This window comes from Thamnophis sirtalis, unplaced genomic scaffold (genome assembly GCF_051295495.1).
Source record: "Thamnophis sirtalis isolate CommonGarterSnake01/CBP01778 unplaced genomic scaffold, rThaSir2_p1.2 scaffold_9, whole genome shotgun sequence".
In the NCBI taxonomy this organism is placed as follows: Eukaryota; Metazoa; Chordata; class Lepidosauria; order Squamata; family Natricidae; genus Thamnophis; species Thamnophis sirtalis.
The window spans coordinates 54,588,116-54,660,204 of record NW_028261389.1 but is presented as its reverse complement, the minus strand read 5'-3'; the positions used below and the strand labels follow the sequence as shown (position 1 = coordinate 54,660,204).

Sequence of the window (72,089 nt, the reverse complement as noted above, 5' to 3'; positions counted from 1 at the left end):
TTGCAATATGAGGCCACCAATGAAATTGGGTCTCCTTGTCTGACCACTTGTTTGTGTTCTTGCAATCTGGTGGTTAGCTTTCTGTCTATCTTACATAGTGACAGAGGCTCGGCACCATTTTAAAAGCCTCTAAGTAAATAGATTTTCAGAGGAAGATCTTGTAAAGAAAAAAAAGAAGCTGATATCTTGATAAACAATTAACGTCCATGTAAACGGATTCAGCTCGTGATAAAATCAAATAAATCAAAGCTTTGAACTGAGTGGGGGAGACCTTACTTTGTACTGCACAAGACAGTTTGAAGTTCCCAGCACGGACGCCGTTCTACTTTGGGCTGGCCCCCCTCTCTCTGCAGGCACAGAAACTGCAAAAATCAAAGGGCATTTGCCAGCAGAACTATTCTTCTTCCCTTCTTGCCCGAAGGATAAGAAACCCATTAAGACGTCAGATGGATGATCATTTAAACAGATACGTGACCAGGAATTCGGGGGCAGCTAATTTTAAGCTGCCACCATCAGCAGGCTCCGCCCAGGAAGCGCTTCCTAAATGTTTTTAATGTATGGCAGGGTGTGCCTTATAGATGGTCTTATACGTTCTTTCATCATTTCTTTCCTTTGTATGTTGTGCAAGCATCTTGTAATAAATGCTTATACCATTCTGCCTGAATTTTCACATAGGTACCTTCCCTTGTGTGCCAGGTGCTACAGTGGGTTTAGCTTGCTGGTTGCTATAGTGGATTCTCATCCTGCCATATAGTGTTATGACACAACACTTTTTGCGTGACAGTGGATGGTTACTATTGAAACTAAGAATGCATGGATTGTTGGTGACAGGTGATAAACTATGGTTTCTAGCCTTCCAGCTTCCTGCCTGTTGACAAGCACATCTAAAGATGGTAATTGTTGCCATTTCTTCCTCCATTGTGAATTGTATGTCTGGGCAGTTGGAGTTCAGCAGGGTATGAAAGTCTTTCAGTGCATTTCTTTTGATGATGACAAACGTATCATCCATGTAGCAGCACCAAAATTGATGTGTAAAGTTTTAAAATGCATGGTGTTCCAGTCCACACAGGACAGTTTCTGCAATGACTCCTCAGAGCCGAGGTGACGCAGTGGTTAAATGCAGCACTGCAGGCTACTTCAGCTGAATGCAGTTCTGCAGTTCGGCTGTTCAAATCTCACCGACTCAGGGTTAACTCAGGCTTCCATCCTTCCGAGGTGGGTAAAATGAGGACCCGGATTGTTGTTGGGGGCAATATGCTGACTCTGTAAAACCGCTTAGAGAGGGCTGAAAGCCCTATGAAGCGGTATATAAGTCTAACTGCTATTGCTATTGCTATATTGGGGATCCCACTGTCCCTTTTATTTGCTCATATTTTTCCTTTTTGAAGGTGAAGAAGGTATGTTGGCAGTACTGGAATAGCTGGATATTACTGGATGTAAATAGGGACACTACATTAAAGGAGACCATGATCTTGTCAGGAGCCACATTTAAACTTTGTAGTTTTGTCAAAAATTGTGCAGATGATGTGACCATGCTGTTTGAGGTTAGGGTCAGGAAGCTAGCCTGGTATTTTGTAGCACTATAGTAGATCTGAGGGGGACTCTATTTTGTTTATTGGGGCAGTTCATAAAGACTTGCTGGGAAAGCATCTGTTGTTCTCATTTTCCAACATTCTTTTTTCATTATACAGTTGCCGTATAATGCCAAGAGCCAAGGTGGCGCAGTGGTTAAATGCAGCACTGCAGGCTACTGCTAGATCAGCAGGTCAGCAGTTCAAATCTCACCGGCTCAGGGTTGACTCAGCCTTCCATCCTTCCGAGGTGGGTAAAATGAGGACCCAGATTGTTGGGGGCAATATGCTGACTTTCTGTAAACCGCTTAGAGAGGCCTGAAAGGCCTATGAAGCGGTATATAAGTCTACTGCTATTGCTATTGCTATTGCTATTGCCGTATTTTTTGGAGTATAAGACACCCCAAGATTTTGAAGAGGTAAATTAAAAAAAAGTTTTTGCACTCTGCATACTTTCCAAACCCTCTGCACATCTCATTTTTTGTGAAAAACAGGGCATGTAAAGAGTTTGAGAGACCTGCAAAGTGCTCCTGCAGGCTGGGGGGAGGGGGCAAAAAGAAGGAATTTTTTTTGCAAAAATGGGCCCGTTTTTTTGCCAAAAAAAGGCACTCTACAAGCCTTTAGGGGGCTTGTAGAGTGGTCCTGGACTATGTTCTCTCTAAGCTTCGTGGTTGCGCAGCTTCGCAGTTGCGCGGCTGTGCAGCCATGCATGTGACAAGAAAATGCCACGCAGCAGTTTCCAGCTGGGCCCGTCGCTGACATCTGTGAAAAGAATTCAGGTGTTCAGGCATGAAAATGTGCTGCTCAAATGCTATACTTTTCTGCGCACACTGGTCCTGGGGGCTGGGGAAGGCAAAAATGAGCAAAAAACAGCCCATTTTTCACTCATTTTTGCCCTCCCCAGCCTCCAGGAGCACTTTGCAGGCCTCCCAAACCCTCTGCACATCCATTTTTGGGAAGGGGGGGAAGTGTCAGCTCCCCAAATGCTGTGAGTGGCATTTTCACTCTAGGATTGAATGCAGCCAGATTAGAAGGGAAGTGGATTCCAAAGTACAATGACAGATTATGAGAATCCTGCAGGAATTGGTAATCAATCACTGGGCGTGGTGTGAACAGAATCTACTGTAGTTGATCTTTGAATTCACTTCTGTCGGAATGTGTGCTGTGCACAGAACTCCTCACTCATCCAAAGAGTCAGCATGACATCACAGCACCTCTTAGTCCTTGAAAACTTTGAGGGTGATTAGCTGAAGGAATGGGCTACTTCTGCCCATTCTCCTCCTCCCAAGATATCTCTGTAATTCCTATGTAGACATGAGGCAGGGGGGAGAGGCAGAGAAAAAAAGCATAGCTGGCGAAGGCAAAAGAAAACAGCCGCCGCAGTAGCAGCAGTTGTTAGATGAGTAATTCAGTAATTCTCCTAGCCTTTTCTTTCCCCTCTCACTTCTTCTTGCATCTCCATTTGGTTTCCATTACTCCATTCTTGGACTTTGGGGGAGGGTATCCCTCCTGCTTGGAAGGAAGTTGAATGAAAACTAGTTGTGTTTCGTAAACACAACTTTATCATAACCAGTTCGCCAAAATCTATAAAAAATAAGCTACTGGTTCTACCGAACCAGTGCAAACTGGCTGAAATCCCATCACTGCTTGCTACTATCCTGTAACATTTGATCACACTTGTGTGTTTCGCAGCTAGCCTCTGAGCAGTCAATGGCAGTAAAATTGCAAATGGCAACCACATCAAGGATGGTATTCACTTACCTTCCTATTGGAATGTAGGGTTAGGGTGAGCATATTATTTGGCTAAAAAAGTGCCTAAATGGGACAGCATAGAGCCGAGATGTGTGGGCAGGCCCACCCACGATTTCCACTACTGGTTCGGGTGAACTGGGCAGAATACTACCTTTGAACTACATGTTAACTCACTCAGGGACGTGCAGTCAGGGGATGCAGGGGAGGCAGAGCCTCACCACTGTCATCATGAAAAGAAAAAAAAATGTAAAAGGAAAAAGGCTGAGCTAGTTGCTGCCAGAGTCACTGCTTAGTGCTTAACTGTTTAAAAAAGCCTCTTAAAAAGTGCCCTCTACAAGAGGTGGCAGGAGAACGATGTGCCTCATCTAGTCTGATTTTATGATCACTCGAGCAGAGCTAAGCAAGGGTTAAAAGCCCAAAAATTCCTTATGTAGATGAGCCACGTCCTCCTGCCTTCTGTAGGGGGCGCTTTTTAGAGGCTTTTAAGAGGCTCTGGGAGCAGCTAGCTCAGTCTGACCTCAGAACTCATGCCTTTTTCCTTTTACATTTTTTTTCTTTTCATGATGACAGGCAAGAGCAAAGTTGAAATCCTCTCTGAAACAGCTGGAAAAGGTGTGTGTGGAGAGGGGGGAGGAATTCAAAAAGTTTGATTGCATGCAGAGCCACATTGCCTTTTCAAACACACACACACACACACAGAGCTGGATAAAAGTATTTAAGCCCAGCTTCACTGATTATAAGTTTGGAAGGGCAACGTGGCTCCACCTGCAATCAAAGACTCGGATCGGAAGGCAGCAGGGGAATGGGGGGGGGTGGTATGGCAGAGGAGCTGCTTTCAAGCCATTGGAAAATATATCCAATCCAACTTCTGTGTTTGTGTTTGTTTGAGAGTGAATGAGGGATCCAACTTCTCTGTGTGCGTGTGTCTGTTTGAGAGAGGGGGGAGGGAGAGAGAAAGGGAGGAAGGAGGGGGAGGGAGAAGAAAAAAATGAAGAAAAACTTATTTCGCAAAGGAGAAAAACAAATGCTGTTGCTTTAAATCGGAACTGAGCATGCTTGACTGTAGAATTCTGGGAGTTGAAGTCCACAAGTCTAAAAAAAATTGAAACACCTGTGTCAGTGCCTCACCAGCCATAAACCTCACCACATGTCACTGAACTCACTTAATGACCATGATAGAAATGAGATCATGTCCATTACAATCTTGCTTAAAGGACCATGTTGCTTAGCAATAGAGGTGCTGGTTCCAATTGTGGTTGTTAAACAAAGACTACCTGTAGCTTTGCTGAATTCATGAGAGCTTAAAAATGATTCTGGGATCATTTTCTATTAGGCCAAATCCTTAAACAATTAAACTGTAAGCTCCATTGTACAGAATAGTCTTTATATGAGGAGTAGATTATACAACAGCCTGAAACCAGATTGGTCTTATATAATGACTAAGTACAGTAGTCAATTTCTCATGCCAGAGAGATATAAGTCTTTACCATCCATAGATTTGAAACTGGAAAGATAGCCATACACATCTTGAATAATATAGTTAGTAGATGCTGTTTTTCTGCTACAAGTGCAGTTATTCTAAAAGATGTATTAAAATGAGGGCATCAAGAACTATGACCTTGAATCTCTCCCTGCAAACCTTGTTATTCAAGTATTGATCTTGGTATAGAATGATGGTTTTGTGCAAACGTGCCTAATTTTTAACATATTGTGTAGTAGTTTTACAAAATACTGCAATGGAAAACACTCATATAAGTAGATTGATAAATAGAAAATGTGAATTTATTATGATAGAGAATCAGTTATTCTTAAAATAATTGCTATTTATTTGCAGTGTATTGATTCACCAGTATGATGAAAGTAGTCCTTGTCAGTTTGGAATATGTATTAAAATTATCAGCAAATGAAATGTGAATTGCATTAGTAACTAATATGAATGCAAATGAATAATCAGTAATGACAAACTGACTTAAATCTTCCTAGTATTTCTATGAAATAATAGTTGATTGGTGCCACCTAGTGGTTACTTTGCTCTTAAAATGGCTTTTAACCATTCTTAATTGTTTTAGTGTAATAAGTTTTATTTTCTCATAGAGACATAATTCAAACTAATTTATTTCTGAATTTTACATATGATTGGTTTGCAAATTAGTCATCATATGTATACTATGAAATTAATTTTGAATCAATCTTTAGTTTGGCCAGATATTTTTGTATATTTTTTTATTCATTTGTTATTTATATGCTTTCTTCTACCATTTTATATGCACACCACCTAAAATGTTGTTTTGCCACTGGCATTTGTATATTTAACTCCTTTCATTTGCAGTTGGGTTCTTTCTGTCTCTCTGTCTTTCTGTCTTCATAGAGCTAATGGAACGAAACAGTTCAAACTCAGTGACAAAGTTTCAAATAAAAGCACTGTCAGATCCCTAAAAGTGATACTGCCATTCCATTGGGAGGAGGGGAGCTTCAGAGTTAAATCATTAGCCTCATTTGAAACAACTGAGTTTTACAACTTTACAACTGGTTTCCTGTCACCGGGAGACTGAAGGTCCTAACATCTCTGGAGGGATGGTAGCCATGTGGGATATATAAGTTTGATGTCTAACTAGAGATAGCCATGGAAACGTGTGCTTTATTGACTCCCAGGGCAGAAGAGTTAAGGAAACATCTTCACACTTGTGTATTGGTCAGAATTTGCATTCGGACAAAAGGGAGGAGCCATTATCAGCTTAATCCCATTTGAATGGCCTAAAGGTTTTCAGATGCTGCTTTGCTTCTAATGGTTTCCATCCTGCTTGATTAAAGGTTCCTTTTGAAATAATCCATTTCAAGAGTCTTTACTTTCTCAAGTTAGGAGAGGAGCCATTACAAACACTTTATAGTGTTTTGCTAAGATCACACTTTAGAATATTACATACATATCTCCACGATATAAAAAAGAGGTTGAGGCTCTAGAAAACATGCAGAGAAGAGATGATTAGCGGACTAGGGGCTAAAACATGAAGAATAGTTGTAGTAATTGGGTATGTTTAATTTAATAAAAAGAAGGATTGGGGTGACATGATACCACTGTTCCAATCTCTAAGGGGCTGCCACAAAGAAAAAGTCAACCTATTCTCCAAAGCACCTGAACACAGAACAAGAAGCAATGGATGGAAATTAATCAAGGAGAGAACAGCCTAGAACTAAGAAGTTTCCTAACAGAACAATTAACCAGTGGAATGACTTGCGTCGAGAAGTTGTGAGTATTCCAACACTAGCGGTTTTAAGAAGAGATTGGACAACCATTTGTCTGAAATGGTACAGGGTTTCCTGCTTAAGCAGGGGGTTAGACTAGAAAACTTTCAAGGTCCCTTTCAATTCTATTATTCTGCTATTTTATTATAAATATATTATATGCATCTTTCACTACCTTCTCCTAAGCACCATGAATTGTACTGTAGCATTATCAGTAGTTTCATTCACTTGGGAAGAATGTAACTTCTGTAGATGTGCAACAAGCCTTATGCATACTACCTGTGGTCGAAATAACTGTGTATTGTGTCTATCCAGTTCTTATAAACACAAATGGTATTTATGCATACTTTTAAAAGTCTTTATAAAATATTTAGAAACCCAGTAATGTAAAAGGAGTAATGGCCGACAATGTGCTATGATAGGATTTTAAGCCACATTCATTCAATCAAAGTATTTTTTAACTTGACATTAGAATTTAGAATATTTACCATCTTCCTATAGAAACTAAATACTTCTATTGACAGTTACTAAGATATGCAGTTTTATTCAAGCCCATTCGTAATAGAGATCTATTTCAAAATTAATCAATGAAGAAATCAATACATTTTATCTAGGTTATCAAAAGATGCCTAAACTGATAAATAGCATTTGTTTCAATGTAGTTATCTCTTATATCCCTGAACTAAATGACAATTCAGATGCTTTTAAAAAGAATTGCCTAGACATTTTGGATAAAAATATGGTGGATTATACAAAATATTCTTTAAAAAAGGACAAAATTTACTCCTCAGTTATTCTTGTTAGGTATAATTAGTGACTGTACAGCGGTAGAGGTTAACCTGATTTTGCATTTAATAACGGCAGCAAGACGGTTGGTGGCGCAATACTGGAAGAAGGAAGATTTGGACACTGGAAGAATGGACACTGAAAGTCACAAATTTAGCTGAGATGGCTAAAATATCTGCATATCTTAAAGACCATTCAAATGAGAGATATAAACAAGACTGGAGAAAATGGATTGATTATATACAAAATAAATATGGGACTAAGAAATTCCAGATAGTCTATGCTTAAGATTAGGAATGATTTAAATTGTTTAAAGTCAGTTTAGCAAGGAGGAGCTAAGTTCAACGCAAAGATGTTATTAACTTCTTATTTTTATTCTTTTTTTTAATCAATATATCTTAGACTGTGGTTATTAAATATCTATATGGTGTACGGGTTCTGGGAAGTCAGGGGGGGTAGGTTGTGGGGGCTCGTGGGGGAGGGGGGAAGTATACTAGGCTTGATTTTAAAGCAATATGATTGCACATGTATATTGTCTTCTCTCACAATATGACATTGTCTATGTAATAATATACATGTGATTATATGTTATGGAAATGGAAAATAAAATATTCATTAAAAAAAAAAGAATTGCCTAGCAATTCGTGTAAAGATAGTATGTTGAATATATTTCCAAGCTTTAACTGATAAGTAACTATACTTACTTTTTTTTAAAAAGCCCAATCCATTATCCCAAGTAGGCAAACTTGGACACAACTAAATAATAAATACCGTATTTTTCGGAGTATAAGATGCACCGTCCCCCCTAAAAGAGTGTGGAAATGTTGGTGCATCTTAAACCCCAAATACAGCAATTTTTGCCTCCTGAAGCCCCCCCTATTTTTGTGGAAAATGGGTGAAAAATAGGCCGTTTTTCACCAAAACAGGGGTGTTTTTGCCTGTCCCCATCCCCCAGAAGCACCCTGCAGGCTTCAGCAGGCTGGGGAAAGGGAAAATGCCCACATTTTGATGAAAAATGGGGGAAAATTTGCCTTACCCCAGCCCTGCTGAAGCCAGCAGAATGCTCCTGCGGGCCAGGAAGGACAAAAACTTTTTTTTCTTACTTACCTCTTCGAAATCTTGGTGCATCTTATATACCGGTGCGTCTTATAGTCCGAAAAATATGATAAGTCATACAGAATTGCATTTTAGTTTTATTTTAAATATATAATGCACAAAACCTCACAGGCTGTAACAGGAAAGAACATTTTGAATAAAAATACTTGATGAGGGTAGAATGAAAGAATCAAGACAGATTCACAACAAACCATCTTTTGTTAAATTTATTTCTCAATGATACATTGGTTATGTCTATGCATATAAATTAACTTTCATGTACAGTTAACACTATTTTGGATAGCGATAAAGATACAACAGTCCCCTCCCTCTGACCTATTTTCTGTCAGACTTTGTAGCTAAATTAATACAAAGGGCTGAAAAAGACAACTATTACATATTTACAAAGAAGTTTATACCAATTATTATATTTCTTTTTAAAAAGCTGAAATGTTGGTGTAAATGGAGAACTTGGGGGGAAAATGTAGACATTATACAACCCAAACAGGAAAAGTATGGTAAAGAATTAATATGCAAGTTGGTACAAGGACACTTCAAATTATTTATTTATTTAAAATGCTTATATATGCCCATCTTCTTAAGAACTCTGATCCCTCCCTATCAAAAATTTAAAAAGAAATATACAAACATATTACAACTATAAAAGCCCAACACATTAAAAACAAAAAAACAAAAAATGGTGGGAAATTAACCTTCTGATATGCAGTCATCTCATCTTATCCCAGCACTTGGAGGGAAAACCAGATCTTCAAAAGGCTAGGAGGGTGGAAGCCTCCTGAACCTCAGAGTGTTTCATAGGGCAGGGATTGTCATGGAATCCCCAAGTCCCATAAAAGACAACATTTAAGGGAAGGAACTAGAAGTATGTCCCTTCTCTTTGACTGGTAGAAGGGATAAATGTCTTAGGAAAAGGCGATCCCTTATATAATGAATGAATGGTGAAAAGAAGGACTAGGGGAGACACGATAGCAGTGTTTCACTATCTCACAGGCTGCTACAAAGAAGAGGGAGTCAAACATTTCTCCAAAGCACCTGAGGGTAGGACAAGAAGCAATGGGTGGAAACTAATCAAGGAGAGAAGCAACCTAGAACGAAGGAGAAATTTCCTGACAGTTAGGACAATTAATCGGTGGAACAACTTGCCTCCAGAAGTTGTGAATGCCCCAACACTGGAAGTTTTAAAGAAGAGATTGGATAACCATTTGTCTGAAATGCTATACTGTTTCCTGCCTAAGCAGGGGGTTGGACTAGAAGCTTCCAAAGTCCCTTCCAACTCTGTTATTCTATTCTATTTTTATTCTATAACCTGGGTCTGTGCCATATACAATTTTAAAACCAGCATTAAGATTGCACCTGGAAAGAAACTAGAAGCTTGTACAGATGTGTAACATGGGCAAATCTAGGAGGATCCATCACTGTTTGGGTTGCCAAATTCTGGACCAGTTGAAGTTTCTTGGTGGTCTTCAAGGGAAAGCCCATGTAGAATGAGTTGCAGTAATTCAAATGGGGTGAAATACAGAACTTTCCTCCTACTTTCTTTTTCCCATCCAGGACTGGTCCCAAGTTGCAAAAAAGAAATGTCTATACAAAGTAGGGGAAGTAGGAAGAAAATTCTGCATTTCGCTCCTGGACTGAACCTGGTGATTTCAGTTTTTCTCAGCATATTTTCTCCATCCAATTTTGCTCAAGGAGACTGACAAAGTACTGAAAACTTTGCTATGGATGGTGAGAAAAACTAAATATACCAAGAAGTGGTTAAGACAGCAGCCCCCAACCTTTCTGACTCCATGGACTGACGGCGAAGGCAATGTGGGGACGGAATGGTTTCTCACATATGCATGTTGTATTCACAAATGGAGCTTTACGTGCTCACCCACTGCTTGCATTCCCAATCAGCCATGGACTGGTACCAAGCTGCTGACCAGAGTTGGGGACCTCTGGCTTAAGGGATTCTACTGCCTTTTCTATACCCTTTCTCTTAGATCAGGATGCTGAACTATACAATCACCAAATTTTAGATCCTCAGTTTTGTAATCTTTAATTCAAGTAGAAGAAACACTGCAGGTAGTGCTCGACTTATAACCACAATTGAGTCCAAAATTTCCATTGCTAAGCAAGACAGTTAAGTGAATTTTGCCCCATCTTACAACCTTCCTTACCACAGTTGTTAGGTGAACCACTGCATTTGCTAAGTTAGTAATACTGTTAAGTGAATCAGGCTTCCCCATTGACTGCTTGTCAGAAGGTTGCAAAAGGTGATTGTATGACCCAGAAACACTGCAACTTTCATGCCAATTGCCAAGTGTCCAAATTTTGGTCACATAATCATGGGGATTCTGCAACGATTTTAAATGTGGGTCATAAGTCACTTTTTTCAGTGATATTGTAACTTCAAATGGTCACCGAACGAATGATGATAAATTGAGGTCTGTCTGTTGGGCTATTGGGCTGAGCTCTGAGCTCGGCAATTTGGTTGCAAATCATCATTTGAGGAGACTCATCAGTACGCTTTGAATTGTTCTCATTTATCAGAGCACTGGTCTTTAAATACCTTTTTGTGTGATGCAAATTAGTGTGGATGTTATTTGTTTGGCTACTTCTGAGTCATGGTCTGACTTTGGACTGTTTGATTGGCTGGCTTTTGTTACGAGGCATGGTCTTTGCTTTTAAGTACCGGTGTGATGTAAATTAGTGTTGTTTGTTCGGATACCGTTGAGTCATAGTCTGGTTTCAGTCTGTTTGAATGGTTGGTTGTTGTTATTGAGACGTGATCCAATTTTGTGAGAGCTGATAGGTTGTGATTTTTGTTGTTGCATAGTGAGGTGCCTGTTGTTCATTTCAAATGCTATCTACAGGATTGCACTTGATACAGTTCTTTTGTGATTGGTAGGCTGGATCAATGTCAAAATGTCTGTTTATTGACTCATTGGTGGAAATCCAGGCTTATTGGTGGAAAACCAGGCTTTGTATATGATGTGTGAAGTTTCCAAAAGATGACCTAATTAATTTGCGAGCCTCGAGACAAAGTTCAAAAGAAATCCAGTCATTTATTAGGATCAACATTTTGGCATGTTCTTCTGCAGAGCTGAAACTGATTTTTGGTTAATGGTCTTTGCACTTTACCCTTTGTCTCTCCCCTCCCCATAGTCTGTGTCATAAATCATATCCACCAACAAAGTGCTGCAGCAGGCTGTGAACTTGCGCACCTCACATGTCAGCTGCAGAAATATGAGATCTGACTCTGGCCAAAAGTATGCATGGAATTCTCCTCCCTTTTCTATGTCAGCTTGATAATAGTCATGGAAACGCTTTACAAGCTGACACGATGCTTCATAATAAGCACAATATTGTAGATAATAAGTTATCTGTAAGTAGCAAATTTGGTCTTACTCTTCAACTTTATGCTACAGCTTACTCAAAGATCATAAAGGGGTATAGTTTGAATATTAAACTATAGAGTTACAAAATGAGCAAGAGAAAATGATTTTGCAGAAATATTAAAGGGATGAAATCAAAGCATTTATTATTACAATTTGAATATCATTTTCATGTATGTATGCTAAACATACTCTATAAGCAAGTCATGTCTTGCAATATATTACCCAAAACCAAAGTGTAAATATAGGTAGTCCTGATTTGGCAGACAAATATCTGCAAATACAGATATGACTTGACTTACAACAGTTCATTTAGTGACCATTTGAAGTTACAGCAATGCTGAATTTTTTTTGTGACCATTCTTCACACTTATGACCATTGGAGCATCCCCGTTGTTATGTGATCAAAATTCAGATGCTCATATTTATGATGATTGCAATATCCCAGGTTTGGCATATACAACTGAAAAATTATATTCAAATAGTAATAATAAATGCTTTGATTTCATGTCTTTAATAATTCTGCAAAATCAATTATTAAATTAAATCAACTTGTAAACTATAAATAATATAGCATTTCTCTTGCTATGTATGTGCCTGAATATATCACTATTTCACTTCCCATGTTGGGTCATGTAGTCATGTGTGCCAGAATTGAGTACATTTAAGTGCATCTATTTTATCTGGAAGATTATGCATCCGCTTAACTATCTTCCAATGAAATTAACTGAACTTAGTTTTTAAGTAACTCAGTTTTACTAGTAGTTTTTTTGCTAGCACTCTGCCAGTGAAAACAAACATCCTACACAGCTGACTGTCTTACCAGTGAGAAACAACAGGAAAGGAAAATGCAGGGTTCATCTACTTTTTCTAAATCTGCCCCATCCTTCCTCCTGCCAAATTTCCCTGCCTTTCTGGGGCAAAAAAAGGACCAATTTTCTAGTTTTTCAGAATTTTCTGTGCCAATCAGCTGGCTGCTGAACAGCTGGCTGATGAGAAGTTGCAAAGCTCTCTGGCTAGACTTTGGGAAGCCAGCACCTGCATAAAAGGCAGAAGCTTCAGGGCTTCTCAAAACCTTTCCTTTGCTTAACCCCACCCCCGCCCCCGAAAGTCACATCTTTTTCAATAAACAAAATGTAAAAAGCTGGGAGGAATGGACTTGTTGATTCCCACCACCACCACCTGATCTTTATTGCCCTGCTTACAGAAACTGCCTCTCCGGTTCACCCTTATTACATTGTAACAGCTAAAGCAAAGCGCCCATCGATGTGAGTGATATTGAGTTGGCCATGCCCACCCAGTCACATGACCACTGAGCCACACCTACCCAGCTGGTCTTTAGGGTAGAGAACTGGTTGTTAAATTATTTGAACCCCACCACTGCTCAGATGTATCCATTCTTTCACCCATACAAGTGCAGAGGCCTGGTAATATAACTCCCAATCTGGCAACTCAATGCCCCCTTGATGTTTAGTATTTTGTAGCAATTTCAATCTCATTCTTGCTTTTTTCCTTATTTTTTTTTGCATAACTTTTGAAAAAGATTGTTTTTTCAAAGAAAAAGGCTGCAGAAAGATTTCTGCAAGGAATCGTTGGGGTCCTGAAAATGGCAGCTGTTTCCAGGTGGCATGGAGAGCAGGCCCGAACTCTGCAAGTCCTCTTGGACGGTGGGGAGGGGGGGGGAGATGCAAGAGGATATTGTAGCATTCCTATGGCTTGTCATAAGAACGAATGACTGCATTGGCACTGCAGCTGTCATAACTTTGAAACAGGGTTGCATATAGTTTTAGTCATAACTTTGAACTGCCATTAAGTGACCTGTCATTTTTTTCAGGACTATCTGTATCAGTCAGTTAGTTGCATCATCTTGAAATGTAAAGTTACATCTCAATTTAAGATTCACCATCTATCTCATACCTTCTTTATTGTGTGAGAAATACATATTATGTATATATTTTTGGGGGAAGGTTATGGAGCATGTTATCAATATACATAACTTCTCAAAAATACCTACATTTATTATCTGGGGATTTTGTGAAAAAATGTCATTTGTTTAAAGAAGGTTAAAATACAAAACACCAAAATATTTTTTAAAAGACAAAAGAATAAAAACAAAAATTTAAAAGTGTCTTAAAAAGAAAAAAGAAAAAAAGACTAATACATATCCAAGAACATCCTTCCTAATTGAATGTCAATTAATATAATACAGCAATGTTAATTTCCCACCCCTTACAAAACAGGCCAAAATAATTTTAAACTGTTAAACAATTAAATCTACTTACAAATTGTTAACCTGTCATCTTTAAACTATATTAATAACAAAGTAATTAATAGAAAAAGCAATAATAACAAACATTATATAAAAGTAATAAAAATTGTGGACAATAATAAGAGAAAGACAAGACTGAAATTCCAAAACTCTTTGTTAACACACTATTATTGTAATCAATTCATAGAAAATTTACTACAGTTTCAATCTGAAATCATCCCAAATATTAATCCTAATTTGTCAAATACTTATGTTTGTTTCTTTACATAATTTCTTACCAGTTGCTGATTGATTGAATACAATAAGTGCAATATCCAAAATCAATGTATTTTCCCTGATTTATCATCTGTTTTAAATTAACATAGGGAGTTTGGTTGTTTGCTTGCAGATGTTTCATTAGCTGACTGCATAACATTGTCAGTGCCTGTGAGAGTGATGTTTGCTCCCCATTTATATACAGTAGCCTGCCCTGCCAATATTGCTATTTGGTTTTCTTCCTGCTAGTTTCTTTATTAGGGTATTATTTTATGCTTGATGATTTCATTGTTTGTCTGCTTAGATTCTTGATTAGAACAGCTGTTTGCTTCCTTGAGCATTGGGGACAGGATAACTGGAGTTCCAGCATAAATTGAGGTATGGATGTGAATCTTTTATTATGTATTATTGTCTGGTTGGATTTTAACCTAAATGTTTTACCTTGTTTTATTTTTGCTCTATTGTGCTGACTGGAGTTTATCTCTAGAGATAAACCACATTTACACAACTTTCAAAGAGACAATAAAAAGGCTAAGAGGAGAACAAAAAAACCAGAACACACTCTCTTCAGCAGCTAGCACCCAGATAAGCAAGTATGAACATAAGATAATAATATTTTCAGCCTTTCTGAGAGCCTTAAAGTATCAGGGTCAACTGCATCTTGTCAAAGTGAAATAGTTCCAGAGGGGAAGTGTCACAATAGCAAATGCTCATCTCATCAGATGACATTGTTTTTTAAAAGTTTTTTATTTTTTAATTTTCATACAAATAACTACATGTATACCATTACATAACCAACATTATTTTGTATTATTCAATATTATGTCAATTCTTCTTATCATTAACCCCCCTACCCCTCCCACCCCCGCCGCCAAAACTATCATTGGCTCTTCTGCTCTCCATACACCATATTTATACTCTATCCATCACTTTCTTCTCCCTCTATCCTTCTCCCTACCTCCTTTCTTCCCTCTGTCATCCTTCTCTTCTCTACTTCCCCTTCCTCTCTCATTCTCTTCTCTCTCCACTCCTTCTTTCTCTCCTCCTCTTCTCCCTCTACATTCTCTCCTAACCCTCTCTTCTTCCTCTTGCCTTCTCCTCTCTTCCACACTATTCATCTCATTTGCATGGTGTATTTCAGTATCTGAGTGGGTTCCATTTAATGTTGATGGTGTTAGTAATTTCATTTCAATAAACATCTTTCATAGTAATAATGTTAACATATATCCTCCTTTAAAAAAAGTATACATATATAGCAATTGTATTTTTAAACCCTCCCCCCCCACACACACTTATTTTTTGGGTGAAGTGTGGACCTGGTTACAGCTATTCTCATCATAATATTGTATAGTTATATATCATTACATGCCCCAGATTTTTAGTTCTCTCTTTATAATCTCAATAATTTTCCATTCTAAGTATATTTCAAGTTCCCCCTCTATTTTTTCATATCTTTACTTAGCTTACATTTAATTATCTTTTAATTACAATCCTTGCTATTCAATGCTTATTACAATTCCGTTGATCTGCTATATAAAATAACAAGCAATATGCACCTCACTTATATTCATCTTCTTAAAAGTTCTATATGTATCCATATTTCATATATTTTAACTTATATTTGATTATTTTTTCATTATCATATTCAATCAATTAGCAACTCAGTTTAACTATCATGTATCAGAGTAAATCACATACCTCTACTTTATATTCTCCACATAATAATTTCTAAATATACATATTAATATATGTGCTTCTTTGTGTGTGTGTTTGTGTGTGGGCACACGCACGCACGCGCACACGCGTGTGTGCTTCCCTTCTTCCTCTCTCCTGTCAATCTTCTTCTTTTTGCCTTATCCTTTCCATTTCTTCCTAGTGAGCCTCTTATCCCAAACTCTAAGCTGCTTTTTCTTTCTACTGGGCATATTTTCTTCCTTCTCAAACTTTTCCATCACCCACTGCTGCATCTTTCAACATATCCTCTGTCTCCCTGTCTTCTCTTTCTCTTTTCTCTTATCACTCCTTTCTTTCTTCTTTTTCTTCTCTATTCCTGTCTGGCCATTTCCTTTCCTTTCTTCCCTTTCTTTGTTGGAACATATCCCCCCTTTTCAATTTTCCATGTACCACTGTCAAACTCAATGAAATCTTTTGTCTGCTTTTTATCTGCTATAACAGAAGTCTCCTATTACTTCTGTAATTTCGCTATCTTCCTCTTCTTCCCTCGCTTCTTGTTTCTTCTTAATTTCTAACTTCAAAATTCTATTTAAGTTTAATTTTAATGACTCATGCATATTTTTATATTTTCATGTATTTCTTCAAATTCCCAACTTTCCATAATGTCCAGTTCAAAAGTTACCGTTAATTATAATTTAAGTTCCACAGTTTCTTCTTATTTCCCAATTCTGATCCAGTTCCAATATTTCAGTTCAGCTGAAGTGGAGAGAAAGAGAGGTGGGAGACATTCTTCTTTTCCTCCACAGCCACAAATTCAAACGCTCCTTAGATGCTTCGCTTTCTTTGTTCTTCCCTTCGGCAAATGGCTCTGTATTCTTTCAACTCGATGATTTTCAGCAATACAACTTGATATTTTTAAATCCAGTTTTAAATCCAGGAAATTATGAACGGAAAAAATAATGCTTTTTCTTGATTTTTTTCCTCTTGTTATCTTCCACCTCTCATTGATTAGGGTTGCTTAAGATGTGTAAATTAGAACAAGCTCGAACAAAGCAAGTCTCCTTGGTGTCATATTTTTAGCTTCCATTCCCCCTTCCTTCTTTTCCCATGTGAGGTTTCCAATTGTCAGTTAGTCTCTTTTAAAGACACAATCTTTTCAGATACAAATTCAAAGTTTGTATTTCAATGGGTTAGTCAATTCTCATTTCTGTCTCCAAGTTGTTTAAAGCAAGCAGTTCTCTTTGGGCTTAATGATTTAAGCCACAATTTTTTCCTTCTTTCTTTTCTTTCCGCCAAAATCCCAATCTGTCCATTAACGTTATTTTCTACTCACAAGATTCTTTGCCTTTTCCAAATTCCAATTTGTGTCCGATTTAAATCTTCTCACCATGTCTCATCACTCCTTCCAAACATTGCTCCTGCTCAAATACTTAGTTCAGAAGCTTCACCTTTGTAGCAGCCATTTTACAATGCTGCTTCCCCCACCTCCCCCCCAGTCTCTGACCTACAAGGAACCTGTTATGTTCCTCTGGGTCTAATGAGATGCAGCTCCTTCTTCATTTTTCCTTCAGGAAAGTTCTGATCCAAAGATCCTCGGCATCGGTTTGTCAGCCAGAATTTACATGGGGCTCTTCAGAGCCCACAGTTTTTCTGTGTGTCTCACTGAGGTACTTCCCATCAGATGACATTGTTAAATCAGGAATGTAACAACTCATGACTCACAACTACTTGCACTTTTACATTCTGGACCAATTGTAGCTTCCAGAAGGTTTTTAATGACAGACTCATGTAGAGCATATTGCAGGAATGTAGTCAGGAGGTGTCTAGGCAAATGATAATCAGCACAATCTTTTGATTCAGGAGTGCACACAACATGGTTGCGCAAAAAGCTTCCATTTCACAGTTGCCATTTGCTGTTTGAACACAACCTGTGAGCCTAGGAGGAGTCTTGAATTGCTCAATGGATTTTTGAGAGGGAGAACTCAACTCTATCAAGAATCAGATGGAAAACCTCCAGTTCTATTCAGTCTTGGCAGGTTTGAGACTGAGTCTGTTCTTTCCCATCCAATCTCACTTGTTTTGCGACCTGTTAATTTCAAACATAAATATATTTTGATTTTTTTTTTAAAAAATGGGGAACATTGATCCCATTTTGAATTTTTAAAGGATAGACTAAAATTAAGCCTCTACAACAAAAATAATTTTCCATCTTTTAGAAAAAGATCTTACGACAGTTCTTTTTCATTTCTAATAATAGAAAATGGTTTTATTCTCAGAAGAGGCTTTATGGATTCAGATCCTTCTATGACTTACAAATTGAATATGGGTCTGATCCATATATCCAATAACACCATCTGGTAAACTGTGCTGAAACAATGTCAATCAAAACAGGAACTGGAGCTTTGGGACAGGTTTCCCTGAGAGAGTATGCCCACCTGCATTTACTTGATAAATTTAACTTAGACAGTAGATTATGTAGGAACAGCAGATAGCTTTAAAAGAAATGATTGCTCAGTACAGTGCCCTATTTATGGAAATGCCTTTTCTAAACAGATTATTTAGTGCTGTTATATAACTTTTTGGTACCAAGTAAAAATAATTTTATATTCCTAGAAAGCCCTGAAATTATTTAAACTTACTGGATTTATTTATTTATTTATTTATTTATTTATTTATTTATTTATTTATTTATTTATTTAGCCACCTATCTTGCTCTACGCAGCATACAATAATAAAACCACAGATACATAAAAGCAAAGCAATCCTGATGAAAAAGGAAAAAATATAAACCATTAAAATATGCAAATCGCAAGGACAGAGAAAAATTTCAACAGCAGTGGAGCCAGCTCAGAATTCCTGCAGTTCCCTGGGAGTCTCAGACTTAGTACATAACCAGGTCTTAAGGGACTTCTGAAACAATAGCAAGGTTATGATTTCAAGATGGGAAATAAGGTGGGTGCAGTGGTGGGATTCAAATAATTTAACAACCAGTTCTCTGCCCTAATGACCATCTGGGTAGGTGGGGCTCGGTGGTCATGTGACTGTGTGGGCGTGGCCGACTCAAGGTCACTCAGATTGATGGGCACTTCTCCTTAGCTATTACAATGTAATAAGGGTTAACCGGAGAGGCAGTTTCTGTAAGCAGATCAATAAAGATTAGGCTAGAAACAACACCAGAATGTTTCCCTCCTGCCTTCCTTACACGATTAGCCCTGTAAAGTCGAAAAAACCAAAATTAGATTTCTTCCAACAACCGATTCTCTGAACTGCTTAGAAAGTTAACAACTGGTTCTCCCGACTAGGTGCGAACGGGCTGAATCCCACCACTGGGTGGGTGTCACAATAAAGAAAGCCTGCTTCTTGAGACTAAATATAAATCCTGGTGGTTGATGTCTTGTCTGCCAGATTGAATGGGACAGGTTGATGTAATCAGTGAGAGACAATTCCTCAGAAAACTGGTCTCATGGGAGGAAGGGATTTAAACTAGCACCTTGAATTGGACCCAGAAACAAACTGGCAGCTAATGCAACTTGTGGAAGTATCTAGGAGCACACCTACCTGTCAGCACTGCTGCATTCTGCACTAGTTAAAATGGATATGCTTCAAGGGCAGTTCCATGAAGAGAGTATTGTAGCGATCCAATCTGAAGATGATGATTGCTATCATGCTGCTAGTTTTCTAAGTTATATTATGTATAACATAAGACATTATAAGCAATAGTAGAGTTTACACTGATGAAGGAACTGGAGTTTCATATAAAATCTAAACTAAACTGTGACAAATTAAAAAAAGATTAATTATTTGTAATATGGCCATTTTCTATTAAAAACATAGAGGGTTAAATATTCAAATTAGGCTTCCCAGCAAAGTATGAAGTATTATATTCACCAGGAGATTGGATTGTGTTTTTTTCTTAAATTAAATATCAACTTTTACCTCCAAGCAAAATAGGATCAGGAAGAATAGAACAAGGAGGAAATGTTATTTATAGTAGTCAGTATGACTACTATCAAAGATATTTTTGTCAGTCACTTGGCATTTCCTCTGTCCATTTTTAAACTAGCTGTGGGGGAGGGGGTATCTTCAGCCTTCTTTATAGTGACAAAGGAATTGTGTATATGCACACACATCCCAAAATATTTTATTGGTAAAAGGAATCGAAGACTTTGGATTGATTTGCTCATTTGACATTCTGTCGTTAGTGTCTTTCTGCCATAATACAGCTGAATATTGGGATATTTCTATATCTGGAATTTAGTTTTGAGCCTAACTTCAAGGTGGAATGTACTTTCAAAGGTGAGACGATGGATGCATTATACAAAATAGATTGTAGTTTGAATGTTGAAAAGAGATTTTTTTAAATCTAGATTTTGAGTAGTAATTATGTGTGTCTTCAGGTCATTAAAACATCAAGAGTCAGTGACTATAACAATATGGATGAAGGCTTGCTCCTTTTTTCCATGCATCATAGGGCTTAAATCAAATGGTTGTGACCGCCATCTTGACTTTTTTTTTTAACCACTTCAGGACACCTTGTTATTAATAACTTTCTCTCTCTCTGCCACTTTAATATAAAAGATGGTGGATATTGGTCTAAGCCTCTTTTTCTTATTTTAATAGTAGCTATATCTGCTGACATTTCTAAAATATCAGATTGAAAATACACTTCTTAAGTGAATGATGACATCTATATTTAAGAATAAGTTTCAAGGTAAAGTGATTATAATGGTGAATTTGAAAGGGTGGTTAACCCTTTCAACTTATTTATGTTAAAATCTAGGTGGTCACTTTAGTGGATCGGTGGAAGGACGAGGCTGGAGCCAGAACTGCAGAACGAGGAACGCTTTATTCAAGTAAGAACTATTTAAGGCGATTCCACACCTTCCCTGCTTGACAGCTATTTATACGGAGCTGTCAAGCAGGAAAAGCCAATGAGCTTTCAGGGTGCGGCTTGGCTGGTTGCTAGCTGCCAGGTTGTCAGTCGAGGACTTTCCGAGTCCTCAACAGTCACTAGGTGTTGAGAAAAATTTGCTGGCACATAATCAATATTTATGTTAAGATCATGCCCATTAGAATCAGGTAAAAATAAATATAACTATATATTTATTTAAACAATTTCTACATATTGAAATGTATACGGTTTTGACTTAACAAGAGCAAATCTTATTTAGGAAGAGATAGTTTTACCATAATTTCTTCAAGCCACTCATAATGTGATGATTACAGTATCCAGTAAAATAAAGTAAATATAACAATAAATAAATAAAATAATAATTTCTTCCTCAGAACAGATGTAAAGTCCAACTGTTCGCATTATAACAACAAAAGTGTTTTTAAATAAATGCAAATATTTTTTACATTCATGTAGAAAAAGTTGATTGATTGATATAAATCTCAAATTATATCAGCAATAATCATAGTGTTTTAAAATGCAATAATATATGGCTTCTTTTTATATAACAAAGGCCCTGCTAACAGTATCAACAGTCTATAACTGTGTATTTATGTGTGCCTTAATTCTCACTTGCTCCAGGCATCATATCAAACCACTTGTTCTTCATAGCTGTCATTAATCAATTATTGTGCATAGTAGAAAAGCATGTGAACATACTACCAACTCGTCAACTTAATCACTGACAAGGCACTCATTGGAACATTCCCATCACCTAATGTGCAATGTAGCTTTCCAATAATTCCCTATTCCTTCTTTTCTTTAAGTTTTCTATCTCCCTCTTGCCCAATTAGAGCTATTCTGGGAATCACTATGGTTAACCATGTAATTATTCTTTATTGTAATCCTATCTGTATCATGTTCTATGTAGATGCTTTGACTTCTTGTGTAATACTGTTGATTTTTATTAGTTATTATTTTATAGCAACTTGCACATTTCTAAAATCTAGTTTATGAGGAATTTTGTTATTTAGAAACTGGATTGGAGCCTGTGAATGTCTTTCAAATACCTTGTTTCTTCAACAATAAGACCTGGTTTTATTTTTTGGGGGGGCTCCAAAATAAATATTAGGGCTTATTTTGGTGAAAACATGAAAACAGGATGATAAGCCTGGCTCGGCGCCTCACACCCTGGGACACACCCAAGAGGTCTAATCCTGATGCACCACACAGGCTGCAGGCAAGCTGAGAGACACAAAGATGAGCCACCTGTGGCTGGCCACCCACTCCATCCCACGACTCTCGGCTTTTCCACACCCCACCTATCATGTCCAGATACCTGCCTTCCCCCTGTGCCTCTGCCTCCATCTGTTGCATGAAGATGAGCCTCCCACAGCTGCCCCCCTACTCCGGGGGGGACAGAATGGGCTAGCCATGTAGGCTGCAGGCAAACTGAGTGATGCAATCCACTCTGTCCTACCACCTCTTGGCTTGCCAATGGCCCACATGGCGAATCTGGATCACCTGCCTCCCCCCACACCTCTACCTGCTGCTTGGATAGGTAATCAACTCACCTGCGCTGCACAGACTGCGGCTGCTTCCAGACTCAATCAGCCCCCACACCCTCATTTCCTCCAGTGCTGGCCATGCTCATTCACGCACCCACCTGGCTGATGTGCCTTAACTGGGTTTTATTTTTGGGTTAGGCCTTATATTAGGCTAAAAATCAGTCTAAGGCTTATTTTCTGATTAACTCTTATTTTTGGGCAAACATGGTATATTATGGTTGGTTACACAGTCAGCCTATGTTTGTACTATGTTTGTCATTCCTGCCCATCTATGAAGTCCTTCCCAAGGATCTAGCATAGGCAGATGTTGTTTAATGGTGTTAAAGCTATCATCCCAGACTATAAGCTTTTCCACATAAAGCTGACTTTCACAATTGACTGAGCATGATTTTGCAAAGGCCAATGATATTTAAGTGGTACTCCAGAGGTTTTTTGGATTGCACCCAAGGCACTTATTTATATTGGTACTTTTTTTGTTTTCTTTTGCCACAAATATTATAGTTATATTTTCAGGTCTTTGCACCTTGTGATTTTTCCCCAGTTCTTTTTCCTCCATTCTGCTGTTTCAACTTCCACTACCCAGACTTTTTTTTGTCTTTCTTATCTACAGTCATTAAGTCTGGGGTGTTATATGGCAGGTGCTTTATTATTATTCTAAATTATGCATCTTCATTAGCATTGTTCACCATTGGTAAATATTGACTCCATGCTTTAAAATCAGATATTCAATGAATGGAAGTTCAAATTGCATATTTTATTTCCTTTATAATTTGACACAAATAGAAATCTCATTCATATTAGCAAACTTTGATAAATATCCCCAATGTGGCAGTCTATGTTTTTACTTTTGTGTTTTTGTTTTTCAATCTGTTGCTTGTTATATTATGGAATAGTTACTATCTCATAATAACAAAAGTTCAGACCTTCAAATTAACCACATGAGAATATCTTCAGTATCATTTCTTTGCAACATTTCCTTTACAGGTCTTTGGAGAATGGCTTTTGTATCATATAAAGTCTTTATAGCAGTCATAGACCAACATAATGGTGTAACATATTTAACGAGCCATTGATCCTATTAATAGGCCAGGGTTCCTTTTGCAATGTCAACTGTAATAGTAATCCTTGTTTCAAATCACAGAGTTTCAAATATCAGCTGCTACTACACAGACTGCTCTCTTTCAGTTTATATCAGAGAACCCAATGGAGTCTTTTGAAGAACTCGGTCATATTGGTAGGGAAAACTTACTGGAAGTTCCTACTTTAAATAATTGTTTTTCAGAAGAAGAAGATGTTAAAGCTACACATCAGCATCGTTTCTCTCCCGGTCTCCGAAGGCGGAATTCAGATTCTTCTGAAGAAATGGAAGCAGAAATCCCCTCAACTATTGCAAGAAAAGTTTCATTTGCTGATGCATTTGGTTTTGATCTTGTATCTGTTAAGGAGTTTGATAGCTGGGATAATCCAGTTACACAGCTCAGTGATGATTTAGAAGATGAAGATGTGCCTGTGGAGGAATTCTATTTAACTCCACTGTTTCTAATTCCCACCACACAAGAGGAACTTTTGCAAACTGTTCGTGCGCATAAAATATGCCTAGAGTTTGTAGAGTTTCTTCCAGGCATAATATGTATGAAGGGCATAATTCGTGTTCTGAATATATCCTTTCAGAAGTTGGTCTATGTTCGAATGTCTTTGGACAACTGGCTAACCTATTATGACATCTTAGCAGAATATGTACCAAATTCTTGTGATGGGGAGACTGACCGATTCTTATTCAAGATTTCATTGGTTCCTCCTTATCAGAAAGAAGGTGCTAAAGTTGAATTTTGCATACGATATGAGACATCTGTGGGAATATTTTGGTCAAACAATAACAATAAAAATTATATTTTGATTTGCCACAAAAAGGGAACTGCGTCATCATTGGAGGATAATCTTCAGGAAGAAGTTACAAATAAACGTATCAAAGGCTGCTTAAAGACAACACTGAACAGGTGAGATGCTTGTTTATTATGAAAACTCTGATTTATAGTTTCTACCTCTAAATTGTGGGAACACTAAATAAAATGTGATGCAGATATACATGCATATAAATAGTTTAGTATATAATATTACAATGCTGATTATCAAAATAGTATGATAACTTGTATAAGTAAGTTTAAACAGATAAAGCATCTCATTAATACCTCTATGAAGTTAAGAACAGAGAAGCTATGGGAACATTTGAAGAAATTTAGTTAATATGAATGTATCCATTCACAGCTCCTGGCTCTTTGCCCCAACTGTGTGACCTGCAAACCATGTGCTTGCAATTTGTTAAATATGAAATCCAAACTCAGAACAAGGAATAGTTCTATCCAGATCCTTCTAAAGAATCTAATGACGCCATTCATGGAAAGGAGCCAATGGTCAAAGCAGGTCCATTTGCATTAATTAGCTGTTTTGGTTAATCAGATGTGTAAACCCAAGGCAAGCACAGTGATCTTCTGCGATCTGTATCCTGACTTTCTGAATTAAGCAGATGAGTATAAAGGAGATTGCAAATATGGCCAATATCCTATCTGAATGTGTTGGGCTCTAATAGCCATAATTTCTACCTACTGAAAATATGGAAACTATCATCTGGGATATCTGGATTGTACTATGCAAGTTACTTTTTAGATGAATCTGCACAAATCCTTTTCTCTCTTAATTAAATATTTCTTACAAAATTGCTATATAAATGGAATAATAGTGTACTGCCATGTATTCTATTCAGATTGCTATGTATAATTGACCTGAAATGCTAACATCAGAAAATATTCTTTCTGCAGTATTTCATGTTGTTATTATGGTACAATATGATTTGGAGTTCACAGTGCACACAATCACATTCTGGCCCGATATCACTAAAAAGCCACTTCTCTCAGTTGTCTGGACTACATAATTTGCCATGATCGAATCTATCTGTGTCTTCTTTCAGAACCTTGAAATTAAATGTTTCAGCCTAAAATGGGATTAGGAAACTGGTAATTGATCTCAGTGAGGCTACTACTCGCAATTCATTCCAATCAATCTGAACCATTGCTGAGAAGGTCAGAAGAAGTAAGTGCAGTCTGCTACAGCTTCCCAAGGCAGTGGAAAATTTTATTATTTAAAAATGTGAGACCATAGTGATGACTCAGAAAACAAGATCAATTCTAAAAAAAAATTATTGAGGAACTAAGAAAATGTGACAACAGTGTCCTGGATGACACTGAAATGAGAAATGAGAGAATAGAAAATATAGGATGTGAAATAAGTTCCATGTCCCATGAATGGAATCTTTAGTTTTAGACTGGTTATGCCTGAAAAAAATACATTTGTGGTTTTTTTAAATATAGCATTGATTGAAGTATGCACATTCCAACAAAAGGGTTTGGAGAGAAAGGCGGGAAAAGCAGAAATGTCAAGGACTAAGTGTAGAGAAAGATTTGTCCTACTGGTGTTTTAAGATTATTTTGGATTTTGTTTTGGCCAAAACCAGGAGCAACCAAAACATTCCAGGTTTCAGTCCATCCATCTGAGGTGCAGCCCACCATGAATGTGCAAAACATTAAAAGCATAATTCTTACAACATACACCTCACACACACACACATATATATACATACATGCATGCATGCATACATACATACATACCATAAAAAGTGTAAATTGTATAAAAGATTTGTTTAAACTTCTTTTATTTTTAAAATACATTGGACTTTACTGCTTAAGGTTGTGCAGATACTTGTGAAAATGGATTTTGTGAAGCCTTATTAATCCATACTTTTTAAAAAATGTATAATTATATTTACATAAGTTTATATCATATAGTGTATGCATGGATCATAATATCACATATTATTTCAATTCTTCCTCTTAATTTTAAAGATACTAGATATACTGAAATAGAAGAAATAGCATAGATTTTTCTATGCAACTAAATATATCAATAAGCACAATATTAATATTTCATTTACATTCTACTTTGTAGGTTTCTTAAGGAGTATCCATGTATCTTACATAAATATAATTTGATTACTGAATTGAAGACCAAGTTCTCCTTGCCCCCAATTTTATACAGAAAATGCAACAACATGACTGGCAGTTGAAATTTAGTTAACAGAATAACCTTGGCAATCTTCTTGACCAAGCCCCTACTCAAGCAGGAAATATTATATCATTTCAGACAAATCTTCAGGACAGTTTAGAGAGTTGTCCAATCTCTTCTTAAAAACCTCTCATGTTGAAGTACCCCCAACCTCGAAAGACAAGCTGTTCCACTGATTAACTGTTCTAGCTGTCAGGAAATTTCTCCTAGGTTGTTTTTCTCCTTGATTAGTTTCCACCGATTGCTTCTTCTACCTTCTGGTGTTTTGGAGAATAGGTTGACCCCACTCTTCTTTGTGGTAACTCTTTAGATCTTGGAACACTGTTATCATGTCACCCCAAGTCCTTCTTTTCATTAAACCAGACACACCCAATTCCTGAAACTATTCTTCATATGTTTTAACCTCTACTTTCCTAATTATTTTTGTTGCTCTTCTTCACTCTCTTTCTAGAGTCTCAACATTTTTTTATATCATGGCAACCAAAACTAATGGTAATGAGAGCATCAGGGCAATTTAGAGAGTTACAGATGTCTACACAGGAGGCAATGGTCTAGTCCAGTGGTCTCCAACCTTGGCAACTTTAAGACTTGTGGACTTCACCTCCCAGCTGTTCTGGATGGGATAGTACACTGCCTAAGCTGGCTGAGGAACTCTGGGAGTTGAAGTCCACAGGTCTTAAAGTTGCCAAGGTTGGAGACCACTGGTCTAGTCCACCTTGTAAATCTCTGAAGCATATCTCAGTACAGGATGTAAATACATTTATACTTCCTTGCCATCACACTCCATATTATATTTATTATTTCTTTTATATCACTGATTTTTACCAGATTATACCCAATATCATGCATTTGATTTTGAATAAATATTCCAAACAAATTTGATATGCAGTGTTGAAACTGAGTGAACATAAGGAAAGATGATCCTGTAGGCTGGTTTAATCCCGTATTCTATCATATGTAGTTGGCCACCTCCAGTCTGGAACTGTGTAAGCTGAAAATGAGAGCCATAGCTGTATTATAACTGCTCCTTAACCATTGATGCTTAGGTCAGTGCCTTTGATTCTCAAGACAGTAGTTATGAAGACTAGGAATTATTGATACTTGCCTTTTAACCGGCCTTTGCAATATATCTTTCCAAACCCTTAACACAGCAATACTGAGATCTGATATTTGTTCTGTTTTTAAGGAAACAATCTTTGCCTTGAATTTCCTACTTACAATGTTTCTTTGTCAGTATTAATAGCTTATCAACTCATGGCAAACCATCAGTTAAAAGGGAATGCTTTTTCATAATTCAGGATTTTTGCCGTAGCCACTAAGCTGGCAAATTGCAAGCAGCAAGTGGATTTGGTCAAGCCTTTCGCTATTATTAGGTACTGATGATAAGCCTGATCTTTACCAGCAGTGCAGCTGTCCCCTGCTACTGTGAGGGGGCATTTTAATTTACAGAATGACAAATGAATAAACAACATCTTGTTATTGGCTGATCCTACTTAAGATTCTTTATACCAAACCAGGCTGTTAAGAGATTCACAGACAGAGCTTTTACCAGGAACACTGCAAAAACATATTTAATCTTTTTTATTCCTTTGGATTTAGCACAGATCTAATATCCATGGACAAAAAATAATGTTTAGCTTGTTAATTATCCCTCTTCAATCTCTCTGGCAGCCAAGACCACCAATATTGGAGGGTTGTGATTGTGGCAGCAACTGTCAAATTTGGGTTGATACATTTCTTATAATTCAGCCAAAGAATATGGCCTGTGCAATTCCTTAGTTTTATATCTGATAGTTAGTTTTATACACTTTATATCAACTATGTTTCTGGAATAGTTGGTATTGATTTCATTAATACACTGATGACAGCTGCATCGCCGTATCTTATAGCCAACAGTTAACAAAGTGATAATGAGATGGTCCCTCATGGACACAGTGACAGAATGAAAGTGGCCTAAGAAATTGAAATATATTAAAATAAGACATAGTCTCGTTTTATATATGAATAAACAAATTTAGGATTACAAGTACAATATGTTCTGGATGGGATAGTACACTGCCTAAAATATCAAGTCCATTCTTTAGTAAAAGTCTATTCATGTGTCAGTTAATATAGTTATGCCCAGAAATTATTGTACTAAATCTTGCCTTGATTATGCTTCTTCCTGGATGATGACCACGATTAACAAAAGTCATCTATGTGGCTATCAATTTCCATTGTTGCAATATTATTCATTTTGGGCTGTCCTTGAAGAGTGCTCAGAAACACAACTTAGAAAAAAAGCAACAGCAAACTTTATTGTCTGGATTGTAGTGCAGGCTATTTATATATAGGGCAATTTTTCACAGCCTATGGTAATTCAAAGTTTTAAGCAGTGTTTAGTAATGTGAAGGACTTCTAAATATACCTGTGCAGTCTTTGGCTTTCAAGGCAGAAGGATATTTCAAAGCATGTGAGGGGGCATATACAGCACATCTGCTGCTATTTAAATTTAATGAATTTTTCTGGGGAATGTGTTGTTGCAAAGATGTTGCTGCTTTAAAGAGGAGTAGACATGTACTATATGTATGCCTACCATCAGCATTTTTTTCCTTCAGATCTAAAGCCTAGTGCTAAACATACACATCTGGACAAATTTTACAATCTTTATCAGAAGTATCAAAAAAGTGTAAATCTGATGTGCTAATAGCAAGTATCCAATGAAATATATTTCCAAGGGAAGTTTTTAAATATATGGTCCTGTTCTAATTGTTCAGCTAGATAGAATTTTACATTTGATTTGTTGCCTTGGAGGCCTGAAATTTGAAAACAGCAAGTTATGTAAAATTGTTTATTATTGTAGGAAATTGAAATATGATTCATTTTTAAAAAACATTTATAAATGCAATATTCTAACTTTTTGTGAAATACTTTAACCTTACCACAAGGGGAAGTATTTTCTAATATGTTCTTTTTAAAAACCATCACATACCTTTATTTTCTGTAGTCCTTTTTCTTTCCAATTACATGTATTGGAATAGCTGTAATCAATACAATTATAAGCATAAAAATAGTATACAATTCAAAAGTTAATTTAAACTGCAATGCTCTTGAGTTTTAATATAGATATTGCATTGCTGAAAATTATGTTTTTAGAATAGAATGTGGATTTCTTCCACATTCGTCCTGGTCGGTACTGATTTCTGGCTATGTCAGTCTCTGCCTCTTCAGCAATGACATACGACTCATGTAGGTGGTTTGGGGCACCTCGGGCCCCACAAGCATTGTAGAGTTCATCACTCAGCCCATCCTTGAACCAGCTTACCAGGATATCATCTGGCCAGTTCACATGACATGCCAGGTCTCGGAATTCTTCGGTATACTCTGCCACTGGCCGGCGTCCCTGCTTCACAACTTTAATGCACTCGCGTGCTTTGTGGTCTGTGAGGGGGTCCTCAAACCGTCATCACAGGGCCATCATGAAACAGTCAAAGTCCCACAGTTCTGGTGCATCGGCATCATGTAAAGTCACCATCCATCTGGCAGCAGCTCCTTCCAGGGCTAGGGTGACCACTTGCACTCGGGCTCTTTGGGTTCAAAAATCACACCCATATTCTTGCATGTAGGTGAGCACGTTGCCACAAAGAATCCCAATTTTTTGGGGTTCCCATCAAATTTTACCCCCAGGGAAGGAGTTTTCCTTTCTAACTGCAGGTTTCGGGGTTGGTTCGGAGTGGCCCCCAACCCATGCGCCAACTGGGGAGAGGGTTTTCTGGGTTCCTAGCTGTTGCTGCTATGGTGTCAGCTTGATCAGCAGGGACCAGAGGGGGGGTTAGTTCCCCTGGCGTCATCCCCCTTTGCTGCCGTTTCAATGCTTCTCGGTTGCCGGTCTGGCTCCCCCCTGATGTTGAGATTTTCCAAAATTTCCATCACCAACTGGGTTACATGCCTCTTCAGAGGATCCTCTCTCAGTGAGGCTTCATTTAGCTCCTCCTGGTCAGAGGGGGCTTCTAACTCCAATTTCCACCCTGGTTTTCAGCTACCTCAGGTAAGAGTGACTCCCCTTGTTCTCCCTTCCCAGCCGTCTTTCATCCTGATTCCAATTGACCAACAGGGCTTTTTGGGGTCCTCCAAGCTCACTCCATTCTCTCCACCAGGGTACAAGGAGCAGGTCTCTGGTTGTGTAGGGGTTTTCATCTCCCTCCAGCAGTCAGTTCCCCCTTGATGGCTGTTATGCTCAGACATGGTTTGCTGGGTCCCCTCGGTAGAATAAAATGATGTCTCTCCTGGTTGACCACTTTGCAAAGAGATGCTGCTTTATGTAATGGCTCCTTTCCTAACTTGAGAAAGTAAAGACTCTTGAAACAGATTATTTCAAAAGGAACATTTAATCAGTCAGGATGGAAACTATTAGAGGCAAAGCAGCATCTGAAACCCTTTAGGCAATGCAAGTGGGATTAATCTGATAATGACCCCTCCCTTTCTCCGAATGCAGATTCTGACCAACACACAAGTGTGAAGATGTTTCCTTAACTCTTCTGCCCTGAGAGTCAATAAAACACACATTCCCATGGCTATCTCTAGTTAGACATTAAAGTAAGATATCCCACATGGCTGTCATAAACATCCCTCCAGAGATGCTGGGACCTTCAGTCTTCCGATGACAGGAAACCAGTTGTAAAATTGTAAAACTCAGTTGTTACAGATACAGCTAGTGATTTAACTCTGAGGCCTCCCCTCCTCCCAATTGAATGGCAGTATCACTTTTAGGGATCTGACAATCTCAATGGAAAAATATAAAAGCTGAGGGGCAGGGCCTGAGCAGAACAAGAACAAAATAAACGTGGCTTGACAGCACAAGCTGTGGGCTTGGTAGCAATGTAAACTAGCTGAATTGGCCAATCTAATACCCTATATCTCCATTTCATTATCCAATCAGGAAGAAAAATCAATCTTGCTTTCTGTAATAGAAATTTAGTGAAGAATTTATTACTGCTGGACAGAAACAAAGTTGTATTATAGCTGAGGGGTAAAGTTTCTCTCAATCACAAGAAAAATGATGTACTTAACATATTAATGTTATATTTGGTTACTTTGGTAAATTTTCTAGTATATATGAATTTGAATATCAATTTATTATACAGCAATCATGTATCCACAGCTGTGGCTTTACCAGCACATATAAACAATAATGATTTCTAACCCTCTTCAATAATCACTATTAGAGTGGGGAAACATAAACAGCTATATTGTTATATAATATGAGAAGTAAACCAATTATTAAACTTTATATGTGAATGTTACATTAATAAGATTATTAGAAACCACAGCATTTGGATGTTAAAAGAACAGAATTGTTTTGAATTGCTTATTTGGATTTCATGCACTATAATTATAATAGTTACTGAACTGGGCAGGCTGAAGCTCAATTTATCAACCAAAAGACTTGGTGTGTCTTGGTGATCCAGCAGATTGTCACAGCAGTATTTTATGCACCGAAACAGAAATGATTTATGAGTGACTGAATGCATGTGGAAGTAGCACAGGTCAAAAATTTAGGGACTATTCCCTGTCAGTCTCTTATTTCTCTGTGTGATTTGTCATATATGTTTTTGTATGTGCTCTGTATCATATAATTAACTGCTATATTCTGTTCTTTTCATACCTTATACAGGAGTTAAGTCACAAGCATAGAAAAGAAATTAAAAGGGCAGATTGTAATGTGTGACTTCTGTGTTTCTTTCTGTTTGTTCAATGGATGGAAACAAAAGATTTAACTTCTCAAAGCAGTTGATTTAGAAGTACTGAGCTATAGATCTTAATTCTTGATCATTTCAGTAGACCCAATAGCAGGTTGGCTGAAAATACAGGGACTGCTGTATACCTGAAAATATCTGTATTCTGCCAGAAATGAGAGACAGATGTTATGACTGTTCAGCAATAGAGATTGTTGATAGAAGAAATTATTTGTAGCTCAGGGTTGAAAGAATGATCCTTGGTGCTTTCCGAGCTTGGTAGTTTTCTTGCAGATATTTCATTAACTGAACTAGGTAACTTCATCACTGCTAGTAGGGAATGGGGTTTGCTCTCACTTTATATTCTAATGGCATGATTTATCAGTTGATGGTGGGAATGGTCTTGATGGTTCTTTGGTTGAGTGTTTTACTATTAAGCAGTTCCTTGATTGGGGTATTGTTTGCTTCTTGATTGTTGGTCTAATATTAATCCTGGCGTTGATCTCTGCTCTGTTAATCTCTATTGGTGTTGACTGTTGGTGAGGTGGTGTTCTGGTCTTTTTGTGCCATTTTTGTTTTGTCTCTTTTCACTATTATATAGATGTTGTTTATGTCTATGTGCCTTTTGATGACTGATGTATCAAAGTGCCAGGCTTCCAGAATTTTTTTTTACTGTTTTTGGACTTTCCCAGTTAAAACTATGGTTACGTCTGTCCATGTGTTGTGAAATTAAACAGTTTTCATCATGTCTTCTTACTGCTAGTTGGTGTTCATGGATGCACTCTGCTACTCTTCTCCCTGTGTGTCCTATGTTTGTCCTATGTTACCTTAAACTAATACTTACAAAACTACCTTTTGTTTTTTTGATATCATCCAGTCTTTTAGAATAGGAGCCTATCAGCGTGGCACATCTTGCCTTGAGAATCTTTGCCCACTCTTCTTTACAAAAACACTACAAATCTGTCAGGTCTCCTCTGCACAGTCCTCTTGAAGTCACCTAACAGATTTTCATTTGGATTCAGCTGGGCTGTTTTAAAATTTTGATCTTTTTGTGAAGCCATTCTTTTATTGATTTGGAGGTATGCTTTGGGTTATTGTCGTGGTGAAAGGTGAATTTCCTCTTCAGCATTTTAGCAGAAGCCTGAAGGTTTGTGCCAAAATTGAATGATATTTGGAATGTTCATAATTCCCTCCACTTCGACTAAAGCCCCAATTCCAGCTGAAGAAAAGCAGCTCTAAAGAATAATGTTGCTGCCACAATGCTTCACTGCAGGTATGGTATACTTTTGATAATGTATAGTGTGGTTTTTATGCCAAAGATGTTTTTTTGAATTATAACCAAAAGGTTCAGACCTTAATACATTTTCCCACATGCTTTTGTAAGACTTGATCTAGGCTTTGCAAATATAGCCAGGCTTGGATTATTTTTTTGCTTTTTTGTAAGAAAGGCTTCCATCTTGTCACTCTATTCCACAACCCAAATATACAAAGAATATGACAGATTGTTGTCACTTGTAGTACACAACTATTTCTTGCCAGAAATTTCTGCAGCTTTTTAAATTGTTTTCTTGAATTTTAGAGAGACATCTTGGTAATGTCACTTTGTGCCATATTCCACTTGCTGATTACTAACTTGAATGTGTTCCAGTGGTGGGTTGCAGGTGGTGCACCCCGGTATGGGTGTACTGGAGCCTGCCCAGAGCACTGGGTACCGTTCTGTTATGGTGCTCCAGAGGGCCCACCTGTCCGCCCAAGCTCCTTACCTGTCCTTTAAAACCTTTGGTGATGTTCCACCAAGCAGCCAGAGTGTCGCGGAGGCTTGCAGAGGCGTCGCTGGCAGGTACGATGCATGTATTCACTGCATGCGTGTGCACGCTTGCTGCACACGTCCATGTGGATGCCGTCGGGCTCGTTCCAACTGTAACGGTTGGAATGGGATGCGGGACCCACCACTGCTGTGTTCCATGGTATAGCCAATAGCGTGGAAATTTTTGTATTCTTCTCCTGACTGATACTTCCAACAATGAGGTGCCTTTTATGCTTGGCATACCATGGCTTTTTCTGTAAGTAAATGTCAGAACTTTATATGGACTTGGTGAGAGTCGCTTGATGGCAGTGGAACCTGGCTACTATTTAAGATCAGTTTGAATTTAGTTGGTTAATTCTGAACAAATTCACATTTCTACTTATAAGGGCGTGTGCACAGTAATGGAACATGTTATTGTATATTTTTATTGTTACCCCCCCCCCTAAAAATCAAGATGTTTTTCAATTGTATAGCTTATGTGTCATGTTAAAGGTAGAAAATATTCTGTATTGATTTATCTTGGTCTGATTTTTTTTTCATCTCAGAAACCTGGCACTTTAACAAAGGTGTGTAGGCTCTGTGTATCTATGGTAGGTAGATAGGTAGCAGGGGTGGGCTCCAACCAGTACGGACCAGTACAGCTGTACCAGATGGTGAAATTTAGCATGCCTTCCTGTACCCGTTGGTAAGGAGGTCCAGTACAAGAACGCTCCCTCCCCTCGTTCGCTCTTTCACTCGCCCCGCCCATCTGCACCATGCTGCCGAAAAGTTCTTAGAAGAAGACCCAGAAGAAGAAAGAACTGGTGGACTTCCTGGGAGGAGCCTGCTGGTGGTGGCAGCAAAAAATCAGCTGCCTCCGAATTCCTGGCTACGTACCTGTTTAGAGGATCTTCCATCTGACGTTTTATCAGGTTTTCTTATCCTTCAGGCAAGAAGGAAAGAAGAAATTGTTTTGCTGGCAAATGCTCTTCGATTTTTGCAGCTTTTGTGCTTGCAGGGAAAGGGGGGCTAGCCCAAGGCAGAACGGCTATCCGTGCTGGGAACTTCAAACTGCCTCGTGCGGGACAAAGTAGGTCTCCCCCACTCAGTTCAAAGTTTTGTTTGATTTAATTTTATCATGAGCTGAATCCGTTTGCGTGGACAATAATTGTTTATCAACATTTTAGCTTCTTTTCTTTTTCTTCTCCGAAAAATTATTTACTTAGAGGCTTTTAAAATGGTGCCGAGCAGGCTGGTTTCTCCAGTAATAACGAACACTTTTTGTTAATTCTCACAAGAATTCAAAACAAAAGAGATTGCTTATCATTTGTTTTGGTTTCACAATAGGCCAGCAGAAGCTTTTTAATTAGTTTCATTTTTACAAGAATTTCACTCCTTCATTAATCTTGCTTATCTGGAAGTTAAATGGTGATGAATCTGCTGAACGGTCTTGTTACAATGTTCACTCACTGAAAGTTTTGCCAAGCCTTAAACTTCAAAATAAAAGGGGAACTCAGCCTCTTTACTTAAAGCTGCATATTCAGGCAATAGAGTTTTATTAACTGCAGGCAGATAAATTTTGAAATGGCTTCAAAACCAAATATTAACTCGAAGTCGTCACACTCTACTTCCAGGGGCACATCCTCAGTGCCTGGCACAAAGCTGCAGCCTCCGCTTCTTATGCCCCCTGCTGGGGATGTGTTAACGAAAGAATTTTTCCTGAGCAATCTAAGCGAGGCTCTTAATGCACTGACAATTAAAATGGAAGATAAGTTTAGAGATAATAGAGAGGTGGTAAAGCAGGAGAGAAAAGAGGAAATAAAAGAAATGAAAGAAGAAATCAAAAGTGAAATAAAAGGACTTAAACAGGAGCTGTATGAGAAAATTGATGCTAAGGTTGGTAAAATTAGAGACGAAATGCTGAGACTTGTAACTGTATTAACAGAACATATTTCTGGAATGGAACTCTAGAGGTTCTTAATGATGCCAATGCTAACTTGACATTGAAAACAGAGGTGGTGGAACAAAAAGTGGAAAATGCTGAAAAAGAAATTATTATGATACAGTACCGACAAATGGAGTTCGCATTAAGAGTAAGGGGGCTGCGTGAGGAGAAACAGGAGAACCTGAAACAGATCCTATCAGAAGCTTTTGACCGCTTGATGGGAAGACCAGGGACCAACCTTGACTGGCAAATTGACAAAGCTTACCGCGTTAACTCCTGGCTGGCAAAGCAGAAGCAGCTTCCTCGAGACATCATTATATATTTTACTACAAGAGAGCTTAGAAATATGGTACTGCAAGCGTCTTATAACACTAAGCTTCAAATTGGCGGTCAAGACCTGATTGTTTTGAAAGAGATACCACCTCAAATGTTAAGAGCCAGGAGAGACTACGCTTTTTTGGTCGAAGAACTCAGAAATCGTCAGATACAGTATAGATGGGATGCACCATTTGGCATTATATTTACATTTGATAAGCAAAGGTACCGCCTCAACTCTGTATGGAAAGCCCGAGATTTTTATTATAATATATTGAAGGTCGGATACCCTGCACCATCTGGACCTAGAGAAAGACCACAAGAAGGACAGGATAGACAGCAAACTACACAACCACCAGACAAGGAACAAAAACCTAGCCGTATGACTACTAGACATATGGAGAAACAAGCTAAAAAGCAACAGCATCAACAATCATCGGCCATCGATCAAGGAACTACAATAACAAATCTGGAAGCAGTGGGAGGAGCTAGACCTAAGGTTAAATAGGCCATGCAGGAAGCTCTAAAAATGCTTCAACCAACCAAAGATGACAACTAAGATTTTAACATGGAATGTCAACGGACTGAATTCTCCACAGAAGAGGAAGAAAATATTTCATTATCTCAAACAGTTTAAGAACAATGTAATTTGTTTGCAAGAAATTCATATCAAGTCAACTGATCAAAAATATTTGATCAACTCAAAACTTGGTCAACATTTTGTAGCTTCCGCTATGGAAAAGAAGAATGGTATAGTTGTATACTTAAGAAAAGATATGAAAGCTGTATACTATTGGGTGACTGGAATGGAGTGATAGATACTAAGAGAGATAAGAAGATTTCCCGCCTAAATATTAAGATGCGAGCAAAGTTACCCAAACCTTTCTTTGACATTATGGATGATTTTGAATTGAGAGATATTTGGCGAGAAAGAAATGCAGAGGAATATGACTTCACTTTCTTCTCGGACAGGCATCAATCCCTTTCAAGGATTGATTTTATTCTAACCACTAATGATTTGCTTTCTAGGGTCAAGAAAACAAAGATTGCGGCTAGGGTCCTTTCGGACCATAACCCAGTTTGGATGGAGTTGGGAAGGGTAGTGCAGGCAAGAAGGTCTTGGAGATTGAATGAAAACTTATTTAGATATGAAAAGTATATTAATGATTGTAAAAAATTACTATCTGAATATTTTGTTTTGAATATGAATAAGGGTACATCTATGGAATTTGTATTGGATGCAAGCAAAGCGTATATGAGAGGAGTCTTGATGAATATAAATAAAACACATAGAAATAAGCAAGGGTTAAAACGAACAGAACTGGAAGAGGAAATTAAGAGAAAAGAGCTGGAGTTAACAATGAACCCAGACGATACAAAGGTTAAGGAAGGGAGGTGTGGTTTTCTCGATGCTACATATTATCATATATGGTGGACCTGCCAAAAGGTTAAGCAGAAATTATTTAAACTGTTAAAAGTTAGTTCAGTAAGAAGAAGCTAAGGTCAATGTAGAATGTCATTAATTTCTTTATCTCTTTTTTCTCAATAGATTTTAGACTGTGTTAGTTAAAAATCCATACCGTGCACGGGTTCTGGGAAGTCGGGGGGGTAGGAGGAGGGAGGTTGGGGGGGGTGGAGGGAGGGAGGGGCACACACACAAAAAAAATTGTACTTCAATGTCTTAATGATTGACAAATGATGAAATATTTGTGTTTTTTTTAAAAAAAAGAAGAAAGAACTGGTGAGTGGCTGGAGTGGGGTGGGAAGAGGGAAGAGGCAGAGGGGCTGCTGGAAGAGTGTGTCCATGTGCACAGGCTGTGGGTTTTTAAAACGTTTGAGTGAATCCAGGAAGAGGGAAGAGGCAGAGGGGCTGGAAGTGTGTGTGTAAGGTGGTCAGTAATGTTGAATACCGGCAAGGACAGCCATATTTCCTCTGTAAGTAGCTGTTTTATTGTTTTGTGTACTTATTTTATTCTTATTTAAGTAGTAAGTGCACAAAATAATAAATTTCCTTTTTTATATCTTTTTTTTGTAGGTCATTCTTTGAGGCAAAGAATTCAGTGCCATCGACTTGGCCACTCCCACCCACATGACTGCCAAATTACTCCCACCTGGTCACATAACCACCAAGCCCCCCCCCCCCACAAAACAGGACACACTTACAGAATAGGTTCTAAAAATTGTGAAACCCACCACTGGTAGGTAGGTAAGTGGGTGGGTGAGTGTATAGATGGATAAATGGATGGAAAATAGAAAGATAGATGCTTTATGAAGCAACATACTTTATTTTATTAGTTTATTTTAATTAAAAAAACAGCAAAAATATCCTAGAAATACAGGAAACAAATAACAGATAATCCTTTGAGATTTAATGCTACCCAGGTCTGCTGCAATAATGAGATCAACACAAACATTTGTTTTAGATTCTATTGAAAGCAGAAGAATTGACTCTGAGATGTATTTAAAGATTTGAAAGCTGATAACTTAGTTTAATTTTTTTCCTAAGCAGAACCACATAAAACAAGTAGGGGAGGAGTCTATTATGCTGTCCTACTAGTTGAGTCAATAGCTGCATTATACTCCTGGTGCCAAATGCTATTTACAAAAGAAATGTCTATGGGATCTCACTTCACTCATTACTAGTGATATTCCCAAATGGAGAATGCACAGTCTGCATATTTTGCAATATACTTATTTACTGAGTTAAATTATTCCATGAAATGAAGCAAACTAGGAATTAGATAGACTACAGTTAGTAAATCTCACTATGAAGTCAGTCAGACACACCATGATGCATGTAGCTATATCTATTGCATGGTAACGATAACTGCAAAGAAAGGAGAGAGACAGAGGGAGAGGGAGAGGGAGGGAGGAAGGGTGAGAGAGAGAGAGAGAGAGAGAGATACCTCAATTTTGGGCCTCCACTGCATCCTCAAATAACCACCACTTCTGAGGTGATTTATGTTTCTTTGCTTCAGAAAACTCATACTTAGAGCTCTGAGAAAGTAAGGCTGTCAGGATAAAATTGCTTCTATATGTCTGAATATGATCTCTGCTTTTGTAACAGTATATATTAAGATAGCAAACGTAGTATTTCATTTAGTTATATGGAATAATTTTTAATTTATGAAATATTCAGCTGTCAGCCTTACCAGGTAGACCAGACAGGAAACATGGCCAGATGAGCTAACTCTTATTTTATTGTAAAACTACATTAACAGAGTCTTGCAAGTCTGAAAGTACTTCCTCCACTCCATCTCCTTTACATTCCAAAAATTAGGGAGGATCTCATCTGAGCCTCTTGTACAGGGCGGGGCATAACCTTTTCCTAGGGGGTCACAGCAAGATCGACAGCAGTTTACAACTTCCGCGACACCTCATTTTAAAGCCCATAAAAAACTGAATTGAATGAGCTATTAAATGTTAAATTTGCTTTAAGAATGGCTGGAAAATTCGATTCGGAAGAACAAAGGATCATTGACAGAATAAAATGCATTGCCTTTCGAGAGGCTCGCGATGCTGGAGCGACGTTTATCAATCGAAAATGGATTGCAAACAAATTGAAACGTCATCCGGATTGGGTTACTGATAATTGGAACAAAACAGCCCAAGAATGTTTCACAAAATTTGGAGAAGGGCGTCCTCTGCAACTGTCCCAAGAAAGCAAAGCCATCATTGCAACTGGCAGTCGCAAACAACGAAAAGGAAACCGAAAAGTGGCCCAAGAAATACTTCAAATTCGTGGAAAACGAGTTGATCAAAGGACAATCGGCCGATATCGAGAACGAGAAGGTTTGAAGCCATTCCACGTCATTTGCAAACCATTGAAAACTCAAACACACGTTCAAGATCGGCTTTGGTTGTGCGATTGGTTGTCTGAATGGACCGAGGAAGATTTTCTTCATTTGGCGCCATCTGACGAATTCTTCGTTTATGCCATTCGAAAACCGAATTTCCAGAACGATCGAATTTGGGCTAAAGACGTCGACGACATCGCCAAACATGAACGATATCGACAAATCGTTCGCAATCCGACTTGCATCGGGATTTTCGTCATTTTCACAGCCAAGAAACTGCATTGGGTTTTGAAGGATAAAGGGGAATCCTGGGATGGCAGTTATTTCCGTGAGAAAATTTTATTGGAGAATGTCATTCCATTTCTCAGTGATCCAGACAATGTCTTGGTGGTTGGTGAGGCTGTCTTTCTTCATGACAAAGCTCCTTGCATGCGTGCAAATGCGACTCAGCAATTGTTAAAGGAAAACAATGTCGAATTTTGTGGCAATGACGTCTGGCCGGGAAATTCGCCAGATCTCAATCCGGCAGAGAACATTGGGGCCATAATTAAGGATGAAGTGGAAGCTCTGATGATTCAGGAGCAAGGTCAAAATCGATATTCGGTTGAAACTTTGAGAATGAATTTGGAAACTGTGTTGAAAAATCTGGAAAATCGAACGGAACTGTTTGAAGATTTGTTGTGTTCTTATCCACCTCGTTTGAATGCTGTTCGAAGGGCTAATGGTGGTCATACTGACTATTAAATCGTGTCAATAAACTCAGTTTTTGATGGGCTTTCGAATGGTGTATGAATTATTTGTGTTGTTATTACAAGTGTTGCTGTGACCCCCTAGGAAAAGGTTATGCCCCGCCCTGTACATTTCATGTATGGACTCAAGTGTCATTCATCTGATCATTCCCTTGGCTGCATCCTTTTACCCAGTCCCAAGGTCATTCCCACACAACACATACACACCAGCCTACTATCTTCTTTCTTGATTCTTGCCTATTTTGGCTTACAGAAAGAGGTAGCAATAACTAACAATATCCACTCTGTATCTAGTGGATTTTGTTAACTACCACCCAATCACAAATATATCTTTTGTGTAGTAGATGCTCTTGAAGGATAGCAATCATTTTTAGCCTTTTAAGTTTCAATAATAGATTGTCATAATTTCCTTGAGAGATAACCCCCTTTGGAAAAAAATAAATGGATTGTAATAATTTTCATCCAACTTGATCTGTCAGTGATTTTTCATGAGTTTGGGCACAGTATTTTCCTAGGACTATATCAGAGGTGATATTCAGCAGATTCTGACCAGTTCTGGAGAACTGGTACTGGGAATATTGAGTAGTTCACAGAACCGGTAAATACCACCTGTGACTGGCCCTGCACCCTTCTATTCTCTGCCTCCCGAGTCCCAGCTGATCAGGAGGAAATGGAGATTTTGCAATAACCTTCCCATGGAGTGGGGAGGGAATGGAGATTTTACAGTATCCTTCCCTTGCCACATCAACCCACGCCATGTCCACCAAGCCACACCACACCCACCAAGCCATGCTCACAGCAAAAAATTTGAATCACACCACTGGAGTATATCCATGTGAGTTGAGAATTGTGGCCACTATTTTATAATGGCTTTGTTCCTACTTTCAGGGTTGGTTTCAAAGAGCAATATGGAATAATAATACTTTTCACCTACAGTTATGCTGTAGAGTAGCATGGGGCATTATTTTTGTACCAAAGTCACTCAGAGTAATCATTAAAAATTGGGGAAGTAGGTCTCATCAATATAGGAATGACATCTACTTCTCCATAAAATCTGAATTGTGAAAAATTGGGCATATTTTGAACAAATTGTGGATACAGTGATAGGTCACTTAAGGGAAAATACATTGAGACTGATTCCCCAAAATATGGAGACTATTCATGGTTTTGGGATTTGGAGAATTCCCCTGTGCTAAATAAGTTATATTTGCTCACAAAAAATAAACACATGTTTTTGAGAGGGCACTTTTAGAGTTATCATTGCCACTGAAAGACCAAGACCAAGAAACCCAATGCTCCTTTCCTTCCTTTCCTTCCTTTCCTTTCCTTCCCTTTCCCTCCCCTCTCCTTGTCAGGGTTCCAAGTAACGTCCCCAATGAAAGAAGACCCCGAGGCTTGAAGTTCCTCAAAGTTCCATTTTATTAGAGATGTCATATTGGCACATCTGGGAAAACCCAAATCTGAGAGTTCTGGGATTTCCTACCCAAAAGATAGTCAAAGATCCATCCTCTGCACCCACAAGTCTATCCCATGGTCCAATCAATTCACTGTCCCAACTGGAGACAACCCCCAGTCACTCCCATCCAGGTGCAAGTTGAATGCCCTTAACTCTCAGAGAAAGGAATGTTGTTATGGCTAATCCTCCACGACTCCATGCAATCCCCCCTCCCGTTTTCCCAGGCACTAAATGTGGCAGCTCTGAAATTCCAATGGTAAAGATGGCTTCCAGGGCTGACACTCCTCTCCCTTCCCTCCTCTCTCCTCCCCTTTCCCTCGCTTTTTTTTCTATACTTTTCCATATGCACTCAAGACAACATACTTATCAAATGCTCTATCCTATTTTCTCCACAACCCGTGAGGTAGATTGGGCTGAGAGTGACCTGCCCAAGTCACTCTGCTGGATTTCATGACTAAGGAAAGACTAGAGCTCACAGGCTCCTGTTTTCCAACCCAGCATCTTGGCCACAATATCAAATTGGCTCTCAAATATGGTTGATATACCAATTGTACCCCTTTCTGAACAGGGATAGCTTAGTTGCAATTGTTTGCAATTTAGTGATTTCATGTTTTGTTTACTGTAATGTACTCTATGTGAAGCTATCTTTCCTTTAGGTCAAGAGACTGAAACTGGAGCAGACTAGGACAGTTACTTGGACAACCAGATTACATGCTACATCTTTATGGAAGCAACTATACTGACTGCCAATTTTCTACCAACTTAGTCTCATGGTTTTGACTACAACATACAAATTCCTCAACAACCCTCAACTCAGGACACTAATTAGATTGCCTGCTACATAATATGAATTGCCAAGTACTATCTGGCTGTTATTTTCTAGCAGGCATTCTCTATGGTGGGTACTCAAGTCCACTATTTTATCAGCCACATATTTTCTCCACCTCTTTTTAATGAAAGTTTTAATAATGTTTTATATCAAATGTAGCAAATAAAATAATTTATTTCAATCCATTATTCATTAGGTATGTTATGCTGCTTTTACTGTAAATTACTTTGAGAAGCTTCAGCCTGAGAAGTACATATAAATAAATTAAATGAAGAAATAATAAACTTTAATTAAACTGGGTAAGACACTTAACAGAGACTGGTTAATGACCTTGTTACCCACAGCAAAATCCTAAATCTTTTCAACATATACACTAAAATAGTTATGAGAACTGGCACTCATGTATATCTCAACTTGATATACATGAAACATCTGCCTAAGAATAAGAATAAGGTTAAACTTCCAGACATGAACAAACTTTAGTTTCCAACTTTATGATTACATATCTGTTGTGGCCCAGCAGGAGCCGTTGGAGCTGCCATCAGACTCTGACAGCGAGGGGCGCTATGAGTCGGCTCTGGAGGATGTGGAGGACCCTGGATAGGGTTCCGACTCTGAGCAGGGCGCAGAGAGGCTGGTTAGCACCAGGAGGCGCCTGTGCCTTGGACCAGTGGGGAGGAGACAAGGGAGTGTGATCCTGACGTCAGCAGTGAGTTGTTCCTGGATGCACGGCACTGGCGAGCTAATAGGCATAAGGAACAGTTGCGCAGTTACAGGAGGTAATTGCACTCAGCTGCTGGTAATTGGGCTCCTCTCCAGACTATAAAAGGACTGCTTGTGCACACACCCCTTTTGCAGAAGTTAATGCATTAATGAATGTTGGAGAACAGGATTGTGAGCTTGGCAGGCTGGATTGCTGCCACGGCTTATCTGTGTTGGATTGCTGCCCGGACTTGTCTGTGCTGGTTTGCTGCCAAGGACCTATCTGTCTGTTAATAAATTCCATAAAGTATCTTTGACTCGGAGTGTGTTGGTGTGGGACGAGGGGGGTCAGAACACATATCCTAAACTAGTTTTGTATTGCCTGAGAATATTTGCATGTAATAGAACAGCATGGCTTCTTGTGGCTCTTGTTATTCTTTAAGATTATGCCTCCCCAATGCTAGATTCCCAATTAAGATCCAATTTGGGTTTGTCAGTGGGACCAGAGGTTTTGTTGTCTGAGCTTTCAGACTCATGCTAGAGCCCATCTTCAGGAAACTTCTCTCTAACAGAGTGTATGCTGTTCTCTGTGGTATTTATAGCACCTGTTGTAAGTGGCTTTTTAGGTATTGATTGAGGTGTATTGCTGACTGGATTTTAAGTTATTAGTTGTCATTTGCTTGTGCTGCCCAGCCCTCACCTTCTAAGTACTCAATAGGCTAGTGATAAATCAGCACTCCATTGACGGACAAGAGGTTTGTTTCCCAGGCTTCAATCACTTCCCTGGCTGTTTTTGTGCCTGTTCATCCAACAATCTTAGTAGCTGCTAAGAATATTCAGCACAAGATTGGAAAGACAGCCCAGATAACTGAGAAATTGATTGGTCCTAATTCTGAGTTGTGATATTGAATGGAGACCCTCCCTATCCAGGAAATGGTGTAACTGACACATAACACAAAGTTCAGCAAAGACCCTCCTAAGCAGAAGAAGAAGCTGAAGCTGCTGGATGCTGGCTACGGGGGTGGGCTGGGTCATACGCATGGCTATGATTATATCACGGTGCTGACTTTATACCTACTAGGACACATTCGTGCTGGTTCTCGGCCATTAAACCTATATCAGGTTGTGTTTGCGTGGTTTCCAAACTTGGTTCTGTGTTTCCTTGGCTGGGCTATGGATGGGTGAGAGGAAGTCAGCGGGTGAGAGCATCATAATGGCAAAGATGGGGGCAAAACCAGTTCTAAAGTATTTCCCACACAAACCCATATAATTAAAGTTCAGGTTTTCCCTCCGCCCCATTAGACCAGACTATATTGTCCAATGGAGATTTCTGGTATTAATGTGAGAAAGTATTTTTGGCTCTGGTAAACACCTGCCAAAACTTCCTTGGTTCCCATGGCTGAATACTGATGTCCGGAGCTTAGGTCTATCTTCCCCTTCCCTCCCCCCATAGTTTGTCGGGAAGCTGAGAAGCAATAATACACCTCCCTGAGATCCAATTTCGTGAATATGCATATTCATGAAATTGGATCTCAGGGAGGTGTATTATTGCTAACCTGGCCAGCATGTCTTTCATTAAAGGGAGGGGGTACAGATGTTCCACACAGATGGCATTAATCTCCCAGAAATCGACACAGAGACTTAAGCTGTCATCCTTTTTCTCCCAGAAAAGAACGGGTGCGGCTACCCTTGATCTAGCTGGCTGAATAAAGCCCCTTTTCAAGTATGTTTCTATGTATGCCCTCATTTCTGCTAGCTGTTGTGGGAGCATAGAATACATTCAGGACTTTGGCAGTTTAGCCCCAGGGAGTAGTTCCACAGCACATGCCATGGGGCAGTGAGGGAGCAAAATATCACATTCCTACTCGCTGCATACATTCTTTTTTTTTTGTTCAAACATTTTATTTCATTTTCATTTTCCTTTATACAATCACTTAAATACTGTGCAGTTAAAAAAAAAGCAATAAACACAACTCATAACACTTCTATCCTTCATACACCCTTTCTTCTACCCCTCCAACTTTCATTTCTCCCCTCCGACAATCCCCTCTTCTACTTCCCCTCCCCCTCAACCATTCCTTTCTCCCCTTCCCACCATCTCACCTTCCTTACATTCCCTTCTCACTCCCTCTTGATTCCTCCCTCTTCTTTCCCTCTACTCCTCACTTCGGTGTATTTTTACTATTCATTGGTCTATTCGTTTTGTAATTTACACTAAAATTATAAGAAAAAAAAAATTTGGGAAAGAAAAAAAAAAGGAAAGAAAAAAAAGCAACAGTATCCAAGTGCATTCATTGTTTTAAGAATTGAATCTATATTTCCACCCTCCCCCCCTCCTTTAAGTCTGCATATACCAAAGGGAATTGCTCCTCCCCAGATGTATGTACCGATGGCACTGTAGCTTGCAATCCCACCGGCCACTGGGCTGTGGTTTGCACCTTATCAGGAGGGGAGTCAGGGCTGTCAGGGCTGCCCTATTCTGAGATGCTTACTATCACCACTCCACCATATTGTGGGGCCCGATTTGTCCAACCATGCCAGGCCTAGTACAATCTTTTCCATGATTTTTGGAACCACTACAAAATGCAGGATCTCTCAATGGGGCCCTATCTGCAATACCACCCAAACAGTTACATGCGTGGCTGGTTGGGCTCCCAATAATGACCAATCCATCTGTTCAAAATGGATTGGCCTAGCCAACTTCCTGAGGCCTATCCCCAGACTATCAGTGACTGTGATGTTCATTAAGTAATGAGTGCACTCTGAATCGATCAGGGATGTACATTGTCGTCACCTAGCTGCTTCCACCACTACTGGTATCACAAAAAGGTTTGATCGGCTTATTTACCATTGGGTCGGAATCCTCCTCCTTGTCACTTCCACTGGCATTGAGTATATCACCCGATGGACTGGAGTCAACAGGTGTAGGACTTGGTTGACTCACCCTGCGTGACTTCTCCTGGCCGATCTTCACGCTCTTCCTGGCTGTCCCCCTTTTCATGCTTGGTGTGCTCATGGACACTCTAGGGCTGGTCTCAGGGCGCTCTGCCATTGTAAGCCCCGGCCTCCCACATCAAAAACATGTTATGTGTGCCCAGACAGATGTTGTCTGTCCACCTGCCATTGGGGAAGGAGGTTTCACTGTGGGGATTGCTGTGGATTGTGCGGTTTGGGGGGCAAAGGCGATAGGACGCATTTGTGGCAGTCTTTGTCCTTGTTTGCCCCACTCTCTTTCTGGTTTATCCTCAAAGAACTCTATAACTAATTTCATGGTGGCCTAGAACCATGCAGTCAGTCTAGGTGGCAACCCTCTGCAGATGCAGACCTGGCATAGTGTTTTGTCAAGACCAGCTTGAAGTGATGCACCACCAGCATCTCCAGCCAACCCCTCACTTTGCCAGCCAGATGCCGGAACTCTTTGATGTATTCAGCTACTGGCCTCCCTTGTTGTCTTACAGCTAGCAACTCCACTTCTGCTTGCTGGGTCCTAGTGGTATCTTAGAACTTTTCCTGTAGTGTCACCAGGAACAGACCAATGTCCCCAAGTTCCAGAGCATGATCCCCATACAAATCAGTCACCCAGTCGGCAGCCTCTCCATCCATCACTGCTGCCACAGCCATCACCATGTCCCACTGCAATATGTACATATGGCGGTAGTGGTCCATGTGATTTAACACCTGGCCTAAGAAGAGGGCCACTCTTCCTGGGCTACAGTCAAATGTAGCATGTATTGCCGGTGAGTCCCAGCATCCCATCACTCCAGGCCCATAACCAGTTGGAGACTCCCTCTGGATAAGGAGAGTGTGGGGGCCATAGCTCTCTCCCACCACTTGCTTCCTGCAGGTATCCCAGGCAGCTTGGGGTACCCCCAGTCTGGGCTGCTGACATCTTGGAGCCCCTTGAGCACCATACCATTCTGGACCAGTTACCCTAGACTGTCCAATGACTCCCCATGCCTGTCGGGGTCCATGTTCCAGTGACTCTGCCGCAATATCTCTCCAACCACTGCCATGTCCATTATCTCAGAAGCCCACTGCCCCAAACATTTCCTGCAGCACCTCTATGATTTGGCTGCCCACCACGGTGGAGTAACTCCAATCGTCGTCTGATATGTGCTTTTCATGGCAGTGCACGAAATAGGTTCCAGACAGGGTGAGCAGGGGAGCATGAGGTGGAAGGCCTCTGTGGTCCCAAACCACTGGCAATCTCAGACACCAATCTCCTGTCCTTCCTGCATAGGCCTGCCTCACATCGGCCTCCAGAGGTTCTGCTGTAGGCTTCCATGCCACACTTAAGAGTGGTCCTTAGGCCTTACATCCAATGGTGCCTCTCCTGCTGGCCCTGACACAGCCTCCAGCACAGTTGTATCAGTTGCCACAGCAGACTCCTCCAGGTCCGCAGCCTTCAACCCAAGCACTGTACCTTCAGCCATGGTGTGAGCTCTGGTGAGAGCTCTGACAAAACTGTCAGGTTCCAAAGGGTTAAGGAAAACAGCCAAACACAGAGACGGTTTGAAAATGCAGATTATCTTCCTCCGGCATGAACTGACCAACAAAGCACTAAGGCTATGAATAAATTGTCCTAGCTGACATCCGGTGCTTCCTACCACATTTTATACTTTATTTGGTATTTAGGCTACCCCCCCCCCCCGGCACACCTCCATCACCTCATGACCCAGAGTGAAAACCATCCGGCAATCAATCATGGCTTGTTCTCAGTCAGTTATCAGTTATAGAGAGTTCTCAGCTGAATTGCATGTGGAGGAAGGAAATCCCCAGCTGGTAAGAACGATTCTTGGCAGCTCCCACACAGCTTCCCCCCTGAATGGCACCTTCGGGCCTGTGGGCTCACCGGAGCTGACAGAAACAAAATAAACAAAAACAAAAAATGAATGGAATTTGGGAAGAAATTATGTTGATAATCCAGATTAATAAATAGAACTTGACAATAGGATGCAAGGAAATCATGAATAAAATGATGAAAAGATGGAAATTATGATACAAAGGACAAAGAGAAACCAGGACGCCCAGGAAGAGGAGGAGCTAATTAAAAGAGCAGCTTGAAAAATAGAACAGACAAAACAATTAACAAAAGAAATGATAAGAAGGAGATAAGGGATGCAGTGGCTCCACGTTAAGATGCTGAGCTTGTCAATCAGAAAAGTCAGCAATTCAGCAGTTCAAATCCCTAGTGCCGCATAACGGAGTGAGCTCCCGTTACTTGTCCCAGTTTCTGCCAACCTAGCAGTTTGAAAGCATGTAAAAATGCAAGTAGAAAAATAGGAACCACCTTTGGTGGGAAGGTAACAGGGTCCCATGCACCTTTAGTGTTTGGATATGCCAGCCCCATGACCATGGAGATGTCTTCAGACAGCGCTGGATCTTCAGCTTTGAAACGGAGCTGAGCACCACCTCCTAGAGTCAGAAATGACTAGCACATATATGCGAACTTTTACCTTTACCTTTAAGAAGGAGATAAAAATAAAAATAATAATGAATGATGAAACAAACCAAAGGGAGAGTATTTTAAGGGAAGTTAAACAGGAAGTGGAACTGCAGGAAGATTTGTGGGGGGAGATAGGGATAAGAGTAGACAACTTGAAAATTAGACAATGGAACAAGGTAGAAGAGGGAGAAATGTTTAAGAGTGTTGGCCAAGAAGTGGAAGCAGATAGAGATAGAGATCCAAGAGAGGAATATGGGTAAGGTGACCAGACGTCCCAATTTCAGCGGGACAGTCACGATTTATAACAATTTGTCCCATGTCCGGGGGCGTTTTTAAAAAGTCCCCATTTTCTGGCTTCATGTTGAAAGCCCAGTGGATTTGCTTAAGAAATCCTAACCGGGGCAAGACAAAAAACACCCTGTCTAACCCTCTCTCTCTGTCTCAGTACTTTCATTGAAGATATTAAAACTTTAAAGCAAGAAAACGGACCCCCCCTGCCCCTTTTACTCACTTTTATAAGAAAAGATGACCCAGTACCATAGAGCTCCAGGAAATACTTGGCTAGAGAGATAGCGAGTGTTCCTTCCTGGATTTTCTGGAGGGGAGGGGCATGGAAGTTGGAGGTCGGCTCGTGTGGAAAAAATGGTGGCAAAGTTTCTTTGAAAAATATTTCCCTGACTAATTTCACCATTTTAATTTGCTCAGTTCTTTGTATTAACATCTACATCATTCTGGATTGACTTGGAGTGCTCACTTGTGCCTGCTGGTAAGTGAGCTGGGTTTTTTTCTTTTATTTTTTTAATGTATTTTAAAATAATATTTTATTTATTGTGCATAGGATTTTTTAAAATAATTTTATTCTGTGTGGATTCTGTTTTTTAAATTGTCTTAGACTATTTTAAAAAAGATTATATCCAAAATAAATTGAAGTGAAACCATTTTTAAAAATTCTATGCACAATACTTTGAAATGTTTTACTTCAATTTATTCTGTGTGGATTCTTTTTTTAAATTGTCTTAGACTATTTAAAAAAATATTCTATCCAAAATACAAAATACCAGCTGCAGTTATTCACTTAAGAACTGTGGCAGGAAAGGTGGTATAGTGACCAAAGTTACAATGGCATTGAAAAAAGTGACTGATGACCATTTTTCACACTTAGCGACCATTTTCACACTTAGCGACCATTGCAGCATCCTCATGGTCACGTGATCAAAATTTTGATGTTTGGCAACAGTTACAATTTATATTTGTAAATTGAATTGAATTTATTGCATTTATATGCTGCCCTTTTCCCTGAAGGGGACTCAGGGCGGTTCACAATCCAAGTCAGGGAAGGGGGTACAGATAAGGGATAAAAAAGACGAACAGAACAATACACAATTTAAAAGCACACAACAACCATACCATTCGAGGCGGGGGGCAAAAGCTCTTTAGCCCCAGGCCTGTCGGAACAGCCAGGTTTTAAGGGCTTTGCGGAAGGCCTGGAGGGTGGTGAGGGTTCGAATCTCCATGGGGGAGCTCATTCCAGAGGGTCGGAGCAGCCACATAGAAGGCTCTCCTCCGGGTAGTCACCAGTCGCATTGGCCGGCAGATGGAATTCGGAGGAGGCCTAATCTGTGGGAGGATAGGTATTACGAGGGTGAACCGAGGTGTACCCACGATCGCTCGCGCGGCTGCATTCTAGACAAGCTGAAGTCTCCGAATGCTCTTCAAGGGCTGCCCCATGTAGAGCACGTTGCAGTAGTAGTTATGTTGAAATAAAAAAAATATTACAATACTATTTTTGCGTTGTATGAAAATTTTTGTTGCTCCGTATAACATTTTTAATCAAGCCCCCACCCCCCACCCCGGTCAAAGGTGTCCCTCTTTACCAATCTAAAAATCTGGTCACCTTAAATATGGGAGACAAGCTAAGAAATGAAAAATTAAGGCTTTAAAGCAGGCAAAAGATAATGGATAAAAAAGGGAACATTTCTTAAAAACAATAGTGAGATAAGTTAAAACAGAGTTGGAAGCAGTGATGGGATTCAAAAGTTTTAACTACTGGTTCTGTGGGAGTAGCTTGTGGGCATAGCTTGGTGGGGAAGGGGAAGGGGAAGGATACTGTAAAATCTCCATTCTCTCCCAATCAGCTGGGACTCAGCAGGCAGAGAATAGATGGGGGTGGGGCCAGTCAGAGGTGGTATTTACTGGTTCTCCAAACTACTCACAATTTCCACTATCAGTTCTCCAGAACTAGTCAAAACCTGCTGAATACCACCTCTGGTTGAAAGTTAGAAAAAAAGGGATTAATGGAATATATATATTTTTGCATTACAAGGTGAATTAACAATAAGAAGGAAATCTAGAATCTTAATGATGGTATTTTTGAATGTTAGAATAAATATGGTGATGGTTATAAAACAACATATTGAAATATTGAATAATCAAAGAATTGAGATTATAACCTGACATAAATATGTATATTTATAGTAGAACTATATAATCTTATTAACTGTAATAAATATGATTACTAACATTCTATTTGTCGTTAAAGAAATGATATATAGAATTTGATTGGCATAAAAAAAATCACTGAAATATTGAACAAGATAATAATGAAAGATTAGAATTTAATAAAAACATGTATTATTATCTTTAGAATTATATAACTTGTCAAATATAAATATGATGAATATTATTTTATTTGTGTTAAAATGTGATTAGAAAGGAGATATCTTTTTTTAAATATAGTGGCACAATTAAAAATTAGAAGGAATAAAAAAAGGAAGATTATAATTTAATATAAATTGGTGTAGTACATAAGTCTGTTAAACACAACAAATATGATTATTGCTATTTTATTTGTGGCAAAAGGAGTGACATTTAGAATATGAAGATTGGCATAAAAATAATATACTGAAATAGCGAACAATAAAAGAATGAAAGATTATAATTCAACAAGATATGTGTATTGCTAAAATTCTATAAGATTATCAACTGTAACAAATATGAAAAATATTGCTATATTTGTAATAAATGTAAGACATTCTGGTCCACACTGTTCACACAATGATATGTTTGTAGAAAAATAAAAAGAAAAAACTTTAAAAAGAAAAAAGATGTGATGTATGAAAATTAACTGATAGTCCTGACATCTCTACAAATTAATCTAACTTCTTAATATAGCTGGATAAGAAGCAGTTAAGTCAAAATTATAGCTGTGCAAATAGATTTAAAAGATACATCTTATTTCCCATTTCCCCCCAAAATCTGATTATATATAAATACTATTGTGAACTCTGCTAGGTGCCTCTTGAAATTGTGATGGAATCTGAATCACAACTGTTAAGTCTTATCATGCTTTAGTTGGTCCATAAATATTTTAATTATCTTATGAAAACTAGCCCCAAATTTGAATTTAATTAATATTCCTTTTAAATACTGTATTTCTAGAGAATGAAAAGCTTTAAAGATATCAATTATGTTAATAGGATTAATATAAAACTATGTTGCTATTATTGCTTGTTATCCATGCAATAACTCTGGCAAATTATGTTTTTAAAACATTTAAAGAAAAACACAGAATATTTTAAAAAATGAATGATATACTGTATGTCTAATGTACTAATTAATATAATATTTTATTTGTATATACATATTATAGTCTTGTCCTTGCTTTAATATCAAAATCATATACCAAGTTTTTTGTGATCCCTTCAGTCCAGATTAGTTATACGGAAGGAGATGGAAAGATTAGGTTACTGACATTATTTTCCTATGGCAACATTAGATTATGACACCTGAAGCCAGATGAGAAAAATAATATTTAAAATTAAATTTATGCAAATTCTTCATTAATTATGATAATACTATGGCTTAAAAATCCAGAAAAAGATTTTAATAACTATCACTTTGTTTTTTCCCCCCATTTAATAGTAAAGAGGAAACATTGACAACGACTGATAAAGACATCTGGATTCATCCCAGAATCTCAGGTAGAAAGTCTCAATCAATTCAGCCTTCTGTACATTTGTGTTATAATATTTTCATAGTAACAAACATCTAAGTGAATATTATACAATAATTCAATTCCTTTAGATTCACACATCCCCCAGATTGTTTATTCACACGTGGATAATGAAAATAAATACAGAAAAGAAAATGAAGAAGAAAAAAATGATGACTGTAATGAAGATGACAAAGAAAATGAGAAAGAATTGGAATTGTTGGTAAGTTTTCAAAAACTTTTACAACAATGTTCTGCAACCTTTCTGGTTGGTAGCCTGATGAAGGTGGAGCGGGAGGGGATGGTTCTGTGTGAAGAGCAGGCATGCACGTGCACAGCAATGTTGGGTTTCAAAATTTTTTAGAACCTCTTCTGTAGGTGTGGCCTGCTTTGTGGGAGTGGCTTGCCAGCCATGTGACTGAGTGGAATTGGCTTGCCAGCCATGTGACTGGGTGGGAGTGGCTTGGCAGTCATGTTGGCGTGGCCAACTTGTAAAATGTGGTGTAACTCACTTAACAATGCTCTTGCTTAGCAACCAAAATGTTGGCTCAGGAACTCTGGCATTGAAGTGTGCAAGTCTTAAAGCTGTCAAGTTAGAAGACCTTTGCACCCCAAACCCTTTAGGAAAAAAACCCAGGGGTGTTCAAACTTGACAATTTTAAAACTTGTGGACTTCAACTCCCAGAATTCCTCCTCTTGCTCTTCATCTTGATGATGTGCGGATGGGCGTGGGGAGGGAGCTGGAACCGGTTCTAAATGGCACTGTAGATTTGTGGAACCTCTTTTATAGTAGAGGGTAGAACTGGCAGGAACCCACCCCTGGTGCACAGCTTCACTCATGCGGCCCAGTTGTGAATATGCCATGGCCTGGGAGTAGGGTGGGACCTACAAGTTGCAGACCCATCTTACAGAACAAGAAACTGGTATGACTTTAAAGTACTCTAAAATCCTTTTCAGATGCCTGCCAGAAGATGAAATCAAACAGCATTCTCTATTCTTTAATTTTCTAAAATAAATAAATATTTCTTCATGTTCCAAACAATGCACATGTATTTAGACCAACCAATTGGTTGATCAAAACGTTTCCTGGGGAGACATGAGAAAGCTAGTAGAGTTTTTTTAATCGAATAAAAAATAATTCTTCAAATTATTATTCTCTCTCCTCCCATCCTATCTTGCTAGCCTTTTATTGACTTACCTGTGGACATTTTTTTGTGGATATTTTGAAGTTGGGCACAACTTCTTATTGAGTTTTGCAAGTATAAAAATTCAAAAACTTGTGTTAAAAAGCAGCAGGGATTTTATATTGGATATCCCAGAAAGACAATTATGTGTATCAACTCAAACTATATATTCTGTATGTTTCCTCAGCAACCAAAGGATTGCAATCTTCTTATTGAGGACGGTTGAGGAATAGTAGCTTGTAGTGCATGAATTGTACCCAGGCCTGACATTTTTGGGAGGGAAATTATATCACTGAATTTTTATAATTTTTCAGTCATTTCTCTTCAAAACAATAACAACTGAAAATTATTCAGATTTAACATATCAAGAATGCTGTCACTAATCTCCATACCTCCAAAATTCAATCCTCATTCTTGGAAATCATGGCCCTGTCTACTTTGATGAAAGATTACTGTATACTGTACTGGATGGTATTCAACCATCCAAAATGATTTTAAAAATGACTAATCTGTGGTCACCAAAACTTGGTTTGTTTCGGTTAGAAAATATTATTATATATTCCACAAGAGGAAGAGATTTCTCTATTTCAACAGTGGTGATAAGCATACTACATAATTTGCCAATACTATGTTACTATCAAAGTTTTCATTATATATTTGGTGTGATTAAAGGATGTAGGATGTTTTGAAACATTTTATTTTGTTATCTTTCATTTAACAACTTATTTCTCTTTTATCACAGGGTATAAGATAAGGTGACCAGATGTCCCGCTTTTGGTGGGACAGTCACGCTTTTGAACAATTTGTCCCACGTCCCGTGGAATTTTTTAAAAGTCCCAATTTTTAGATGGGCTTTACAATACTTGCAATGAGGGTTTTTACCCAGGGGCACATCTGGCTTTTCCAAATGCCCTGGAGGCTCCCGGCTGTTTCACCTGCAGCAGCTGGGCTGCGGCTGCTCCATCCCCGGAGGGGGATGCAGATGGGGGGGCGGGCTGAGTGGTCTCGGCCCTGGTGCGATGCCCCTCCCAGCTCGGCCCCATGCTTTGCACATACGTGCCTGGAGTGGAGGTCCCTGTGGAAGATAGGGCATTGCAGCCCACCACGGCAATTGCAACAAGCCCGCCAGCTTCCCCGGGCAGCATGGCCGCCCTGCTCCCCACTGCCCTGCCTGAAATGGCTTTGATCGGGGCAGCTCTGCCTCACCTTCTGACAAAGAGGCAGCCGGTGCCTGGGAGCTTTGCTTCAGAAGGAAGCGGGGCCGGCAGAGCAGGTGGGCCATGCCCGGGGTCGCAGCCTGCGGGGCTTTTACAAGACAAGGACAATAAAAGGTGCCCTTCTCTTCCCTTCCTCCCTTTCTCCTTCCTCCCTTTCGCCTCCCTCCCCTCTTTCCTTCCCTCCCATCTTTCCTTCCTTCCTTCCTTCCTTTTTCTCCCTCCCTTCCTCCTTCCCTCCTTCTCTCCTTCCTTCCTTCCTTCCTTTCTTCTCCTCCCCTCCCTCCAGCCCAGAGGAGAAGCAGCTGCTTCTGGAACTTCTTGAGAAGTTTCCTTGCCTGCTTTTCTCCTTCTCAAACACTTCCAATGACTGGCCAAGCTCTCCTCTGGAGTCTCTTTCTTCTGCCTGGGAATGGAATGGGGGGGGGTGTTATTGATTAAAACTTTTGCCACCTGGTGCTGCAGCTGAGGTGAAGCTGCCAAGCTCCCACCGGCACCCCCACCCGTGGCAGTGGCGCTTCTCCCTCCGCTTGGAGCACCTGAGCTGGGTACCACATTACCCCTGCCCCCTCCTCCTCCACCGTGCTTTTGAGGAGCCACGAGGCTGTGGGAGCCAGTAGGAAGGCAGCGGAGGGGGCGGGAGCAGGAAACAAAAGGCCCCATGGCTTCTCAAAAAGCACGGCGGAGGAGGAGGCGGCGGCAGCAGGGGTAACGCGGTGCCCAGCTCAGGTGCTCCGAGCGGAGGGGGAGGGAGGCAGCACCACTGCTGCAATGGGCAGGGGCGCCAGTGGAAGCTTTGGCAGCTTCACCTCAGCCGTAGTGCTGGGCAGCAAAAATTTTAATCAAGAACACTGCCACCACCCTGTCTATGGTGTCCCACTTAACCAATTTTAAAATCTGGTCACTTTAGTATAAGAGACAATTTGAAACAATAGACGAATAATAACTTACATTCTTATTTTTCTGATTTCTATTATTGCATTTCTCCCCCTTTTTAAGTTTTACAGTTAGGGAGCCATACATAGATGATAACTAATGGCTACTCAACAGTGATTGTTTGTAGGCTCCTAAAAGAGCAAAGCAATGATGTTGCGAGTGAATCTTTTCAGCATTTAATAATTAGATAATTGCATAAAATAATTTTAAATGTGGCATGATGCATAGATTGGTTTTTTAAAAATTGTTCCTTGTCTAGAAGCTTTGCTTTTGAAGAGAATAATAGTGGGGAAAGCTAAGTTATTGTTTTTAAACTCAAAAATTGCACCTGACCACAGATACCACTTTTCAGATATAAAACACACATACTAAATTACACTATTTTATAAAGAAATCTATTCATATTAAACATTATTTTTAACCTCAATGCCACTTATGTTTTATAAATGTTATTCAGTGGGTTAACCTGCATTTTATGAGAAGGAAAAATGGGATAGTTATATACACAAGTAAATAAGCAGGAAATATAATGGTGTTTGTGAGTGAAAATATAAAATCTGAAACACACAAAAGGATATGCTAAACATTAGCACCACACAGCCATTTTGGGTAGAGTAAGACAATTCTTCAGAAAAAAGCCCAAAGTTATCTTAGCTCTAACTTTAGGAGAGTTTAAAGTTGTCATTCAGAATGGAGCTTTTACTGCCTGAATAATCAGCATTGAAATATTATTATTTTTTATTAACAAGAGAGAAGCTATGAAAGTCATAACATTCTCCAATACAAGACTTAAGTACATATAGATTTTTTTAAAATCTACTTGGTCAAAGCTCAGTCCAATCATTTTATGTGCTGCATAATGAATTAAACAATAGAGGTCTATAATAAATGGAAATGCAACCAAATCTTTGAAACCCATAGGCAATGGCTCACACGACAGCTCGGCAGTTGACAAGTAACATCAGCCTTATGTGAGAAGGGGAAATTGTAAGATTTGCATATAATTATTGAAATCATGCAAATGTCAGTTATAAGGAGGAAGATGGGGGGGGTGGGAGAAACAGGCATCTCACTATTAAATCCTGACAGTTGGCATCACTGAAAAGCTCAGATACATTTGAGGACTAGTTGGCAGAGGGTCATTAAAACAGAATTTGCAGAAACATTAGTTCCTTCACTTTTCTTTGAGTGACGTTTTACTATTAATAGTTTGCAGAGGCTTTGCAGAAAACATATTAATAAGAGACATTGTAATAGGGATATCTGCAGCAAGTGTAATAAGGGAATATCCAAGTTGCTACCTTCTAATTGATTGGCATAGAACCATCTGTCTATGCATTTGAAAGCAAGGGAAGAATGCCAAAAGGAGCAAATGCTATTGAATAATATAATTTAATATTGGGATGATACTGAAGAAACATCTTTGTGGCCTTTCCTAACTCTCAGTTTCTACAGTTTCTAACTAAAACATTCCTGTCTGAGGGGTCTTGTGAGAATAAAATAAACATAATCCTTATAGTATTTGTCAGTGTGCAAATGTGTCTTTATTTTACTGGACACTCCTGTACATTCTTTAGCTTTGATGTTTTGTGTCACTGCACTCACTTTAAAATAAAGCATGCCTAGAATGGAATGTGCTATCTGATTGAATAAGTTTGCCTTGTACAGAATTTTCTCTTCAGGATTCATTTCTCTGAAACATACTTGAAGCTTACTGAGCTCATAAATAAACAGGCTAAGATGGGGACAGGCATAAAGAAGAAAAGTGGAAATTTATTTTTTGCCTCTTATAGTATGTTTGTTTGTTGCCCTTTGTGACTGTGCCTGCACATGTACTTAAAATGCAATATTCATTTTGTAAACAGCTTGGAAGTATGCTTTCTGAAAATGGGTTTTATTGGAAAAAAGATCCTTCTTGAATTGAACCCCTTTTCATGTGTGTGTGTGTGTGAGTGGGGCATATAGTCTATTCACATACACATTCACACATACTCTTATTCTATTGTTTCAGCTAAGTCAGCACTTGACTAGAAGCAGAAGTTCTTCAGTGAATGAAAGGAGTTCCTATACAACTGAGCCAGTGAGATTTCCAAATGAACTACAACAACTGGGAGACAAACTAGAGTATGGCTTGATTAGACAACCTCTGCCTAGAAGCTCTTCAACAGAACATGCTTTACCAGACAAAGAACTGCAGAATAATCAAACATATTCCATTGGAAATGATAGGCAGTTATTACTCCCAGAAAAATGCAGTGAGGTTGACTCACTAAATAAAAGTGCATCCTTAGAGTGTTTGCATCCAAATGAAACCTATTCCTCACCAGAATATTGGTCTGAAATCAAGAAAAACCAGACTGCCTATTTTCCAGATATTGTCTCAAACAATTGTGGAATGCATCAAGCATATGTTCCAAGTGATAAATTTAAGAATGTTCCAGGAAATAAAACAAAAGAGACATTATTCATAGGTGAGGATGATTATAACTTCAAAAAAGCAAGGGAGACGATTTCCTTAGAAGATGTTGAAGCAGGGAAGTTAAAAGAAAATGCACTGAAAATAAAGTATAATAATATCAAAACAGTTCAGGAACAACTTAAACAGGAAATAGCTTTCAAAATTCCAGAGTTAAATTCAGAAAACTTCATCAGACATGAACCCCAAAGAGAAAAAGCTGAAAGCAAAAACAAATTATGTGTAAACAGAGGTTTAAATAGTGATGCCATAGCTAATGCTGATGTCACAGAAAATTATTTGGTAAGCTCTTATTCAGAAGACATCGTAGAAGAAAAATATAAGTCTGAGTATGATGTTGATAAGGAGAAAGAAATCATGCTGAGAATTTTAGAGAACTCTCCAGAAAAACAAATATCTCCTACCAACAGATATAAAAAACATGTCTTATGTGATAATTATGAAATCAACAGGCTAACTAAGTCACCTCAAAGGGAAGAAGTAATGACTTCCAGTGTCCCAGGTGAAATAAAAGAAGAGCAAATGTCAAAATCAACAGGGCTTACATATTTAAGTGACAGTGGAAACTCAGATAAAAATAAAACAGAAAGCAAAAGTTGTATTATAGATGAGTCAAATTCTGACTCAAAAAAAGAAGAAATTAGAATCCCTGAGAAAGTTCATAATACACTTTGGGAGAGCCAATCCCATGTTGTACCACTAGTTGATGAAAATATCTTTGTGCAATCTATATTAATAAAAACAAAGGAAATGTCTGGTGGTAGTAGAAAGAACTTAGAAAAAAGAAAGTACAGTCAGAGTGATAATTCAGCAAACAGAAATATTTCTGAGATAGAACCCCACCACAATGAACCTGACGTGGTTATTCTTAAAGATCAGAGTACCTGGGACAGATTGATGATTCAAAGGTGGAATGGCTCAGAAAGTCAGTTGGCAGAAAGGCAAAGTGAAGCAAATAAAAGAGTGCAGATGAAGGAACTAACAGGAGTTGAAGCCATGGGGGGTATTAATGACAATACAAGATGTTTGAAAGTAAGTCCCACAGATGAACTATTTACCTGCCAAGATGCACTAAGGTATGAGGAGACTTCAGTCACTAAGCATGTTAGTACAGGAGAGACAGAAGCAGTTACAGCTGCTTATATAATTAAAATGACATCAGAGAGCATTCCTGAAAAAATGTCTGCAGGTGAAAAAGCAGTAATTGTTAAGCTACCCCAAGAGATTGCACTAAGTGACAGGCCCACAGAGAAAAAGGAAATAGTATTTGATATACATGAAGGAAGAAATGATGGGTCACATTATCCTCTTTGTCAATGCAATAGAGAGGGTGTATTATGTGACACCAAATTTGGAATATCTGCTTCAGGTATTAATAATGTGCCCACATATGAAACAGTACATATGGAAATGATTTCAACACATGCAACAAATGAAATGTTTGCTAAAGCAGAACATAATTCTGTAAATAATTCACCATCAACTGAAATGTTTTGTCCTTTTTCAGCAGAAGGAAAAATTGTTTCTGAACAAGGGATGCATTGTGAAGTACCATTGAAACATTCAGAACATTCTTCACAAGGCTTACACAATAAAGAAGCTGAAGAAGGAAGCATCTGGAGTTCATTTTCTCACATAGGTCCCACAACTGAACCAAAAATATGCCATTTGGATGAAAAATTGGTGGGAAGCTGTTATAAAAACTCCTCAGTGATATCTACCAAAGGCTTGGTAAGCCCTCCTACTGCTGAAGTAGAAGAGATGTTGCCTCCACCCACAGAGGCTTCAACTAAAATTGAAGCTCAATCTGGATGTAACTTCAACCCAAAAGATGAAATAACTCATGTTATTCAAAATATCATTAAGCCACAAGAATTTCCTCCTAGTGAGAATAGAGAAGGAAACATAGGCCAGTTTCCCCATCAAACAGAGTTCAGTCCAGAAAAACAAATAAGGCCTACAATTTTAATTAGGGAACCCACTGAAGAAACAGAAGAGACAAACTTACACTCGGAAGGTTTAATAACCAAAAAGAAAACGAATATTGTCAGACACGATAAACAAGCTTTTTTTGATCATACAGGAATGTCTGGCCAGCAAAATGAAATTTATAATTCACCTGCTGAGTGTCTTGTGCTAAAGCATATTGCTTACAAGATACTTTATTTCCTTTTGTTCATTGTATTTTGTGTAACATTGTATCATTATGATTTAATTGTTTGCTTTGTACTTTACTTATTTTCATTGTGCTGGCTATATTGTGATGGCAGGAGAAACAAAAACTCCATCAAAAAGGAATAGTATGAATATTCCACATTGTATTTAGAATTTATTATCTGCATGTTCCAAAGAGTAACAATGTCTACTCTTAAAACCAAAATAAGACTCATTTCCTCTTTTCAAATACTGCTTAAAAAGAATGCACACAGAATGCATATGTACTGTATATGCCATTCTATACAGGACCATTCTGTTTGGAACATAAAGTATCTACATGAATTAAGAGTTCTGCAGCATATCAACTTATATTAAATCTGGTTGCTGTATCTTAACCCATTATGAAGGTGTGACACTGCAGTCTGTTCTGGTTTGATCGTGTTTATTCATTTTGTAGTATAGTCTCATTTTCTGTGAATTTAAAAAATATAAATATATTTAGCAATATAAACTAAATACTTAATTTTTTTAAAAGAAAGAACACGCTAATAAGGCCTGTTAATACAAGACTTTCCTTTGCTAAATAGTTGGCAATTAACATCACAATGGAAGATGAGAAGAAACACTCCCATTACTCTTCAGCACATGTTGCCTAAGAGTTTTTTGTACCTTTATATGAACCATGCCTTTTTTCTATTCTGCCATATGAAGACATTTAATTTTTAAGAATTAGTGACCTAAATTCAAGCTCTCCTTCATATTCAAATTCTGTTATTTGACCATATTCTTAATATATTAATACATTGAAAAATTGATTTGTGCATGGACTAGTACAATCAGTGAGAATTAAAAACCACAAGGAATGTACTTCACTTGCTAAATCTATTAAATCTTATTGTCCATCTTCCTCAATCTAGTTCCTGCCAGATACACTGGACTTACAAAATCTTAGCTAATATGACCAAAAGCTGGCTAGAAATTCTACAAAGTACTAAGTTGGGAAACGTTGATCTACTGCTCTAATTTGTGAGTGGGAGATTACACTTTTTTTCAAGGTAATGAATTATATAATAAATAACATTAATAGCATGCTGTCAGCTATAGAATGCAAAGTAATTATGATTTATGTATAAAAAAATATAAAGTTAAGCAAGAAAACCAGGCTCCCATACTTATTACAGAATTAATACAGACTGATACATACTAAAGGATAAAAACTGGAGCCTCGCTGTTTTCATTTGTTTGTATTTTTATAAATGAAGACACTGTGATTTTCTTTTCTTTTCTTCCACATTATTCCAGTTAGTTGTTTTGAATCATATTATTTGGACTATGTCATATAGAAAAAGCAAAGCCAATGAACATTGAATAATACTAATAAAGTTTGACTGTCTTGGTTGTATGTGAATTTTTCAAATTCCCAAATGAAAATAATAAAGTATAACAATTATGCTGTATCCTATACAGCTATGGAAGATTAATTTTGATCAATACTGACAATTTGGACCTCCCAGCTATAACTAATAAAGAATTTTCATAGCTTTCATTCACTTTTTTAAAATTATTTTTAATTATCAAGTTATACTTTATGTCTTTGAAGACATAAAATAATGGAAATGGAAAGAAAATAATATTGTGATTCATCATCTTTACAATATATAAGCTGCAACATCTGCAGTACAACATTTCTAATGCTGTAATGTTTGTACAGTGAAGCTTATCTCCTATTAAACATGCAGATTTATGTCATATTGAGGAAATTGTCCTAAATGCAAATTATTTAGAGTCAAACAATCATTTTAGTTTATCCTTATAGATCAGTATAGAAATGTTTAATTAGAAGACACTGTGCAAAGTGTAAAATGAGGCAGAGATAGAATATTGTATAGCTGGTATCTTCATTCTCATGAAATACACTCCAAAATTGATTATGATGAGTTTGATTGGCCCAAGTTGTCCTACATATAATCTTTAAGAATGTCTACATCAGCTTCACAAATCATTTCATTAGTCCATAGAATAATCAAATCTTTTATAATATTCAAACCTAGTAGCTAAAAAATTTCAGAGAACTTTAAAACAGAATTCTTATATTTCTGTATTGTTTTATAATACTATTATGTATCATATCATATTGTTACATACAATAAAAGCAACAAGACTTATGAAGCCTCCATGAAATCCCTAGGATTTGCCTAGCTGGAGTCCAACTGCACATAAAGTGTCTTTATCCACTAAGTATTTAGAATATTTCTCATAACAATTATGCATTTACTGCCCAAAATAACCGCCCTTTTATTGCTAATCTATAATTGAGCTATAGCCTGCAATGGTCCTTTCTCTCTACCAAATAAAATGGATATTGTGCTAAGACATATCATAATATTGTCAATAGATACTTATAGTATTTCTGATTGGAAGGAAAATGTACTTTTAATTATATCAAGTGTAAAAAATAAGGGATGACCTGTCAGGTTCTCTGTATATTATGTATATTATATTCCCGATACACTGAAATATTTTCATTCAGGGGCATTTGGCTTTGAAAGACCTTTGCAGCAAAGTGAAGCAAGAGTACTCATATCTAATGAACTAAGTGCCAGAGCTCACTGTAATAACATTGCCAAAAAGGCATTAAAAGTTGTTAATCTAATCTTGCGTAATTTCTTCTCTGGTAATATTGTACTACTAACCAGAGCAAAGAAAACATTTGCTAGAACAATACTCGAATACAGCTCATCTGTCTGGAATCCGCACTGCATATCGGACATTAATACAATTGAGCAAGTCCAGAGATATTTCACAAGAAGAGTCCTCCACTTCTCTGCTTGGAACAAAATACCTTATGCTACCAGACTTGAAATTTTGGGCTTAGACAACTTAGAACTATGCCACCTTTGGTCTGACTTAAGCGTAGAACATAAAATTATCCACTACAGTGTCCTACCTGTCAATGACTACTTCAGCTTCAACCATAACAATACACAAGCACACAATAGATATAAACTTAAGGTAAATTGCTACAAACTTGATTGCAGAAAACATGACTTCAGCAACAAAGTTGTCAATGCCTGGAATGCACTACCTGTCTCTGTAGCTTCTTCCCCAAACCCCAAAACTTTAACCTTAGATTGTCTATTGTCAACCTCACCCCATTCCTAAGAGGTCTGTAAGGGGCGTGCAGAAGCGCACCAATGTGCCTACCGTCCCTGTCCTAATGTTTTTTTTAATTCGTATCTATTTCATGTATCCAAAATCATGTTTATACATATATGTACATGCTTGATAAAATAAATAAAATAAAAATAAATAAATAAATAAAATAAAAAATAAATTATCAAATCGTTATCCTTATGCAAAACTTCCTTGCATGAACAGAGCACATGTAGAAGTAAGATCTAGGAATTGTGCAATCTGATCTGCATTCACAGATTTTTTTTATATGCACTTTCAATATTTAGAAATAGAATAATATGTAATAATAGATTTTGCAATAATAGATTTTTTTTCTGAAATTGTCTATCATTTTGAAATCTAGGGGTAAGTAATAGACATTTAAAAATAAAAAATAAAAAATCTAATGAGTCATTTGGATATAGATCAAAAGCTGAAGGAGAGAAGAGTGCAGCTAATGTTCTACAAGAAGCACTGAGACTGCAAGAGCGACTAGCATGACAGCATGTCTAAAAGCCAAATTTAGGGAAGGCTATACTTTCTTCCTTTCATGTGATAGCTGAAAACTATGTTGCCATTTCTGTCCTGCAGCTTTGACCTTTGCTTAAATCAAATGTTGAAATGCATTGTAAAGCCCAAGAATAACAACAGACTGTGTTACTAATTTGATAATGTGAACACTGCTACAGAAAATAAGTGTTCAGACAAAATTGTACATTTAGTTTAGAATTATTGAAGATCATAAGGCTTAAAAGTGCAAGAAATTCAACACTAGCAAATGCTGCCATGACCTTTCAGACTAGCTGATATGGTTGAATGACCACCTGCAGCTGTATGTCAAGGCATAAGGGATGCAAATACACAAGCAAGCACAGAATGCTGTATACGTCTGTTGCAAAACATAACAGAGGCTTATGGGGTAACACTGGATGGCTTCAGAGCTTACTTCTTCCTCTTACTATCAATGCATGTTTCACATTCCAATCAGCTAGGTTTATAGTTTTCTTTCTTTAAATTTAATCTCTAATATTTTGGGTTTTCTTTTACAAATTAACCCTTAATATTTTCATCTATTTCAAAGAAGCCACATTCCATTAAACCTTCTCCCATCTTATTCTTGATTTGTAGGACATTGTATTCATAGGAAATCTTCATATGTGCAACCTTTAGACCATAAATATAGCAAATGAAGTTTTTCTCTTGTCTTGAGACCAATGGTGGGTTCCAGATCCCGGTGCAACAGTACAACGGGGCCCAGCGTCTACCACATGAACGTGCGCAGCATGCGTATGCATCCTTACCTCCTGCAATGCTCCACAATTCCTCTGTGATGCTTCAGCTGCTCGGCAGAGCGTTGCGCAGGTGCCATATGCTCCGTGCTCATGCACAGAAGCGCCGCAGAGCTCAAATACAGGCAAGGATGGTGGGCAGGTGGGCAGACAGGCGGGCCCTCCAGAGCACCGTATCGGAACAGTACCCAGTGCTCCCGGCAGGCACTGTACGCCCATACCAGGGCGTACCGCCTGCAACCTGCAACCTACCACTGCTTGAGACATACAAAAAACCCCAGCCTCATTAGGCTTAAGAAGTTACAAGTTTCTGGATTAAATTTCAGCCAACTCTTAAAGAAAGTATATTATTGAAATATAACTGAGAACATCAAGAAACATATTTTAAAAGAAGTCAAAAAAGTGATGTGTTCAATATTTAGTAAAATTAGCAGCAATTGCTTGCTTTCCAGTTATGAATGCTCATTAAACAATTCTGTTCACCCTAAAAATATTAGAAGCAAAACTGTATTTAAAACTAATAACCACAGCAAAGTTTTAGTGTTAAACACTAAAGGCAATAAACTAACATCAAATGAAAAAGAAATAGTAATTTAAAAAGTTGTACACTACTCTTATTTGTTTTCTGTGACATGATTTATTTAAACAACAAGCGAGAAGCTTTTCAAGAGCTATGTTTAAATGACAAGAAGTGCTTTTTTGTCTTGAATAGTGTATCAGCATTAGCAACTTTAAGATATATGAACTTCATCTCCCAGAAAATACAGCTGATTGAGGAATTCTGAGAAAGAGTTGAAGTTGTCATATCTTAAAGTTGCCAAGGTTGAGAAATACTAGTTTAGAACAAACAGGAGCATTCCTAGGTCTCTCAAAACTAATTCTCAGTCACAACATGCAGCTCTTCTATATTATGGAGATTAAAAATATGTATATACATATAAAAAGGTTTAGAGAAAAATGCAACTCTGCCTCATTTGCGTGCAATATGCTATGTAACACTATAGTGCCATTAACATGCTTGCTTGGATTTATATAATATAATCTTTTTCTATAGGATACGTTATATGGAGAAAAAGTAGCTTCAAATAGTCTGTGGTATGTGGTATAGTCAAGTGGGGGCAGAGACTGTGTTTCTCTGATCAAAGCTCAACCCGTTCATACACAGTATTTTGTATACACCCTCTACTCAAATATAGTCTTCTTTTGAGAGTTATTTAGCTCCTTGATATCTGCCTAACAAATCAGTAACCTTGCATGGTTACTTTGTGCTCAGAACTAAAATCTTACGGAATATGGTGCTCAGGAAGGCTGTACATACAGAAAGTAATCAAGAAAAATCCCCCAAACAGGGTTTAAATTATAACATTTTTAAAAACCATATAAGCCATTTCTGGATTAGTTCCTTGTAGCATTTTCTGGAATCAGCTGTGCTGATATAATAACAAGAAGAGAAGACTTTGAGTGCATTTGACACTGCTGTTTGGGGGTATCTATAGCCATTTTTCTAAGACACTAAAGAGGAAAAAAATCTGAAAGGGACTAAAGAGTTAGGAAAAAAGAAAGCCTTTCCACAAGAGACTATAGTTTCTCATTCACCTTTTTTAATGGAACAATTGTATCCCAGCTCATTATGGCATCTGAACTCAGCTTAGGGTTTTTGAGTGTTTTATGACTGAAGTGATTGCTAATTTAAGTGATCAGTAATGATTTGACCAATCCAGCCAATGAAAGCATATTGGCAAAAAAGGCATCAAACTCTAATTGTGTAATATTAATAGCAGGAATAAAAATACTAAAAGTTTAACTAAAGACATTGAATATGTATGTATGTGTGTATGTATGTGTTGTGTCCCAGCAGGAGCCGTTGGAGCTGCCACCAGACTCCGACAGCGAGGGGCCCTATGAGTCAGCTCTGGAGGATGTGGAGGACCCTGGACAGGGTTCTGACTCCGAGCAGGGCACAGAGAGGCTGGTTGGCCACCAGGAGGCACCTGAGCCTTGGACCAGTGGGGAGGAGACAAGGGAGTGTGATCCGGACATCATGCTTTGGAGCAGTGGGGAGGAGCCAAGAGAGTTGTTTCTGGATGCTCGGCATCGAAGAGCTAATAGGCGTAAGGAGCAGTTACACAGTTACAGGAGATAATTGCACTCAGCTGGTGGTAATTTTCTTCACTTCATAGTGAGTTTCTCCTTGTATCACTACTGGTGGAGGGTAGACTGGGTCAACAGTCTTAGGTTGGACCTAATCACAGGTTTCAGCATGTTACAATGGAAGATGGGGTGAATTTTCCTAGAATTCTTGGCAGACTGAGCTGAACCATAACTGGGTTAATTATTTTCAGTATTGGGAAGGGACCTAAAATTTTTGGCCCTAATTTCTTGCTAGGCATTCTTAACTTTATGTCTTTGGTAGACAAGAAAACTTTATTCCCCACACGGAAGTGGGGTTGGGATGAGTAAAAGCTTATCAGCTTGTTTCTTGTACTCTTCTGATGCTTCTGCCCGAGCTTTTTTCATATTCTTCCATTCCTTTTTAAGAGCATCCATCCATTCAGTCAGAGACATGGAGGAGGGGGGCTCTCTGGGCAGTTCAGGCATGGGAATAAATTCCATGCCTCTGGTAACTTGAAAAGGAGTTAATCCAGTGCTGCTGTGGACAGTGTTGTTATATGCGAATTTGGCGAAAGGTAGCAAATCCGACCAGTTGTCCTGCTGGTAATCCACATAACAATGCATGTATTGTTCCACCATCTCATTAGCCTTCTCTGCTGCTCCATTCGTGCTCAGATGGAAAGTCCTTGCATGGACTGAATGGACCTCAGGAACTCCCTCCAGAACTTGGCGGTGAACTGAACCCCATGATCTGAGATGATTCTCCTGGGTACTTCATGTAGGCGGTAAATGTGTTTAACAAACATCTTCACTAGCTACTTTGTGGATGGTAATCCTGAGCAAGCGATGAAATGAGCTTGCTTGGAAAATAAGTCAATGACTGTCCAAATTACTTTATTTCTGCCACTTTTGGGGAGCTCTATGATGAAATCCATTGTGATCTCTTCCCATGGTCAGCTATAGCTGGCCACCTGTTGCAGTAATCCAGAGGGCTTGGCTGGCCTTATTTTCATGGTTGTGCAAGTGGCACAGCTTTTCATGTAGTCTTCCACTGGCTTTCATTTTTGGCCACCAAAATTGATGTCTGGCGAGGTGGAGCATTTTTAGGAATCCAAAGTGACCTCCCAATTTCATGTTGTGGCTTTGCTGTAGTACTTCCAGCCTCAAGTTTGCAGTAATGTACAGTTTGGATTCTTTCCAGGCTAAGCCATCTCTCATCATCAGGATGTCTTTGTTGTCATTGAGCCAGGGGTCTGCTGGCAGTGCCGATTTCATTGCTGTGGTCAGCTTGCCCTGGCTGAGGATAGGATGCTGTTTGGTCTGGCCTCTGGTGGTGACTTGATACGCCTTTTGGTTGGAGAGAATGATATGGTAAATCACTTCTTCCCTCTAACTGTCATAGTGCAGTTTTCTTGATAAGGCATCTGCCAGCAAGTTCTTCCCCGCAGGGATGTGCTGCATTTTGAATTTAAACATTCTGAAGTATTGTGCTCAGCGAACTTGCTTTTGAGACAGTTTCTGGGGGCTTTTGAGGGCTTTGAGGTTATTATGGTCAGTCCAGACCTCGAATGGCACATCTCTCCCTCTAGGAAATGTCTCCAGGTGAGTAGGGCCCACTGGACCACATAGGCTTCTTTCTCCCAAATGACCCACCTTCTGTCGGTGGCGGTGAGTTTTTTGGAGACATAAGCTCATGGCAAGAGTTGTTCCTCTTTGTTCTTTTGCAACAGCTCTGCCGCTACAGCCACATCACTGGCATCTGCCTGGATTATGAATTGCTGTTCTGGATTGGAGTGTTGCAGAATGGGTTCTTTGACAAAGAGCCATTTTAATTTTTAAATGCTTTTTGACAGTCTATTGCCCACCTAATAGGTTGATTTGCCTTTGGCTTTGTCAGGCCCTGTTTTTAATAGTTCAGTCAAGGGCAGGGCAACTTCTGCAAAACCTGGGATGAATTGCCTATAGAAGTTAGCAAATTCCAGCAAGCTTTGTAGCTGTTTGCAGGTGCGTAGGAGTTGCTGGTCTCTGCTTTCACTGCCTCTACTCTTTCATTGATTCCTCTGCCTTCCTCCCTTTGTAGTGACCTCTCTCTTTCCCCTTCCTCCTTCTCCTCCTCTTTTCTCAACCTTTCCTCACACACTTTTCTCTATCTTTCCCCATACTCCTTTTTCTACCTTTCCTCAACCTATCCTCATGGGTTGCTTCCTCCCTCCCTCAGTGAGGTAGAGGCCAGGTGAACTGGTAGACACTGCTTCTTTTCTCTCCCTTCTCACTCACGCTGCCCCAAAGAGACCTCCTTTTCATTTCTCGGGCATTCAGTGGATTGGAAACCAGATCAGCTAGTTAGCCTTGCTTTTCTTCTCTCTCTTCCCCCAGCCCTGTCCCACAAAGAGATTCACCTATCCCTATTACACCCCTTTGCTCTTCCCCTCTTTCCTTCCAAAACCTCCTCCTTTCATTCCCTTCTTCTTCTTAAAACATTTAAATACTGTAAATAAATACATTTCTCTTGACTGACAAAATTCTATAAGCTTGATGTCACAGTGAGCAAAACCTAACTGAAAATCAAATATTTCAATGTATTAGTGAGGAATATGATGGGCTAAATTTCTATTTTGATCCATGCCTAGACCAGTATTAACCAAATTACTTAGGTGTTCATTGAAAGTGCAAGATCTCTATGTGGTTTTCAGTTACCAGGAAATAGCTGCCTTTTGAGATGATTTTATATCTTCTTTTTTATTAGTTGATATTTTGTTCTTATGTGGCTAAGCAGGTGCTTTCTTTTACTTTTAGGCAGTAATCAGCTCATAGGTTTGGTTTGTTATTGAATATATATTTTCCCATAATCTCTGAATATTTAGATATTCAGATAATATTTATAATGAGACTTTTTTTCACCAGGATAGTCAGTGTCTTTTTACATAAATTGATTTCATTGGAAGATACATGTGTGAAAGGTACCATTTTTAGATATTCTCTTCATTAAAATGATATCAGTAAAAGGAGCGTAGAGATCAAATATCTCCATGGTATGATTTCATTAATGGAGCATTTTAAGATTAAACTTAATTATGAATTCATCTATTTTACATATCTGTCTATCAACCTTAAAACTTGCACAGAGCTATAATTGCATCTTTTGAGAACATATTTTATGCACTTTACAATCCTCATATATTCATATTTAATAGTAAATATGCATATAGAATGCATTAAAATGTGCAGCCATTCTTGACAGGAAACCATCTAAAATCAAAGCTTGTGCTTTTCCAACTACTGTATATGGGACCTTGTTCCAAAAACTTCTTATCTATTGTCTGCTGACTCTTTGAACCCCATTGTATTTTCCTGTTAGAAATATCTGAATTGTTATGAAAAGATTCCAAAAATATAATTGATCTTCCCCTGAAAAATCTTACTGTTTAAATGTAGATGTTTATTGATGGAAGGAAGGGGGTAGAAAAAAAGAGGAAGATAAGGATATATAAAAATATTTTTGCCTAGTAGGTCCTGTCATCTATGTCACCATCCAAAGTATTCTTTATTGGTAAAAGAGAAATAATATCTGAGTGAGGGTCAAGGTCACCTTACTATTTAAGGGGATTTATGTAAGCTCTCCTTGTGGCTCTTTGCTACTCCTTTTATTTCTTCTTTTTGGAAATCAGGGCTGGCAACCTTCCTCCTCCTCCCCATCCTTCTCCGTCATGACTCCTTGGCTGTCTGTGGTGGGTCCAGGAGGGTGCACACTGTGGGGAGACCCTTCACAAGTAAGCCACAAAACACAGCAAAGGTGCATGCAGGGTGGGCGGCCATTCGCTTAAGGAGGGTGTCAGATCCCTAAAAGTGATACTGCCATTCAATTGGCAGGAGTGGAGCCTCGGAGTTAAATCATTAGCTACATCTGAAACAACTGAGTTTTACAACTTTACAACTGGTTTCCTGTCACCGGGAGACTGAAGGTCCCAACATCTCTGGAAGGATGTTTATGGGAGCCATGTGGGATATATAACTTTGATGTCTAACTAGAGATAGCCATGGGAACATGTGCTTTATTGACTCCCAGGGCAGAAGAGTTAAGGAAGCATATTCACACTTGTGTATTGGTCAGAATCTGCATTTGGACAAAGGGGAAGGGTCATTATCAGCTTAATTCCATTTGCATGGCCTAAAGGTTTTCAGATGCTACTTTGCTTCTA

General features: G+C 38.6%; 1 protein-coding gene across 4 annotated transcripts; it reads left to right on the top strand.

The window, feature by feature from the left end:
• Positions 1 to 23,700: 23,700 nt before the first annotated feature.
• PPP1R3A (protein phosphatase 1 regulatory subunit 3A) lies at positions 23,701 to 65,902 on the top strand. 4 transcript variants are annotated; one of them, XR_015697775.1, is made up of 7 exons: positions 23,701 to 24,499; positions 53,279 to 53,337; positions 53,441 to 53,571; positions 58,694 to 59,153; positions 60,666 to 60,889; positions 62,233 to 62,370; positions 65,618 to 65,902. XR_015697775.1 is itself a non-coding variant. In XM_087723630.1 (5 exons), exons 1-5 carry the CDS (start codon positions 23,706 to 23,708, stop codon positions 61,457 to 61,459), a joined length of 2,235 nt encoding a protein of 744 aa, XP_087579756.1. In that variant the 5' UTR covers positions 23,701 to 23,705; the 3' UTR covers positions 61,460 to 62,365. The 4 variants fall into 4 exon arrangements, 3 of the variants coding, with proteins under 3 accessions (XP_087579756.1, XP_087579755.1, XP_087579754.1); XM_087723630.1 differs by lacking the exon at positions 65,618 to 65,902 and having other exon boundaries at positions 60,669 to 62,365; XM_087723629.1 differs by lacking the exon at positions 65,618 to 65,902 and having other exon boundaries at positions 60,666 to 62,365.
• Positions 65,903 to 72,089: the final 6,187 nt, after the last annotated feature.

Excerpts from the sequence above, each read along its gene's own strand:
- PPP1R3A (XM_087723628.1), top strand. The coding sequence starts at position 23,706 with ATGGAGTCTTTTGAAGAACTCGGTCATATTGGTAGGGAAAACTTACTG. Across the intron at positions 53,338-53,440 it reads GATTCATCCCAGAATCTCAG|ATTCACACATCCCCCAGATT; the intron begins GTAGAAAGTCTC and ends CAATTCCTTTAG. Across the intron at positions 53,572-58,693 it reads AGAAAGAATTGGAATTGTTG|CTAAGTCAGCACTTGACTAG; the intron begins GTAAGTTTTCAA and ends CTATTGTTTCAG.